Here is a 72,089-nt window from a genome sequence, read left to right on the forward strand (position 1 = left end):
ACTAATGTTAACCTATTTTAAGCTTAAGTGTGACTCCCCCTACACCATCGTCCAAACAAAGAAAGCAGCCTTTTTGAAGCCTTCACATACCACATACACTTTTGGGGAGACGTCATGGCCCTTTCTTCTCAAACAAAAAAATAAAGACATCTGTATATTCAGACATATAATGAACCAGCAAATAACTAATTGAGCAACCCAAGGTAAAAGTGAAGTAAAGCAACTTCTACTTCATTATTCATTATGGATATGTTTTCTTAAATTTTCTAATCCCTTGGAAATGACCACTGATGTTTAGCAAATAAATGCATTAATACTCTTCAATTACAAAAATTTTGCTCTTAACATATCTCAAGATACATTAATAACCTAGAAGTTGCCTTCTATGTTGGTGCAACATGTTTTTCTAGTTTTTAAAACGCTATGTTACAGGATTGGCCAAAGTTCCTACCACCAAAAGAATAGAAAATATTCCTGAAGCTCACTTTCTTTCCCCTGATTATCCATGAAACAAACATAACCATAGTGCTTACACTCTCATCTTCTTCCTTTTATATAACATAACCATAGATCTAATTTTCACCCTAGAGTAGACCTGACTGTGTAACAATCAAAAAATCTTATCCTATACTTTATTTTATCAGTAAAATAAAATTTTTACAGATACATTAAGGGGTGAGGCCCAATGACAATCCTATTCTATGTGCATAGTTCTATTTTAAAATTTTCTCGGAAAAATCCTAATAAGATTCAATTGAAAAGCCAAAATAAAAAATTATTGAATAAGCTGAAGAAGGTCCAATTTATCCTCCCAGCACCATTAATATTAATAATCTTTCCATATTTTTTTGGGCAAACCCAATTATTTATTACATTTTTACAACAAACCCTAGGGTTGTCATTAGGATCACTCTGATGCAACTCCCACACTCAATACAATGTAATACATTTAATCAACCAAAACCCCTAACAAAATTTCATGATTCTACCTATAGTTAAATCGTTACAAAAAACTATTAAATGTTTGGGCCTCATCTTTCTCTCTCTCTCGATAGGTTCTTATACATTGTGAATGTACATTGATACAAAATAACAAGTCATGTACAAAACACAAAATCAGAAGACAATGGCTGATCATATCAGAAAAATCTAAGCAAGTCTTTTTTTTTTTTTTTGATAAGTAAAATCTAAGCAAGTCTACTGAAACAAGAAGCATAAAACACATTTTGAAATTGAATATGGATTACTTGTGACAAGTTTAGCATATAGAAAAAGATAATAACACCAGACTTTCTTTTATATTTAATATTTACTGTTTCCATCTTGCAAATGTTTAATCTCATCATCAACAACCACAAAATTGCATTTAAACTTCTGACCACTCTTTTTTTTTTTTTTTTTTGATAAGTATGAAAGATGTATATTCAACCGGCCACTTTATGCATGAAGAAGCAAACCAAAAATTACAATGGAAAAACAAAAGAGAAAAGAAAACAATGAAGACAACTAATAAAAAGTGGACAGGACAAAGGAAAGAAGGGAGAGAATCACTAGATGCGAGTTCCCAAACCTGAGACCAATCAAAAAGAGATCAACTAAAGAGCACAAGCAACTGATCTATGGAACTTCTCATCACTCTTTATATCAAGCTAATAACAAATTAACATCTGAGAGAAGTATATTGAGGTCTGAAAATATTTACTTATAGCCACGTAGCAGTATCTAGTATATACCAAGAAAAAGATAGAACTGGGAAAAGTAAATGCTGAAATTTTGAGTTGAATCAAGATTTTACCTGCATTTCCTCTTCCTGCACACTCCCCTTTTGGAAATTGCATCATTCAGTTTGTCGAGTAAGACAATGTTCTCCAAGTAATTATCAACATGAAAATAGTGCAGCCTCCCACGAATCCCCAAATTCTTAACATGTTGGCTCTTAGGGTCATATGAAGAGAGCTCCCAATCACTTGGTAGATTTACCTTCACTAATATATTGCCATTCTTCTGGAGACATAATACCCTTATAATTTCTTTGTTGAGATCAACGGTTAACAATTTAGTCCAAGAATCAACAATGCCACACTCTTTCATCACCCAAACGGCACAACATTTGTTGGCTACAAACCTATCATCATAAAATAATAGAGAAAGCGAACCCCCAATTACTGAGGTTTGAACATTACTCCAACTGAATGCACAATTTGGCAATGACATCAAGTGAAAAACCTCATCACCCAAATCAAACGACAAAACTAATGGATTGTCCTTATCATATACCGCAAAATGGACAGCCCCACCTAAAGAAGCTGCGGGTTGATACCAATTAGAAAAATCAATACCCGGCGGAAAAGAGGCAGTAGTTAATTTCCAAGAGTCCTCATTAAGAGAGTAAGCCTCAATTAGAGGTGGTTTGGCCTCTTCATATGGAAATGCAATTCTCACCACCTTATAATCATTAGTCCACGGGTCAAACCCAAATGCTGGACGACACGTAAGGCGGCCGTGCGCCTTGACAGTAATGCAAGGTTTTGGAAGGGTGATAAATTTTCTAATAGAGGGATTCCAAAGAATATAGCGCTCTTGTTCATATAGACTAAACAAGCCATTCGTGGAACCAATTAGCATAAAATGTTGGATACGGTGACTCGTGAGCGATAACTCGATGTTTTGAATTTGATCAAACAAATCATTGTTATCATCAATTAACTTGTAGTGCTCTACGTAGGGTTTATCGAGGCAATGCCTAACAATTAATTTGTTGGAATTGGAGAGAAGTGAATGTGATCGAGTGAGATGGGAATTGATGAAGGTAGGGGTTGTGATTAGAGAGTTCCATGATTTTGAAACGCACCTGAATCGAATTAGGGAGTTCACGGGTAGTCTGTGTAGGAGTTCTAGCACCACTTCCTCTAGTAGATAGTCTAACGTTCCTTACTTGAAAAAGCAATTGTTGCTTTTGCTTTTGGTTCGACTGTCTCTGTTTTTCTACACAGCGGTTCTGTTGTATTTGTAACCGGCAGATCAATTACCATATCTTGTACCTTTACTTTCCCACTCCAAAGAAATGGTTTAGCGCCATCTTTTCGTTTTTAAAATATTTTACAAATTATGGCGGTAAGTTATTATTATTTCTAGTTTAAATCTACAACTTAAATTATTATTTTACCCACTCATCACAACCAATAAATAATAGCATCCTACTATTTAATTTATGAAAATATTATGAATATAGCATTTTTCGTGTCACTTTGACCAATGCAATTCAAATATTCATTTAAGAAATACTGAATAGTTGAACTTGAAATTATAATATCATATTTATTGTTACATAAATTTGTAAATTTAATGAATTAAATCTTGTAATATTTTTAACATTTTCCCAACAAAATTACAGAGAAGATTTCCAATTATTATTTAAATCTCCACTATTTAAACCATCCAAATCTTTTCAAGTTTTAGTCATAAGACATTAATAAAATTTATTTGATTTTTTTTTTTTTTTTTTTTTGTGTGGTTTATATGTATTTTTTAAAGCCATTTTTTAAAAAATTTTTTTTTTTTTTTTTTTTGTGTGGTTTATATGTATTTTTTAAAGCCATTTTTTTAAAATTGAAATAGAAAGATTTGAATGGAAGGGGATTCTTTCTAAGAAAATTAATTTGTGCTCCTCTTTTGCAGTGATTAAGGTGCATTAATACTCTATTAAATAATGTTTTTATATGATTGTTAAAAAACAAGACAAATTCTACACATATATCCAAGAAAGTACACACAAGTACAATAAATTTGTGTGTAAAATGAATTAGGAGAGGGAGAGAGTAAGCTGATAATATTTATTTATTTGAGAGAGAGAGAGACAGAGAGAGAGAGAGAGAGCTAATAATAATATTAACTACTTAAATATGAATTGTGTGGTTTTAAGTATGAATACACAAGACAATTAATTTTAAATTGTAAGTATACAACCATTGGGCATTATCATGGTGGATAGTTATTAGAGTTGTCCACGGGTTGGGTCGGAGCAAGTTTGGGCTCAACCCGCTTCCAACCCAACCTAATCGGGTGGAGTAGCCATCAACCCACCGCTGATAAAGAGACTGATCGAGTTGGGCAAATCAGACCTTCAACAAGTGGTGGGCAGGTCAGTTGGAGTTAAAGATTTGAGAAAACAGCAAAATGTCTGTGAGATTTTGCTAGAACCAATCGAAATCTCATTAGATCTACTTGATATCTCGTCGAAATCTAGAAATTGTTGCGCTAGAATCTGGAAATTTTCACAAGGAAATCTTAGCATGTCGATCAGTTCAGGTTTTCGGGTTTTAGGAGAAGAAAATTGAAACCAACCTACCGGGTTGGTTTCTAGAGGTAAATGTTGGGATTAGTGCCCTAGAATCCTATTGTATGATGTTATGTATGATATTATGTATGACATTATGTATGACTTAATATTGTAATTAATAAAATTGTTTTATTATTATCGAAAATAATGATAACATGAATATTCGGACATTATCACATAGTCCATGAGATGCATAGTATGTGATTTATGTGATTTAGTCACAGAAGATATAAGTCACAAGTTCTTTGTAAACTCAAAATTTTAGTTCTTAGTCGGTGATAAAATTAGGCATTTCATCTGCGAAGACTATAACATATCAACTAAGATGATTTGTCTTGATCATGGAAGTGAAGACTTCTAGTTGATATGTTGATATGTTTTAAGAATTAAGACATATTGAACTGGATCGCTGTGAGATTTATTATTCTCTTAACGACTGTCAATTGAATAATAAATTTCACGACTTATATTTACATGAACTCTTAATCATGAGAGAATAATGGACCTAATCATGAAGTGCAGGTTGCTTTGATATATTAGGAGTGAGATCTAAAGTAACGGTCAAAATCTCAGTATGTTGGGCAACCACATTTAGTGTTGATGAAATATGTATTCTCAAGATAGAATTCATAGTCTCTTAATGGAGATGTAAAATATTCCCTTAAGATAAGTTTAATGAGTTCAGTTATTCAAAGAGTTAGGCCTAACCACTTTGGTAAGAAATTACTAAAGTGTATATATATGAAATTGGATTTCATAAATATATGGTGAATAACTTAAAAGGATTAAACCGGGTACTCAAGGATTAAGATGTAGTAATCTTCTTCAAAGTGACAGTCTATATTTATGACTTTGAATTACTACGAATATTTTATGAAGGAGTTGCATGTATAATAAAGTCTTGGGATATAATTTATAGATAAGGCCTAAAGTGCAACTATATTTATATAATGGTATTAAATATAGTTAATGGTAACTTTGGACTTGTCAAGAGTTGACAAAAAAGCCCAAGGCCCATTGGAGCTAGTGCCTTATTGGTCCCTTTTGGTCCCACTCCAAGCCACCCACTTAAGCCCAATTGGAAAGGCCCAAAAGGCCAGCCCAATTAGATAATTGGTTAGATACAAAGGGAAAAACGTATAGAATTATATATATAAGAAACATCATTGTGAAATGGTGTATAAGTGAGTGTAAGTCACTCTTTAATCCCTAAGTGACTAATTGAGAGTCCACACTTCTTGGGCGTTAGTGGAATTGGAGTAAAGATTAAAAGTATTCCCTAGTGCTTCGATCTTTGTTTTTAAATTCACCGCATCAAGGTACACTCTCTTGTTCTATATTCTGAAACTTACTTAATGCATGTTATCAATTCTAAATGAAGTAAATCCGTTAATTTTTCCACTGCGTTTATGCATATATCCTACAATTGGTATCAGAGCAGTCTTTATTTTCGAATCTGTATAATATGTTTAGTGAGTTTTAGAATTAGAGAAAACTATTTTCATAGTTGTGAAAATTCTGCAGTCATTTTCTTGCATATTATAGTTTTTGAAACTATTGTTTGATTAAAACTGATTTTGATGTTATGATGTTGTTTAAGTTTGATTTTGACCACGTAAAATTGAATTTTAACACTTTAACATCAATGAAATTCAAGTTTTAATCTTAATCTCATCGTTTTTTATCATTAAGAATGTGCTTTGTTCATTAGAAACGTTAAAAACGGTTAAAACAAAAAAACGGCTATTTATGGATTTTTTTTGTGACTGGCGAGTCGCGAGTTAAGTCGCCAGTGAGTCGCTAAAACTCGTGACTGGTTCTGGTGACTTGGGCAAGTCGCCAAACTCGCGACTGGTTCAGCGACTGGGCAAGTCGCGAAAACCAGTCGCCAAAAATTCTAACACTTGTTTATTAAATGTATAAAGTGCAAGGCTATGTGTAATTAGTTTATATATGCATTAAATAATTAAAAACCTTTCTTTTAAAACATCTAATGGGAGAGAGATACAAGGGTTGGATCTCGCCTCCATTATCAGTTTAAAGTAGTGTGGACAAGCACCTCGTCTTGGCGTATATGCCTCACAATCCCAAAGGAGGGTGTTTACTTCATTGTACTACAAGATTGAACTTGCTCGTTTAAAGTAGTGTGAACAAGCACCTCGTCTTGGCGTATATGCCTCGCGATCCCAAAGGAGGGTGTTTTGTTCCATGGTACTACAAGTTTAAACAACATAAAGGGAGATGAAATGTGGCTACATATGATTCTAGATAATGGTGTACACTAGACTAAGTGTAATGTTAACCTCCCAAAGGAGCTATGTCATTATTACTTAGAGGCTAAAGGTAATACGACATATTATTAGTGTTTGATAAGAGTCCTTTACTAGATGAATCTCCCTGCACAAAACTAGCACCAATCAACATGCGTACGTACAATGCTAGCATTGGTCATAGTCAGAAGGGAATCAAAACAGAGCCTTTAGCCTCTCACAGTGGTTCGCGCTCTAGCACCTTCACATCTGATGAGCAACTAGACAGCATTGTGAAATCTGTTAATGAGTTGAGTGCCAAGATGTCCGACCTTCCATCTATCTTGCACTATCTCAACATTCGATGGGATATGAAGTTCACCTCTATCCAAACTCAATTAGATCAAATTCAAAGAAAGCTAGAAGATGATGAGGACTAGCTATTCCATGACAAAAAGGGGGAGATAAAGTTGGCAGGGGGAGTACAATGATAGGGGGAGAAACAACTAGATCAAATGAGGAGATTTCAGCAAGAAGGATTTTGTATACTTTCAGTTTTATATTAACTTTGTTTTGTTTATTCAGTATTTTATTTACTATGATTTGTACCCATGTTGCTTTTGTAAGCTTTTAGGGTTTGTTTCTGTGCATATTTGTAGGCTTTTATGGTTTGTACCATGCTAATGCAGCCTTTATGCTTTGTTGCATTGTACTTCTAGCTAAATGTTATGCATTTTCTTTAAGTACTCTCACTCTTGTGCCCTTATAGGATTTTATTCCCAGATGCATATATTTCTTGTACTGTGCATTGGTTAAGTGTTGGTCATTCAAGTGATTTGCTTTCTGCTTATCAGCTTGAATGTCCGAATGTTCATTCTAAGTGTGAATGAGCATTGTGGTCACTATATTACGGTGATTGCTTGTTTGGTCAAGCCATGGTTTATTACTTTATTCCATTTTGCTTGATCGCATTGTGCTTCCTCCATATGCATTACAAGTTTTCTACATACAATGAACTTATTGTGTTATTGTGTTTCAGGAGATGTTTTGGTCTTATAGTTCAAGAGCTTCACAGATTCTAGAGTTAGGTGTGAGTGAGTTTTCCAACTGTTCCCAACTCACACGTTAAGTCTAGAGTTTGTCGTAGGGTTTTGTCATGGAATAGTCAAAGGGGGAGATTGTAAGGTTGAATTTAATCAACCATCTTGTTGGCTTTATTCCGTGCCAATTTTGCTTATATTTTAGCAATTAGTAATCCTGTATTTAGGTGAAAATCTTGTAAAGGTAGTGAGTGAGAGAGTGTGAAGAAATACTCAAGTTTGTGCAAAAAACAGGGACTCGTGACTGGATCTCGTGGGTGGCTCGCGGCTTGCAAGTTGCCAAAAGCTGCACACGTGCCAAGTATGCCAGAAGTTGAAGAGTCACACTAGTTATTGCACTACAGGACAAAAGTCCCGGCTGGCTAGACCGTTACCTCGCGGCTTGAACTCGCAACTCAACCCAGTCGCGAGGTCAAGTCGCTAGAACACCCTATTTGGGAAAAACCGACTCATCACATTTCATTCTCACCCTAGTATAAATATCCCTCATTCCCACGAAATGTAGAGAGCTTCCAGAGAGAATTTTGAGAAAGAAACCCTAGAGAAAACAAGATTGCCTCATCCACAATCTTCACCCAAGAGACTCTTCAAATTCCTCTACTCTCTTCCTCTCCATTGATACATCCTTGAGAGGTTTTTGACCAAATCCTTTTCTCACCATACCCACGTCTGTGAGAAGGTTCTTTTGGTGTTAAGGGAAGCTGTTTGGAAGGGACCAATGATTATTGGTCGATGATATGGTTTATAGCGGCATCCGGTAAGCTAGAAAAGAAAAAGGTTCGGCGCAATCTCGTTGGAGCAAGAAGCTTGGAGTGCTTAGGTACCTGGGTAGATTATACTTGGAGGGTCTATTGTTGTTCATGTATCCCAACTACATTTTCTAGTGGATTATTGACCGCTTGGAGGGCGGCGAAGAGGTTTTACGCCGAGGGCTTCGGTTTCCTCTTCGATAACACATCGTGTGTTGTCCTTGTGTTTGCATCTCTCTTCCCTTTATCTTTACCATTTAATTACTGTTGTGATTGTGATTATTTATGGTTTAGATTGTTTATCAATTCTGTTATAAGCTTGTTATCATTTTCCGCACATATATTATGTGATACAAAGCTTGAATTGGTAATTTGTTGTTTGAAGGTCTAAACATTCATAGTGTTTTCAACGCTATTTGAACTTTCAAAGAAAGTGAAATATATTGTTGGTCATTAATAACCAAAACATCAGCAATCTAGATAATTATAGTTGGTTGAATAAAATACCTATAATGATACAAGAAAGAGTGGTAGCCACGTCTATGCTATACTCAAAAAGACTAGATTAGTCATAATTGAGACTCTTTATAATTAAAAGTGTCCATATCATCCCAATATATGCTTAAAGTAGGACTCAAAACACCCCCCGCAAGCTGCAACACACACTCAATCAATCTCTAGTCAATCTGAGGTGTCGCAGTTGTTGGGATTAGTGCCCTAGAATCCTATTGTATGATGTTATGTATGATATTATGTATGACATTATGTTTGACATGATGTATGACTTAATATTGTAATTAATAAAGTTGTTTTATTATTATCTAAAATAATGGTAACATGAATATTCAGACATTATCATATAGTCCATGAGATGCATAGTATGTGATTTATGTGAAAAGTCACAGAAGATAAAAATCACAAGTTTTTTGTAAACTCAGAATTTTAGTTTGTAGTCGGTGATGAAATTGGACATTTCATCTATGAAGACTATAACATGTCAACTAAGATAATTTGTCTTGATCATGGAAATTGTGACTTCTAGTTAATATGTTAATATGTTTTAAAAGTTAAGACATATTGAACTGGATCACTGTGAGATTTATTATTCTCCTAATGATTGTCAATTGAATAATAAATCTCACGACTTATATTTACATGAACTCTTAATCCTGAGAGAATAATAGACCTGATCATGAAGTGTAGGGTGCTTTGATATATCAAGAGTGAGATCTAAAGTAACGATCAAAATCTTAGTATGTTAGACAGCCGCATTTAGTGTTGATGGAACATATATTCTCAAGATGGAATTCATAGTCTCTTAATGGAGATACAAAATATTCCCTTAAGATAAGTTTAATGGGTTTGTTATTCAGAATGTTAGGCCTAACTACTTTAGTAAATAGTTACTAAAGTATATATTTATGAAATTAGATTTCATAAATATATGATGAATAACTTAAAGGATTAAACCGGGTACTCAAGGATTAAGATGTAGTAATTTACAAAGTGGTAGTCTACTTTCATAACTTTGTATTGCTACGAATATTTTATGAAGGGGTTGCATGTATAATAAAGTCTTGGTATATAATTTATTAATAAGGCCTAGAGTGCAATTATATTTATATAGTGGTATTAAATATAATTAATGGTAACTTTGGGCTTGTCAAGAGTTGACAAAAAAGCCCAAGGCCCATTGGAGCTAGTGTCTTATTGGTCCCTTTTAGTCCCACACCACGCCACATATTAAAGGCCAATTGGAAAGGCCCAATAGGCCAGCCCAATTAGATAATTAGTTAAATGTAAAAAGAGACACATACAGAGTTATTATTAAAAAAAAGAGAAAAGAGAGACACCATTGTGAAATGGTGTGTATGTGTGAGTGAAGCCACTCAATTATTCTCCTTTGGAAACTGATTGAGAGACCACACATCTTAGGCGTTAGTGGAATTGGAGTGAAGATTGAAAGTGTTTCTGAGAACTTCTGATCTTTGGTTTTGAAATTCCCTACACCAAGGTACACTCTCTTGTTCTATATTCTGAAACTTACATTATGCATGTTATCAATTTTGAATGAAGTAGATCCGTTATTTTTTCACTGTGTACATATAAATTTCCATTAGCAATATCACACCATGAGAACATAATGATTTCTTAAACTACTAGTTCCTTCTTGTAAAGTTGTTATTTACATTTATTTGTTTTTGTTGGCTTTTATTCCGTGAAAAAATTGATTGTAATTATTGTTCAATCTTTTGTACCCTATATTTATTTTGGGATTTGACTGTAAGGGTTGTGTGATAGAGAGAGAGTGTGAAGGCTCAAGCTATTGAAGACTAAAGTGTTCTCGCAGGTATCTCACGACTAAGCATCCCGTGAAGTGACTCATGTGCCTTGCACATACTAGAATGCGAAGAGTCGGGTCAGGATGGAGACAACTGTGTCTTACAGGTAAGGCCTTCCCGCGAGATACCCGCGAGACATTCTATTCTGTCATCCTGTCCATTATGATACACACTTTCTATGCCTACACTATTTATACCCACATTACCCACAAATGTTGAGGAGTGCTTCTGAAAGAAAACCCTAGCCAAACACCTTGAGAGTTAGAGATTGTTATACCCACAATCCTCTACACATTTGCTTGTGGAATTTCCTTAATTCCTACCTCTCCATTTCCATACCATTGAGAGGTTGATAGCCTAAACACTTACCACACCCTTTCAAAGTGTCAAGTAAAATTTTGGTGTTGCTGAAAAGTATTAGAAGAAGCTAAGGATGGCAGATGCAACATGGAGCTTGTTGCGGGATTCAAAGAGTTAGACAAGACACAGTTCCGAGAAGCTTTGTTGGAGTAGGAGCTTGGAGTACATAGGTACATCAGGTAGATTAGGCTTGAAAGGTCTCTTATTAACCCATGTATCCCAACTGATTGTCTAGTGGATCAATTATCGCTTGGAGGGCGGCGAAGAGGTTTTTCGCTGAGTTCTTCGGTTTCCTCTTCGATAACACATCGGCGTGTTATCTTGTGTTTGCATCTTTCTTTTCTACTTTTTTATTTTCCATTTTACTGTTGTGTTGCTTTAATTATGGATTAGAGTAGTTTGTTTGTTTGTTCGCTCGCTTTTACACTATTTCGCACTTAGTATTAAGTTAGTGTAAAATCAGTTGAGCCGTAACTTTTAATTGGGGGTCCAAACAGCTCTTGTGTTTTCAACATATTTTTGAACTTTCAATTGGTATTAGAGCGGGTACACTCGCTGTGGTGTAACTACCTGAGTGTGATCCTTGACCTCATTTGAGATGGACCGGTCTCAATTTTTAAATGTTCCACCATATTTTGATGGTAGTAATTATAATTTTTAGAAAGTCTGAATGAGGGCATTCTTGTATTCTATTGATGATACTGTTTAGGATGCGGTAGAAATAGGTTGGATTAGGCCGGTGGCCGCTAAATCCATTTGGGATAAAGCAGCTCTTACGACAGCTAACGCTAACAGTAAAGTTTTGAATGCAATCTTTTGTGGTGTTTCTCCAAATGAGTTTCACAGGATTTCTCACATGACAGTAGCCAAGGAAGTTTTGGAGATATTGGAGACCACTTATGAAGGAACAAAGAAAGTGAAGGATACAAAGCTTCAGATGCTTACCACCAATTTTGAAGAGCTTAAGATGGGAAATAACGAGTCCTTTGATTCCTTCTATGGGAAGCTTAACGAAATTGTAATTGTTAAGCTCAATCTTGGTGAGAAGATTGAAGATGCTAAGGTAGTAAGGAAAATTTTGAGGTCCTTACTAGAGAGCTTTTGAGCAAAAGTCACAACCATAAGGAAAGCAAAGATTTGGATGAGATTAAGATCCAAGAGCTCATTGGATCTCTCCAAACATATGACCTGGGACTACCTTCTCATAAGTCAAGCAAATCTCTTGCTCTTAAAACCATCACCAAAAGAATGGACGATTCCTCTGAAAAAGATGGAGTGGAGAAGGAGGTAGCATTTCTTGCTAAGAGCTTTCAAAAATTTTCTGAAGATGAAGAACATTGGGAAACCATTCAGTAGAGGGAAGTTTTCATCCTCCAAAGGTGATAGGAAAGAGTTTAAGAAGAAAGAAGAGAAGGATACCAAATCTCTTCAAGGCATTGTGTGTTATGAATGCAATGGCCATGAACATCTCAAAAAAGAGTGTCCTAACTATCTAAGAGGGAAGGGCAAAACATATGCCACAACTCTTAGTGACTCGGATTCATCGAACTCTGACTTAGAAGAGAGCTGTGATGGAGAAGGGAATTACTCCGCCTTTATGACTATTGCTCATGTTGAATCCTCGGAGGACTTGAGTTTGCTAGTGCAAGAACTTGAGGAGCATAGTGATGAGGAATCCATGGGAATTGTAGAAGAATCAGATGCTGAAGAAGATGAAGATTCAATCGGTCTTCAAGAAAATTACAATTCCCTACTTGAGAAGTCAGGATAGTATAAAGGGTGGCCAAGGCAACTGTTAAAAAGATGAAGAAGGCAGAGAAGGACTATAAAAGTCTCCTAGTTTGATATAAGGAGGCCAAATGTGAAATAGAGACGCTGAATAGAGAGATGACGAAAGCCTACTCAAAGATAAAATTCCTTGAGCTTGAGGTGGTTCAAGCTAATGCTAAACTAGAGCGAGTCTTCTCCAAGAAGCCTGATGAAGTCCTCTCTCATCAAAAACCTTTTTCCGACAAAACTGGACTGGGATATACTGGAGAAAGTAGTTCAGTTGTCAAAATCACCAAGGATGTGAAGTTTGTACAAGCCAAAGAACCATTAGTAGCTGCCTCTACACCTAAGAAAGTAGAGGATGAAAAGAAGAAGAATGTAGCTGATCAACGGGTGTTGAATAAGCCTCGTAATCAATCTATGGTCAAGCCTAAGGTTCAAGGGAAATCACCTCCAAAGTTATAAAGAGGTCCGAGAATTCAACATTTTTGTGGACTTCAAGGACACACCAGACCAAATTGCCATAAGCTGAGGGCATTGAAGAATGCAAGTGTTCAGAGGTCAAAAAGCCCTAAAAATGACAAAAGAAATTGGGCTGGTGAGCAATCAAAAGGTTGAAAATGGTGATTTCGGCATGATGGATGTGATGAAAATGATCGATGCCTTCACCACTTGCTTAGAGAGCTTCACTAGATGGTTTGAAAGTCCTAACTCTCGTACTTAATCCTTTTAGGGATATCACCCCAAACGCACATGCTGTGTGGGTAAAAAGGGGTACTCATGCATAAGCATTTTAATATGTCCATGCATTAATTCTTCTGATGTTTAGGGACATTTGCTCTTGCATCTCTACCTGCTTAATTTACTGTGTATCATTTGCTTCTAGTTTTAACTGGTTTGGCGTAGTACCTTCATACTAATGGTGAAGTGCATTTATGAGCTTAACTTGTTTTGTATGCACTTTTATCTGTGTGGAAGAAATCTTGAAAACTATGTGTGATTGTTGTAAATAGATCTTTAAGTGTGTCATGAATGATTGGTCAATAGTCTTGATGGTCTTGATACTTGCGTAGACTTGTGCCTATATCTCTTCCCACTTTAGTTATTTATTTATTTATTATTATTATTATTATTTTTTTTTTTTTACAAAAGAGCTCACCAAATGTAAATCTCCAAATGAAAAGAGATATTGAATTGAAAAAGCCTGTCACACATACTAGTATTTGACTAGGAAAAAGGGAAAGCGACTTTTGTTTTGAAATGTATGGTGCTAAAAAAGCCAAAGGCTAATTCTAAATGTTGGTATATCAAAAATATCAAGCACTGATCCCCAAAAGAGATGTTTGATCCAAAATGGATCATTGTTATGATTTATACAGAAGCCAAATGAAAAGCTTCTAAGATTTGTACTCAATTTGTGGGAAGTCATATATGTTCATTTCTATAATTGAGATAGACCACTTGATTTAGTACCAATTGTGTATGACTTGATTGAATTGATCATTGAAACTTTACTCTGGTCTAAAGACTATTTCACACTTCATACTCACCCATAACACACAAGACTTTGATTCAATTAATGCTTATCTCATTTGTATGATTGTACATGTTCAAATGTGGTGTGTATGCTCAAACACTTGCTGATTAAACCCAAAAGGATTTTTGAGTCTTTTATATGTTTTTGAAAGTGATTTTATACTTTCATGTCTTTAGTTTTTGTTCAAAATGTATTTTTGTGTTTTTCTTCAAAAACTGGTTCAGAGGGTGTTTCGCGAGAAGCTCGCAACTTATAGCTTCCCGCGAAAAGGATTTTAAGGGAAATAAATTTCTGGTTATTTCACTTAGAGACTCTCGCTACTGTCTCACAAGTATTTCATGACTATACACTTCTCGCGAAATGTGTTTTAGGTAAAAACTGGAATTTCTTCAAATCAGACAGAAACTCTCGTGAATGTCTCGCGACTATATCGCGACTGTCTAACCCACGAAAATCGCGTGTTTTTAGTTTTATATTGCATATGTGACAGCTTTTCAAAACACTCTCACTTTCCTCGTTAAGCCTTTCTCGAACCCATTTCAACCCAAAATCACATTTTACTCAAACCCTATCATTCTCAAGCCTAATTTCTGCATTTTCAACTTCAAGGTATGGTTTCTAAAACATTTTCTTCATGTTTTTTCTAAGATTATGCAGTTATTTGAGTTAGGGTTTCAAAATTTTGGAATTTTTCAAAATTGGGTTAGGGGTGTGTCCCATTTGTTCTATTCTGCCAACTTGTCCATTATGATACTGTTAGGCTTTTGTATCTCATACAAAAACACACGCAGTGGAAGCAACAAAAACACGAATCTACTTTAATCATGAAAGATAAACATGTAACCATGAATTCTAGAATCAAAGGATAGAAAGCGTACCTTGGTGCAGTGAATTTCAAAACCAAACTTGAGAATACCTTTAATCTTCATCTCAATTCCACATGGTGCCCAAGATGTGTGGTCTCTCAATCAGTCTTCTGTACGTAGATTCTCAAAGAAAAATCCTTCTTCTTCTCCTTGTGGAGAAAAACTGATTTCTTTTTCTTTTCATCTTCCGTACGTTAAAACCATTCACCTAGTTTCTTTATTTAATAACACTTATTAAATAATGACTGATTTCTAATTGGGTTAGCCTTTTGGGCCTACCCAATTGGGCTTTAGTTTGTGGCTTGAGATGGGACCAAAGGGACCAATAAGACACTAGCTCCAACGGGCCTTGGGCTTTTCCGTCAACTCTTGACAAGTCCAAAGTTACCATTAATTATATTCAATACCACTATAAGAATATAATTGCACTCTAGGTCTTATCTATAAATTATATCCCAAGACTATATTATACATTCAACCCCTTCATTAAAATATTTGTAGTAATACAAAGTCATTAATATTGACTGCCACTTTAAAGATTACTACATTTTAATCCTTGAGTACCCGGTTTAATCCTTTATGTTATTCATAATATATTTGTGAAATCCAATTCCATAAATATATACTTTAGTAACTCTTTACTAAAGTGGTTGGGCCCAACACTCTGAATAACCAAACCCATTAAACTTATCTCAAGGGAATATTTTATATCTCTGTTAAGAAATTATGAATTCCATCTTGAGAATATATGTTCCATCAACACTAAATGCGGCTGCCCAATATACTGAGGTTTTGACCATTACTTATAGATCTCACTCTTGATATATCAAAGCAACCTACATCTCATAATCCGGTCCATTATTCTCTCAGGATTTAGAGTTGATGTAAATAGAAGTCGTGAGCTTTATTATTCATTTGACAGTCATTAAGAGAATAATAAATCTCACAGCGGTCCAGTTCAATATGTCTTAACTCTTAAAACATATCAACATACCAACTAGAAGTCTCCACTTCCACGATCAAGACAAATCATCTTAGTTGATATGTTATAGTCTTCGCAGATGAAACGCCCAATTTCGTCACCGACTACGAACTAAAATTCTGAGTTTACAAAGAACTTGTGATTTATATCTTTCTGTGACTAAATCACATAAATCACATACTATGCATCTCATGGACTAAGATAATGTCCTATTAGTTCATAAATAGTCTCATATAATTAAGCAACTTAATTATTCATGACATGCCAATAAATTGGATTTTAAGGCACAAACCCTAACAGATACACACTTTTTGTACTTACACTATTTATACCCACATTACCCACAAATGTTAAGGAGTGCTTCTGAGAGAAAACCCTAGCCAAACACCTTGAGAGTTAGAGATTGTTATACCCACAATCCTCTACACATTTGCTTGTGGAATTTCCTCAACTCCTACCTCTCCATTTCCATACCATTGAGAGGTTGATAGCCCAAACACTTACCACACCCTTTCGAAGTGTGAAGTGAAGTTTTGGTGCTGCTGGGAAGCATTGGAAGAACCCAAGGATGGTAGATGCAACATGGAGTTTGTTGCGGGATTTGGAGATGTAGACAAGATACGGTTTCGAGAAGCCTTGTTGGAGTAGGAGCTTGGAGGGCTTAGGTACATCGAGTAGATTAGGCTTGGAGTGTCTCTTGCTAACCTATGTATCCCAACTGATTGTCTAGTGGATCAATTACCGCTTGGAGGGCAACAGAGAGGTTTTTTGCCGAGTTCTTCGGTTTCCTCTTCGATAACACATCGGCATGTTATCTTGTGTTTGCATCTTTCTTCTCTACTATTTTATTTTCCATTTTACTGCTGTGTTGCTTTAATTATGGATTAGAGTAGTTTGTTTGTTTGTTCACTTGCTTTTACACTATTCCGCACTTAGTATTAAGTTAGTGTAAAATCAATCGAGCAGTAACTTTTAATTGGGAGTCCAAACAGCTATTGTATTTTCAACACATTTTTGAGCTTTCAATTCCATTTGTTTTTGCAGTGAACCAACATTCTCACCGTCCATTTCCTCTCATCCTAGTTGGTAATGTACCAAGGATTAAGTGAAACTTCTTGACCCCAATGAGGCAATGACCATATGAAATAGTTTTATGTTGATATGGTGCCAAGCCGGAAAGACTTGGATTTAAGTGTGTGGAAAATTTTCTCTAATGTTGGAGCTTTAGAAGAGCATCCTCCAGGATGATCGTTTATATAATTAAAAAATGTGCTTAAGGTTTTGGTTTGCAATATCCTCAGCTGTTTTATCTCTTGCTCAAAGTATTAAAAGTTTTTCGAGATTTTACAAGAATGGATGATGAACGGGTAGTCCTAAGGAAGAGTAAGACTACCCCTAAAGATGCTTGAAAACTCGAAAATGTGTCAAAAGCACACGAGCTGTTTAGACCCCTAAATTAAAGTTACAGCTTAGTTAATTTTACACTAACTTAATACTAAGTGTGGAATAGTGTAAACACAAGCGTATATGAAAGACAACTACTCTAATCCATATTTAAAGCAACATAGCAGTAAAAATGAAATGAACAAGAGTAGGGAAGAGAGATGCAAACACAGATAACACCGAGACGTGCTATCGAAGAGGAAACCGAAGAACTCGACGAAAAACCTCTTCGCCGCCCTCCAAGCAGAAATCAATCCACTAGACAATCAGTTGGGATACAAGGGTGAGCAAGAGACCCTCCAAGCCTAATCTACCCTCTGTACCTAAGCCCTCCAAGCTCTTACTCCAACAAGGCTTCTTAGAACCGTGTTTTGTCTAGTTCTCCAGATGCCGCAACAAGCTCCATGTTGCATCTGCCATTCTAGACTTCTTCCAATGCTTTCCAACAGCACTAAAACTTCACTTGACACTCTCAAAGGGCGTGGTAAGTGTTTGGGCTATCAACCTCTCATTGGTATGAAAATGAAGAGGTAGAAGATGAGGAAATTCCCAAAACAAATGTGTAGAGGATTGTGGGTGATGTGGGTATAAATAGTGTAGGCACAAAAAGTGTGAATCAGACTGGACAGGCTGAAAGAACAGAATGCCTTACGGGTGTCTTGCGGGTAGGCCTTACCCACGAGATACTCGCGAGACACAGCTGTCCCCATCTGGCTTGACTCTTCGCATTCCAGTATGTGCAGGGCACATGATATACTTCGCGAGATGCTAAGTCGCAAGATACCAGCGAAACCTTCTTTAGTCTTCAAATGCTTGAGTCTTCACACCACTCTCTCTATCACACAACCCTTACAATGAAATCCCACAATAAATACAGAGTACAATAGATTGAATATAATTACAATCAAATTTGGCATGGAATATAAGCCAACAAACATATAGTTGTAAATAACAACTTTACAATCTCCCCCTTTGGCTATTCCGTGACAAAACCCCTAAAACAAACTCTAGACTTAAACATGAGTTTGGGAACAGTGGCAAAACTCACTCACACCTAATCTAAAAACTGTGAAGCACTTGCAAGTATATACCTGTTACCTGAAACACTTACACATAAACAAAACCTTCATTAAGCTTATGACAAGTTAAACACAAGGTACATACATGAACAAGTAAAGTGCGATCAAGTTTGTAAGCACATCATAACATGTAAGCATATCTTAATTAAACAAAAATAGTCATTAAAGAATGACTACAATGAACACTTAGCCAAGTAAATGCTCATCCAGACACCTAATGCAATTAAGAACAATCCATAGGATCAATTTGCATGTCCAACACTCAACCAATGCAAAATACACGAAGTATTTGCATCTAGGATAAAAGATCATACTAGGGCACAAGAGTAAGGTACTTAAGACATAATGGCAATATCTTAAAAGTATGTAAAAAAAATGCTACAAAGCATAGAGATAAACACAAACTGATAATAAACTGAACTTAAAACCAGAATGTCAAAGCTTTAAACAAAAGCAGTAAAAACATAACACAGCAGTTATAAAAACAGCAAAAAATGAACCATAAAGAAAAACTTCTTTTTCTAGCTTCTTCTCCCCCTATCACCATACTCCCCTTATCAAAGACACCATCTCCACCTTTTGGTCATGGAATAGCTAGTCATTTTCTTCTAGCTTCCATTGAATTTCGTCCAATTAAGTTTGGAGAGATGTGAACTTTGAATCAAAACAACTATGGAGAGAGTACATGATAGATGCTAGTCCGAATATCTTGTTATTGATCTTTCGAAAAGCAGTGGTAATGTTGTCTAACTGTTCATCATAGACATGGGTGTAGAGCTCAAGCTCTCCGGAGTTGCATGGTTTTCTGCTTGACATTCTTCTTGGTGTGACTCATACTCGCATGTAGAGTACGAATGGTAATTGGACTTGGCCTTGGGTATGGGCGCTCATCTTCTGAGGGATGGACACCTTTGAGCTTCAAAATCCTTGAGATAAGGCGACAGAAAGGAATACAATTCCTAGAAGCAGTCTGGTCAACCGTTTTGGCCAAGATGTGGAAGATATGAGAGCACACATCAATTTCTTCATCCGTGATCAGGTCATGCAAGAATAAAGCTCTACCGAGATTCATATACCCGGTGCTTGACAAAGGATATAGGTTGCTAAATATGATCGTTGAGAGAAGACGTAATTCGGGAGAAAGAGATGCCATACTAATTGATTTCCTATGTGAGGAGAATTCCAAATTAGCTCCTAAGGCTTCTTTAAGAACCTCTTCATCTAGATTCAACTCATCATAAACCAGTGGTTTGGGGAGTATTGGCCAGTTAATGTGTAGGATTTCCGCCAAATAAACAGGAGTTACTAAGAAACTCTTTCCTCTCACCCAACACTTTATCTCTTCTCCGTTAACAATGGCATTGGCATAGAACTGTTTTACCATGTTCTCGTATGCATCCTCAAGAGTCGAGAGCAGGAAATTCCAGTCCTTCGTGGTAAACCATATGGAAATATTTGTGTCACGAAAATATGGTTGATCAATAGCCATTTCAACTAGCAATGGGGCGTCTTGAAAATAGTTCTTATAGGTCTGAAATGCAGCATATGATTTGAATAGGTTATGGTCATAGACTTCTATTGAGAAACGAGTCCTTTTTGACCTTGGTGACGGTTCATCAACATTAATGATTGGCTCTTTCCCTTTGCTGCTGCCTCTTTTTATTGCGGAGCTTTTAAAAGGAGACATCTGCACAAATGAGCATAGAACAGATAGAAAAGCATGTGCAAAAACACAAAAACAGAACACAGAAACTTGATTAGATTCAAGTTAATTCAAAACAGGGTAAAAACTAACTTAAAGCAAAGTACAAATAACTCAAACCAACATGCTAAAACATTCAAACCAAGAACATAAACACAATGTATGAGGTTAAGTAAGTGTGCATGTGTGTGCATGTAGGTGCATGTGCTGATGCATGAAGATGCATGTGTTAATTCATGAGGATGTGCCGAGGGTGCCTAGGGCGTGCATGGCATGGCATTGAGGCACATACTGAACAAAGTGTGTAAAAACACACACAAGATGATAAAAAATGATTCATATGATCAAACAGGACCAACACCAAAGATTGGAACTCAGTTATGTCCAAAACAACACAGAACTGTCACTTAGACAATCTGTCAAGCACATGACATGCAACAATGATCAACAGTTATGAAAAATGCATGAACACATGGAAAAATGCCTCAATACATGCTCAAAATGCCACAAGGGGCCAACACAGATGCAAAACATCAAATGAGACTCAGCCCAAACAAAGAATTTGAAAATTTTTCACTTTAAAAAGAAACCTAACCCAATTTTCAAACCCTAAGCATAAAAGCTGCATAATCTGAAAATAAAAGATGAAAAAAGTGCAAGAAGTACATACCCTGAAAGGATTGTGCAAAAATATCACTTGAAAATGATGGGGTTTGAATGAAATAGTGTTTTGGGTTGAAACTGGTTCGAGAGAGGCTTAGCGAGGGAAATGAGAGATTTTGAAAAACTGTCACATTTGCTACATTAAAAACTGAAAACACGCATTTTTTGCGGGTTAGAGAGTAGCAAAACAATTGTGAGACAGTCGTGAGAATGGCCACTGAAGCACATCAGCTTTCGCGAGAAGTTTTAGGTTGCGAAACAGTTACGAGACAGTCGCAGTAGCTTCTGTCTGATTTTGGAAAAAGTCAGTTTTAGCCAAACAGCATTTCACGAGAAGTTGTTGGTCACGAGGTAGTCGCGATACAGTCGCGAGAGTCTCTGTGTGACATGATGAAAAAGTTTATTTCCCTTAAGGCTTTTTTGCGGGAAGCTCTAAGTCACGAGCTTCTCGCGAGACAACCTCTGAACTAGTTTTTGAAGACAAACACAAAAAAGCATTTTGAACAAAAGCATAAAAGTACGAAAGTATAAAATCACTTTCAAAAACAAATAAAACACTCAAAAATCTTTTTGGGTTTGATCAACAAGTATATGAGCATACACATCACATTTAAACATGTACAATCACTCAAATGAGATAAACATTCATTGAATCAAAGTCTTGTGTGTTGTGGGTGAGTATCAAGTGTGAAAAAGTCATTAGACCAAAGTGAAGCTTCAATAATCAATTCAATAAAGTCATACACAACTAATACTAGGTCAAGTGGTTTATCTGAATTATAAAAATGAACATATATGATCTCCCACAAAATGATTACACAACGTAGAAGCTTTTCATTTGGCTTTTGCATAAATCATGACATTTGATCCTTTTTTTTATAATACATCTCATTTTGAGATTAGTGCTTGAAATTTTTGATATTTCAACATTGAGAATTAGCCTTTGGCCTTTTGAGCACCATACATTTCAAAACAAAAGTCGCTTTCCCTTTTTTTTAGTCAAATACTAGTATGTGTGAAGGTTTTTGCAGCTCGATATCTCTTTTCATTTGGAGATTTACATTTAGTGAGCTCTTTCGCAAAAAATATAAAATTAAAGTGAGAAGATATATAGGCACAAGTCTATGCAAGTATCAAGACCATCAAGACTATTGACCAATCATTCATGACAAGCTTGAAGATCTATTTATAACAATCACACATAATTTTCAAGATATCTTCCACCCAGATAAATGTGCATATAAATACAAGCTAAACTTGTAAATGCACTACACCATTAGTATGAAAGTACTAGGCCAAACTCACATGTGATAAACACAAAAAAAGCGATCAAACTTTTTGAAGATTTTTCAACATTTTATGGGTTTTTGAATTTTTAGAACACACTCAAAAACAAAACAAAAAGAAAAACAAAGCAAAAGCTTGAAAAAGAAACATGCTAAAACCCGAAGCAAATGATACAAATCAAAGCAAGCATGTAAAGATGCATGAGCAAATGTCCCTAAACATCAAAAGAATTAATGCATGGACATGTTAAAATGCTTATGCATGTGTACCCCGTTTCACTCACATGGCACGTGCGTTTGGGGTGATATCCTTAAAGGATTGGTTACGAGAGTTAGGAGTGTCAAACCGTCTAGTAAAGCTCTCCAAGCAAGTGGTGAAAGCACCGATCATTTTCATCACGTCCATCATGCCGAAATCACCATTTCGACTTCTTGATTGCTCACCATCCCAACTCCTTTTGTCCTTTTTAGGGTTGTTTGACCTCTGAACGCTTACATTCTTTAATGCCTTCAACTTATGGCAATTTGGTCTTGTGTGTCTTTGAAGTCCACAGAAATGACAGAAATGTTGAATTCTTGGACCTCTTTCCAAGTTAGAAGGTGATTTCCCTTGAACTTTAGGCTTAACCACAGTTTGAGTACGAGGCTTATTCAACACTCGTTGATCAGCTCCATTCTTTTTCTTTTCATCCTTTATTTTTTCAGGGGTAGGGGCAACTACAACTGGCTCTTTGGCTTTCACAAATCTCACATCTCTGGTGACATTTTCTGATGAGCTACTCCCTCCAGTATATCCCAACCCGGACTTTTCTGAAAAATGTTTCTGAGATGAAATAACATCATCCAGCTTCTTTGTGGATACCCTTTCTATCTTGGCATTTGCTTGCACTACTTCTAGCTCAAGAAATCTAATTTTTGAATAAGCTTCAGTTAGCTCACCATTCATCGTCTCTATTTCACACTTGGCCTTTTTATGATGCACTAGAAGACTTTTATAGTCCTCATCTGCTTTCTTCATCTTCTTCACAGCCGCCTTGGCCACCCTTGTGTACTCTCCAAACTTCTCATGAAGGGAATTGTAGTTTTCTTGAAGACTTGCTATGTTTTCATCTTCCTCAGCATTAGTTTCTTCAACACCTCCTACTGATTCTTCATCACTATGATCCCCAAGTTCTTGTACCAGCAAGTTCAAGTCTTCCGACGACTCATTATAGGTGATAGTCATAAAGGTGAAGTAGTTTCCTTCTTCATCATAGCTCTCTTCAGAATTAGAATTTGAAGAATTCGAATCACTCAGCGTTGCGGCATATGCCTTACCCTTTCCTCTTACATAATTGGGACACTCCTTCTTGAGATGTCCATGGCCATTGTATTCATAACAAACAATGCCTTGAGGAAACTGAGAATCATTTCCATCTTTCTTCTTAAACTCTTTCCTATCACCTTTGGATGATGAGAACTTTCCTTTACTGAACTGTTTCCCACTGTTCTTCATCTTCAGAAATTTCTAGAAGTTCTTTGCAAGGAATGCTACATCCTTTTCCACTCCATCTTCTTCGGAGGAATCATCCATTCTTTCGGTGATGGTTTTAAGAGCAAGGGATTTACTTGTCTTATGAGAAGCAGTCCAAGCTCATACGTTTAAAGAGACCCAATGAGCTCTTGAATCTTAATTTCATCCAAATCTTTGTTTTCCTCTATGGCTGTGACTTTCGCTCGGAAGCTCTCCTGTAGGGACCTCAAAATTTTCTCACCACCTTAGCATTTTCAATCTTTTCACAAATATTGAGCTTAGCAATTACAATTTTGTTGAGCTTTCCGTAAAATGAATCAAAGGACTCATCATCTCCCATCTTAAGCTTTTCAAATTTGGTGGTAAGCATCTGAAGTTTTGTGTCCTTCACTTTCTTTGTTCCTTCATACATAGTCTCCAACATCTCCCAAGCTTCCTTCGCCACTGTCATGTGAGAGATCCTGTGAAACTCGTCTGAAGACACACCACAAAATATAGCATTCAAAGCTTTACTATTAGCGTTAGCTGCCGCAAGAGCTGCTTTATCCCAAGTGGATTTAGTGACCTCCGGTCTAGTCTAACCTATTTCAACCGCATCCCAAACGGTATCATCAATGGAACATAAGAATGCCCTCATTTGGACTTTCCAAAAAGCATAATTATTACTATCAAAATATGGTGGCACATTTAAAGATTGAGACTGGTCCATCTCAAAAGGGGTCAAGGAACATACTCAGGTATTTAAACCATAGTGAGTATACCCGCTCTGATACCAATTGAAAGCTCAAAAATGTGTCAAAAACACACAAGCTGTTTAGACCCCCAAATTAAAGTTACGGCTTTGTTGATTTTACACTAACTTAATACTAAGTGCGGAATAGTGTAAACATAAGCGTATAAGCAAGACAACTACTCTAATCCATATTTAAAGCAACATAACTGTAAAAATGAAATGAACAAGAGTAGGAAAGAGAGATGCAAATACAGATAACACCGAGATATATTATCGAAGAGGAAATCGAAGAACTCGGTGAAAAACTTCTCCGCTGCCCTCCAAGCGAAAATCGATCCACTAGACGATCAGTTAGGATACAAGAGTGAGTAAGAGACCCTTTAAGCCTAATCTACCCTCTATACCTAAGCCTTCCAAGCTCATACTCCAATAAGGCTTCTCGGAACCATGTCTTGTCTAGTTTTTTGGATCCAACAACAAGCTCCATGTTGCATCTGCCATTCTAGACTTCTTCCAATGCTTCCCAGCAGCACCAAAACTTCACTTGACACTCTCAAAGGGTGTGGTAAGTGTTTGGGCTATCAACCTCTCAATGGTATGAAAATGGAGAGGTAGGAGATGAGGAAATTCCCAAAACAAATGTGTAGAGAATTGTGGGTATAAAAATCTCTAACTCTCAAGGTGTTTGACTAGGGTTTTCTCTCAGAAGCTCTCATTTACATTTGTAGTTAATGAGGGTATAAATAGTGTAGGCACAAAAAGTGTGAATCAGACTGGACAGGCTGGCAGAATAGAATGCCTTGTGGGTGTCTCGCTGGAAGTCCTTACCCTTGAGATACTCACGAGACACAGTTGTCTCCATCTGGCCTGACTCTTCGCATTCCAGCATGTGCAGGGCACATGATATACTTTGCGGGATGCTAAGCCGCAAGATACCCGCAAAACCTTCTTCAGTCTTCAAATGCTTGAGCCTTCACACTACTCTCTCTATCACACGACCCTTACAATGAACTCCCACAATAAATACAGGGTACAACAGATTGAATATTACAATCAAATTTGGCACAGAATATAAGCCAACAAAATATATAGTTGTAAATAACAACTTTATAATGCTAGATAACAAATATTCCTTCAAGTTTTTATTATCTCAAGTGTGATTTTCTTGTTATTTTTCTGTATTTATTGTGATATAAAGTCCTCTCAAGTCAGGCAATTCCTAACCCACTCAAATAAAATTCATAAAAATTGTTAAACAATGCGATTAGAACCTTGTTATTTTTCATTCTAAATTACATTCTAGTTACCAGCATATTTTATTTGAATTCTACAGAATGAGCCAACAATTTGTAGCAAAACTAGTGCATAAAGGGGAGAAAAAGGAAAAGGTAAACATCTAAAATGCCTTCACATTAGAACCAGTAAAAGTGATTCATTATTTTCTTTTATAGATTAAATAACAAATAAATGAATAAACTTGTATCATATTTACAGCCTTTTTGGACACTTTCTGGCAAAGATCCCAGGTCCAATAGTGTAAACCCAAACCCTCCAAAAAAAATAAATAAATAAACTAAAAAGAAAGATTTTAACTGATAGTCCACAAATTAACCATCAACATTGATGCAAACATCAGACCCCACCATCTTCCAATCAATGATTTTAAACCCTTTGATCCATTGGTGTTGCAGACGAGCTTCTTGTTATGATAGGTGCACACTGGTTGCTTCCTGAAGTACACAACAAGAGAGACTTGTTCAGTACCTGATAGCAAAGTATCAAAGTTGGGCATATATAGATTGCAACAACATTGATTAAATGTGATTTTTGTATGTTGCCAAAGTACATACTGCATTTTTTTTCTTGATATTCATGGACGTTGTAATAGTTGATTAGTAATTTCTAACCTCGTAAAACTAGCTCCCATGTTTCACCAATGATTAAATACATTTTCCTCGGTAAAGATGCTTATACTCTAATACTATCAGCAATGTGGAACATGTAATGTGTGACTTCAATTCAAATTTAACAAAAATTTTGAAAATTTTGAACTATTAGTATGAGAAATTGCTTTTCTAGATAATGATGTATAGGAGAAGCAAGCATGTTAGTTAATAAAGGCTTCAAACTGATTTCCTTCTTATAGAAGCAGTGCATTACTTAAAACTGTGATTCCCCTTGTAACCATTAGGGGCTTATTCCTTGATATTTTAGCATGAAACATAACAAATATTCATCAAAATATATACAATGTAGGTTCAGAAAACAGCATAATTGTTGGTCCAATACATTACCTGGATGAGCAGAAAGCGACCACATAATCAGTCCCTGTGCACGTAAATACACTGGTGGGATCATCATATGCATAACTATATGCCGCAGGGCAAGCCTCCTTGAACTTCTTGGAATAATAGGTTGGTTGACATACCCTAGGGTTCCCATACAGCCCTCTACAACAATACTCATCCGTGTTAAACACATCACATGCACTTCGACACCCTACAACTTTCCCATTGGACTTGACGGATAGCTCGGACGGGCAACTAGGATTCAAATCTGAATCACAACCAGCAATGCTACAATTTCCCTTCCCATTTATGGGTGTAACAACTACTGGCAAGTTAAAACCATCCACAAGGCTAACATCATAAAAATCAGGTGATGCAAGGGTAAATTCAGCAAGTGAAGCTGGTGTCTTTCCTGAGGCTGCACACTTGAAAGAATTGCCACAGTCCCCAGTCTGGCATGACCCATTGCCATTCTTGTCAAAGTTACAACCTGTTCGACCCCAAATCCGGCCGGACCAGCTAACTGGGGCAGTGAAGACAACAGATTGCTTGGGTTTTAGTGTAAATCCACCACCATTAAAGTTCTCCCCAGGGGTAACTGCTGGCCATATTGTCTCTTTGCAATCATTTATTATGGTGAAAACTCGTGCAGGCTCACACATTTTGGCTCCTGCCCATCCAAATAAAATTAAAAATTGCAGGCCAATTTGAAGATGAAAGAAACAAATTAAATCTATGTTGCAAAAAGTTCCCTAAAGAAATTTTTTTTCCTTGTTATCTTTAGAGTGAGTCAGAGAAAAAAATATGTTTACTAAACATTTATGAATAGCTGACTAGTGTTCAAGAAAGAGATTATAATCTCTGTCCAATCAATAGCTATTATACATAAGACAAGGCTAATCATGATTATATTTATACATTGATAAAAGAGAAAAACAAAGGCAATGAAGAGATTAAGTACCTGATGAAATTAGAATTAGAACCAAAAGAATTGGTGAAAGTACATTATTGTGAAATGCCATGTCTTCCTCTCCTTTGCTTTCAATTGGTAGAGAATTAAGGTGTAGGAAGAGAGGTGTAAACGGTGGGGGTAGATTTAAAGCAAAAGGCGGTGAAGAATACGTGTGGAAGGAGCTAGGGATAGTAATTCAAAGAACTAATCTATTCTGGGAAAGCTTTTTGGCAAAAGAGTGGATGATTCTTTTCCTAAGCCTTTAATCCACGTTTATTCAGGTTCCATTCTTTTCTCGATAGAATTTTTGGCTTTCAAATCACCTTCAACCGCCCCATGAAAAAAAAAATAAATATATATATATATATATATAAAGTATGCCATCCACGTTTATTCAGGTTCCATTCTTTTCTCGATAGAATTTTTGGCTTTCAAATCACCTTCAACCGCCCCATGAAAAAAAAAAAAATATATATATATATATATATAAAGTATGCCTTTCGAAGTTTTACACTTTGTTCGTTGTTGCTAGCAACAAGTAATTTCCTATTAATTTATATACAATTAGCTTCCCTACGTACTAGAGAGATACACATCTCAAGTAACATACACGCAGTCACGCTCGAAAAGATCATCAAACTCGATTAAACAAAGATCAAAGTTATAAAGCCACATCGTCACTTAATGATCTCATCTGAAGGCAATGAAAGTAGAGGAAACTTCATGTATGCCACATATCTCCGCCCATATTTCTTGAGCTATATTTGTGTAGACACCTCATTTTACAATTTCCAGCGGTCTCTCACAATTTGGAAAATTCATTAGAAATCAGTGGCTAATATTACAATTGTTTGCAATACCTTACTGTCCAATAATTTCAACTACTAACTACTTAAGCAGGTTTTTTACACTAATTTTCTGTCACTCCCACTTTGAATTCTGTTATGGTCTGTTTAATGTAATTGGTACCACTAGATTCAAATTAAAAGACAAAAAGAGGGCAACGAACATGGTCCATCTATTTTGTGTTTGACATAAATGGACTTTTGCTGTATGCCAAAAATCATTCCTTGAAGCAACAAAACTTTCAATTTTAGGCAATTTCAACAATAAAAAAAATAGTAAATGTTCACGCAAATCAAAAGGGTATAAACAAACAAACATCTTTACATCTAGATTAATGAAGATGAAAAGATCATGGACTGTTCTTTTTCACAATCCAACTGAATTATGAATTCAAGGTTCCCACATAAAATTAAATTTATCTTGATTATATATAATGTTCCTGGAACTCCAAATGCAATCATACTCGACAAAACGAGTAAGAATAAGTCTTTTTATACTTAATTAAACTTCGGCTGTATGCCAAAATTTATTCCTTGAAGTAACACAACTTCCAATTTTGGCCCGTGAAATTCAATCAGAAGTTCACTTAATTTAAAAAAGAAGAAAAAAAAAAAAAAACATCTATCAGTAGCTAATTTTTGAAAATTGAAGATAAATAAGTTTAGGGACAAATTTTTTTTACAATTATTGATATGTCCGGTTGTGGTTTAAGCATAAAAAATTATATTAACGGTCAAAATAGATCATGAAGTGTCAAGCCATTGGGCCAAAATATTGTGTAGACTTCATACAGGCCAAGTTTCACACTAGGTCCAACTGTAGAGTAAATGGCATGTGGCTCGTAATCTTGAGTGTTTAGTTCCAAACCGTGTACTGAAAAGAGCCTACGAAGGAAATTCGGCAAGCCCATCTATTGCCAAGACAATTGCAAATGGAAACTGTGAAGTCGAGAATAGCTTTGCTCCCCCATCCAAACAAGCCGAAATCATGATTTTTTTTTTGATAAGAAAAATCATGAACTGATCATTAAGAAGTTGAGAAAATGATGGATGATCGAGCAAGTATACCAGGATTAGCCTTTGACCCTTTTAGTGGCTATCTTGGTCCCATTGCTAGTATCCAGTTTACTCTTCTTCTTCTTCTTCTTCCACAATTGCACATGCAAGATAGGGGTTAGTATTCGAAAAAGACTATTCGATTTATGGATCATTTGCAATACTATTCGAAAATGACTATTCGATATATGGATCATTTGGAATACTGTTCCCTAGATTTGGCCTTCTTTATGTAAAGCAATATTTTAGATATAACAACCTTGCTACGGCACTAAATTTTTCGTTGAAAAAATCACACCCTTATAGTCTTATACCCACCACATGGTCCACAACACAAAAAAAGAAAGAAAAGGGACGTGTGAACTTTTTAGTGAAATATCCTGTCCTGTGACTCTGGCATATTGTTTTGAAAATGGGATTTTCATTTATCGAAAATTAATTAGAAATGATAAGTATTTATGTATTTATCCAAAAATGAATAGTTAAATCCAAGAATTTGTGGAAAATATGCAACATAATAAAAAATTAGACCTTGTTTAGAAAAGAGCAAACATAATTCAATTAAAATTGTTTACTATTAAACTACTTTCTTCTAATAAAACGGTGATTTCTAATTGTTTTTAACTAATATGCAGAAAGAAAGAAAAAAATGGCACTTGTTATAATGATTATGTAGAAAAACGTAGGCCTTCAAAAGTTTATGCTTTTGGAATACAACTTTTGGGAGTAGTTTCATTTTGGCCCTTAGGAAATTTTATATTTCACTTAAGTCCTTAATGTTCTCAAGCATGTTTCATTTTCATCCTAATCGTTAGGGATGGCAAGCATGTTTTGTTTGTGCCTAGGGGTGGCAATTCCTGTTTGTGTGTCGAGTTCGTGTCGTGTCAACTCATGAATATCCGACTATATGGGTCAACACTAACCCGACATGTTTATTAAACAGGTCAAGATTCCTCAACCCTAACACGACTCATTTATTAAGCAGGTCAGTCGTGTCAACCTGTGTATCAGATTTTATCAAAATGAAGAAAAAAATTTATGAAAGAACAAGCAAATAAATATTTTAAATATAAAATTCTAAACTAATGAGTAACTAAATCATAAATAATCATTCAAAACTAAAACATATCTCAATATCATAAATAATCAATCACAATATGTCAAAGAAAATAAACCACAACGACTAATAAGTTTATATACCTAGGGTTTGAAGGGTATATTGGTAAATTTTCATTTAATTAAATGGATTAGACGGGTCTAACAGGTTCTATAGGTTGAACCCTAAACCAACCCGTTTATCAAATGGGTCCGTCGTGTTAACCCAAATATGACACCAACCCATAACCTGCTAATTTCGTGTCAAGTCGTATTAGGTTCGTGGGTCGTGTCTAATTTTGCCACTCCTATTTGTGCCCAACCTAGAACCGACCTAATAACTTTGGTTCTCTCATTTCTAGACCCGCCACCGACCAGTGAATGGAATCAGTTCGGATGGTCGGACTTCATCAAATACCGGTCGGTCCTCAATCGGAGTTGAAAATTTTGAAACTGTGCCATATTTTTCCAAAAACCACCAAATTTGGTTGAGATTCGGCCGATCTGCCAAGATCTAGCCGAATCTCAAAGAGATCTCGACAAATCTTGAAGAGATCAGGCCAAATCTCGATGAGTTCTCACCGAATCTTAGCAAGATCTCGGTGGGTCTCAAAGAGAATAGGTCGAATCTCGACAAGATCTCGTTGGATCTCGGCTAATTGGAGAAAATGACCAGCGAAACACATCCATCAGTGAAGAAAAACTAATTTTCCAGTGTACATCCAGTCGGATCGGTTGAGATCTCGATTTTTATGCTCAACCCCGTCATCCAACCCTCCAAAATCAGGTTTTGGGGACGAAGACCCGCCACCGACCATCAACGGTGTCTAGTCGGCCAGGTTGGGCGGTTTGGTCGGGTACCGGGTCTGGTTAGACACTCCTACTTATCGTCGCATTAGTCTGGAAACCTAACATGGGTGATAGAATGCCAGACTGCCGCAATTTTAAATAAGTAAATGACATTGCACAATGGGTTTATAAGAGGGGATGACGTATAGTAAATGAGAGAGAGAGAGAGAGAGAGAGAGAGAGAGAGAGAGAGAGAGAGAGAGAGAGAGAGAGAGAGAGAGAGAGAGAAAAGGGGATGACATAGAAATGTTTATGTGATTCATTTTCCCCATAAGCTAATCTAAATTTTTTTTTCCACTTATCTCTAAGGATCCAAGTTTGTTTATTCCCTTATTCCATAGGCATTGAAGTAAACAAGGTTAAATAATTAAAGTAATAAATGAAAGTATAATGAATAAACATGAAACTTTAATGGCATGAGGGATAATGAAATTGTTGCCCTTAAACAATATTTGCCCCAACATAAGAGTTGCTAAAGGGTTATTATAAATTTGGCTACAAGATAGAACCAAAGTTATTGGGTTCTACAACTAGAACTTTTGTAATATTATATATATAAAGCTGAAGTCTTTGACTCTTGGTTGACCTCTCTACAATTTTACATATTAGCATTACTTAAATAAATATTATAATTAATATTATCTAACCAATATTTTTAAAAAGTAAAATAAAATCTAGTAAAATAAAATAAAAAAGAAAACCTGATTCTCTTTCTCCCCAAAAACAAATTCGACTTTCATTTAAAAAAAAAAAAAATCGACTCTTCCAAATGTAGACACTGCCATCTCCTTCTTCTTCTATCACTCCCTTTCTGCCATATTCGTCTTCTTCAATTATCTCTTTCAAGTTTCAAACTATGTTGCACGGACACGGACACGGACACAAACACGGGGATATGGCAATTTTTGAAAAATAAGGACATGACATGGCGGGGACATGGCGGTTAAATAATTAATTATATTTTATATTTAGGCATATTTTTAAATATTTTTAGACATAAAATACGTTTATGTCTAGAATTTAAATTATGTAAGAACTACAAATAAGTAAACTAACACCCAAAGTAGTACAATAATACACAATATTTGACTTTAATAAATAAAACTATAGCAAGACACACAAAAAAAAAATTATAACTTATAAGTTATAACTTATATAAATAAAAATAAAAATAGGACAGAGGACAAAGGACACCCACAACAGCAGTGAAAAAAAAAAAAACAAAACGCGTTATAACTTATATAAATGAGTAACAGTACACCCACCCGTTCACCAAAATTAACATCTTAAAAAAAAAAAAAAAAAAAAAAAAAACGTAGAGAGGAGAATCAAGAGATCGGACCTGTTGTCCACCCCAAGAGATTGGAAGGGACAGAGGATAGAGGGCACGGCGTCGACGTCGGTGCTCGCCGATCGGCCTGATCTAACTCCGGCAAGGGACAAAGGGTAGTAGTAGCGACAAAGGGAGGGTGGGTTGAGAAGAACTTGAGATGTGGGTGTACTGTTGGCGATCTAACTCTGTGATTTTTTTTTTTCACTGCTAGCGTGTCGGACGCGTCGAAGCCTCGACTACCCATTCTCTCTAAATCTCTATTATGCCCAAATCTCTCTCCACACAAGAACTCTAAACCTAACACATTCTCTAATCATCTATAGGCCTCCTACACTTTTTATTTTTTTTTTGCTGGAAGAAAAATTCTACAAAAGAATTACAAAAATGGGAAGGAAGGATCCATGGAATAAAGGAACAACCAAAAAGGGAATTACAAAATTAGCGTGAGGTACTGTTTTTATATTCAGCTTTTATTTTATAATTATTCCTGAATTTTAGTCAATTAAACAAAGGAACAATCGTTATTCCTGAAATTTAGAAAAACACTGTTGCGCAAAATTTAGTCAATTGTTTATGCAATTGTTAAACAAAAACTTATATTCATTCCTTTATCAATTGTTAGGTTTCTATTTTTTAGGTTTTTTCTTTGGTTTTGTCTTATAAAGAACAAACATTATTTTTGTTTTGTGAATTTTGACCTTTTTTTTTTGTTAACTAAAACTGTGGTTTAAAAGCTTTTTTTTTTTTTTTAATATATATTAGCATTCATACTATTTGAATAAAGTGTTTAACCAACTTCAAAATTGTTCCATATTTATTGGTGAGATTTTGTATTGCTCTCTTTATATAAATAGTAAATACAACAGTGTTGCTGCTGTTTAGGATCCAATTCACATACTTTGATTCTTTGATTAGTGATTTTGCAATTGACGTATACTGTTTACAAATCTTTTGTATTGGTTTTTATTGTTTTGGTTGTTGAATAGACTTACTATATTGTTATTATAATGTATACTAACAGTTATGCTACTGCTACATCTGGCCCTAGGGAAAATGCTTTTGACATTGGATCTTAGGGCATGGGATGTGATTGCTCATGTTGTTGAAGGTTATGATGAAGCTGTTGCTACTTGGAAAATTACATGTTTGTGAGAATTATGCTAAAAACGTTAAGTTAATCATTATGTTTAAAACATTGCATCAATTCAAACATTATTTTAATGTTTCATATTGAGGATAAGAATCTTTTATATTAGAATCCTAACGTAAAATTAGAGAGGAAGAAACAACAAATTGTTTAAATCTTCTTACAATATTACGTTTACAAAACATTCATATCTAATAAACAAATATTAAATAAATAGTTTTCATGTGCATCGCATGAGTTAGCAATTAGTTTTAGATAAACCCATAGAATTTCTTATGCTTTTAAGAGAAATTAATGTTGCGTCAATAATGAGAGTTTAAACAAAAAATATATACACACACACACACCCCCCAAGAAAAGTTACAAAGAAAGTGTTATAATTATTAGAAAACAATTAGAAACAATTTTTCAACATTTACAAATGTTTAAATATACTCTTCATAATAAATTTTAGAGAAAACACTGATGATGCCGAAAATTGTCGGTAAGTCACACAGTCCTCACATGTTCAAGATAACATTTGCACAATACGAAAAAAGAAGACCTTAGGAGAGTACCGATGTGGTACCGGCCAAAAACCCTTTGAAGGTTAAGTTAGAGAACTTTTTACAACTTTAGAGTGCCAGAGCTGGGGAAAATTATGCATACCTTGGTTTAGGAGTGCTTTGGGGTTTTTTTAGTAGTGTAGAACCGACTTTTTCCTTTCTTGGGGAAGAGGATCTTTTCCTTATAAGGAAGATCCTCATAAAAGTACTTATTTTACGGGATCCTTTCCATATAGTGATTTTGTTGATTAGGTTTAATCGTGAGGCATAAGATATTTCCTTTTGAAGTTTCTTGAGGACTACTTAAACCATGTGGATGCCACATGACCTTATCACCGTCCACTTTGTATCTGTCCGCTTTCTCATCCGTTCGCCATGGAGGGTTCGTCCTCTTGGGTACACACCCCCCGTCTTCTTCCATCATCTTGATCACGAGCTAAAAGTACCATCGCTCATGGCTAGTATAGTAGAATGAGATCATCTACATCCATTTTACTCTCTTCAATTGCCCCCTCACTCTATGGGTCAGTCGCATAATGTTAGGACGGATCCGTGGAGTGACAATCTAACTGTAATTGTGGGAGATGCATTCTGATTGACAAGCTAGCAAAAGGTCATTAATGCAATAGGGGCACGTGTCATATTTTTAGCAGTTAATCGCTCGGACCGAAGCGTCCCTTCATCTTCCGTGCTGTTCCCCCTATATATATATATATATATCTTAATAATGGACGAGAGCTGCTTGAGGACATAGCTTAAGTCTTCACGAAGAAGGACGGGGCACTCCTCAGTGGCAGGAACTTGGCCCTTCATTAGTCCTTTCCCTTTACCTGGACTAGGCTTAGGGGCAGCTTATTGATGGAAGGGCTCTCACCAACAGTTGAGCCCGACCCAACCTTTGGTTTTTGGGTGGATGATCCACCATTTTTGATGATTTTCTCTTGGTGGATGGGTTAGGGGGTTGGCTACCCTTCAGCTTCTTCCTAGCAATGACCTGTTTCTTGATGAAGGCTCACCTCTTGCTATCTTCCATTTCTGCATAAAAATGGACAGGTTAAAAGATAACTACTAAAATGCGAAAAGGCAAGTATTAGGCAACGGACTTACGTTGACAGACTCGTGTATTGTAACGACGGGCAGCCTTAGTTGGTTCAGGATCATCACAGTACTAGTGGAGGGTATCCAAGGTAACCAACTTCGACCACGATCTCTCCGAAAAATTAATGGTCATAAAGATCCTTTCCAAAAAGCTCCACTCTTCAAGGGTGACTTCTGGACGATCCTGAGCTGGAAACAGAGACGGTTAGAATATTAGATGAAATAAATAGTAGTAAATGAAGACTTGAGATGGACGGGATATATACTGAACGGGAGCATTATACCCCAAGTTTTGTCCACAGGCATATATTCCTGATCACCGGGATGACATATCCAGTCATCCCCTTGAATGAAAAAATAACGACTCTTCTAGTTTCTATTTGAAATTAGGAGTGTCGCATGCTAACCTAAGCAACGGACTCCTAGGCACAAAACTGTACATGCCCCTTGATTGGGTGATCTCAGATGGACGATATCAATGAAAAAACTCTTCCACTTTCATCATTCATGCCCCGTCAGACATAACCCTATACAAAACTTCTGCACCCAAGAAGACTCTTCAGGCGTTCGGAGAGATTTGGATGACGGATAGTCCAATGTACTGAAGAAGATGACAGTTAAGGGCACTAAGAAGGAATCTTAGGCCCGCTTTCAACATCTGCTTATACACATCGACATCTTCCAGACCTTTATAATAACACTTTTCACGTTTGGAGGGTAAACGGATTGGTATGTTGATAGGTATCTGATATTTCTCCGTAAGTGTATTAAAGTGTGTTTGCTTGATGGAAGAGTTGAAGTCATTAATTGTCCACAATGAAATCATAATAAACTCCCTAAACCCTTCAGTGCCTATGACGGATTGAATGAGGGGGTTCAGCACCAGCTAAGTCATCATTGGAATCACTCTTCAACCCGTCCACATCCAAGTCCTCAACCTCCCCCACGGAAGGAGAGTTGGCTGACGGAACCCTTTCACTGTCAGAGGTGCAGGGATCACCTTAACTTGACGGAAACACCTCATCCTAGCCCGCTCCTTCGTGGACCCACGATTGATCACTCGACACCTCACTAGACATTGGTCACCTACACATGACGAATAAAAACCCTAAGGCTCTACAGGTCTATACAGGCAATGGGTTGCAATATTTAAGTAAAACATTGAAAAGGGTGGAAGTTAAGTATGAGAAGAAGGGTACTTACAGTTGAACAGTGCGAAGCGAGGGGACGGATGAATTATAGTAGACGATCACACCAGTTGGATGGCATAAAGGTTTGCTGAAGAAGACAATAGCTCTCTGATCAGGAAATTGGTTGCGAAAAGTTAAAAAAAAAAAAAATGAGAGGAACGAGCAACATATATATATATATATATAGGGGGAACAGCACGGAAGATGAAGGGACGCTTCGGTCCGAGCGATTAACTGCTAAAAATATGACACGTGCCCCTATTGCATTAATGACCTTTTGCTAGCTTGTCAATCAGAATGCATCTCCCACAATTACAGTTAGATTGTCACTCCACGGATCCGTCCTAACATTATGCGACTGACCCATAGAGTGAGGGGGCAATTGAAGAGAGTAAAATGGATGTAGATGATCTCATTCTACTATACTAGCCATGAGCGATGGTACTTTTAGCTCGTGATCAAGATGATGGAAGAAGACGGGGGGTGTGTACCCAAGAGGACGAACCCTCCATGGCGAACGGATGAGAAAGCGGACAGATACAAAGTGGACGGTGATAAGGTCATGTGGCATCCACATGGTTTAAGTAGTCCTCAAGAAACTTCAAAAGGAAATATCTTATGCCTCACGATTAAACCTAATCAACAAAATCACTATATGGAAAGGATCCCGTAAAATAAGTACTTTTATGAGGATCTTCCTTATAAGGAAAAGATCCTCTTCCCCAAGAAAGGAAAAAGTCGGTTCTACACTACTAAAAAAACCCCAAAGCACTCCTAAACCAAGGTATGCATAATTTTCCCCAGCTCTGGCACTCTAAAGTTGTAAAAAGTTCTCTAACTTAACCTTCAAAGGGTTTTTGGCCGGTACCACATCGGTACTCTCCTAAGGTCTTCTTTTTTCGTATTGTGCAAATGTTATCTTGAACATGTGAGGACTGTGTGACTTACCGACAATTTTCGGCATCATCAGTGTTTTCTCTAAAATTTATTATGAAGAGTATATTTAAACATTTGTAAATGTTGAAAAATTGTTTCTAATTGTTTTCTAATAATTATAACACTTTCTTTGTAACTTTTCTTGGGGGGTGTGTGTGTGTGTATATATTTTTTGTTTAAACTCTCATTATTGACGCAACATTAATTTCTCTTAAAAGCATAAGAAATTCTATGGGTTTATCTAAAACTAATTGCTAACTCATGCGATGCACATGAAAACTATTTATTTAATATTTGTTTATTAGATATGAATGTTTTGTAAACGTAATATTGTAAGAAGATTTAAACAATTTGTTGTTTCTTCCTCTCTAATTTTACGTTAGGATTCTAATATAAAAGATTCTTATCCTCAATATGAAACATTAAAATAATGTTTGAATTGATGCAATGTTTTAAACATAATGATTAACTTAACGTTTTTAGCATAATTCTCACAAACATGTAATTTTCCAAGTAGCAACAGCTTCATCATAACCTTCAACAACATGAGCAATCACATCCCATGCCCTAAGATCCAATGTCAAAAGCATTTTCCCTAGGGCCAGATGTAGCAGTAGCATAACTGTTAGTATACATTATAATAACAATATAGTAAGTCTATTCAACAACCAAAACAATAAAAACCAATACAAAAGATTTGTAAACAGTATACGTCAATTGCAAAATCACTAATCAAAGAATCAAAGTATGTGAATTGGATCCTAAACAGCAGCAACACTGTTGTATTTACTATTTATATAAAGAGAGCAATACAAAATCTCACCAATAAATATGGAACAATTTTGAAGTTGGTTAAACACTTTATTCAAATAGTATGAATGCTAATATATATTAAAAAAAAAAAAAAAGCNGCCACGATCGACCGTACTTTTAGCTCGTGATCAAAATGATGGAAGAAGACGCAGGGGGGGGGGGGAGGGGGCGTGTACCCAAGAGGACAGATGAGAAAGCAGACGGTGATAAGGTCACGTGGCATCCACATGGTTTAAGTAGTTCTCAAGAAACTTCAAAAGAAATATCTTGCACCTCACGATTAAACCTAATCAACAAAATCGCTATATGGAAAGGATCCCGTAAAATACGTACTTTTATGAGGATCTTCCTAATAAGGAAAAGTTCCTCTTCCCCAAGAAAGGAAAAAGTTATTTCTACACTACTATAAAAACCCAAAGTACTCCCAAACCAAGGTATGCATAATTTTCCCCAGTTTTGACACTCTAGAGTTGTAAAAGATTCTCTAACTTAACCTTCGGAGAGTCTTTTGCCGGTACCACACTGGTACTCTCCTAAGGTCTTCTTGTTTCGTGTTGTACAGGTGTTGTCTTGAGCACGTGAGGACTGTGTGACTTACTGACAATTTTTGGCATCATCAGTTGGCGTCGTCTGTGAGGAAGGATAGGAAGTAAGTCATACTTAACGCTTCTTGGACAAAGAGTTGCATGGTACTTACTTGTTTGATGGCAACCACCACAAACCATCAGGGTGACGAAACATGCACCACGGCCCTCGAGAGATAGGTTCAAACTCTCGTGGCAGTGGTGGAACGCCTCACCAAGTAAAACCATGATTTAGAAGAGCAGTTGCGCCAAAAGAACGCAGGGCTTAACACGCAGGAGAAGGGCCAAGAAGGCACTAGCATTAAGCAAAGGGATCATGAGGGGCCGGAGGGTAGCAACGCCCCAAGCAGACCTGAGCGACAGGACACAAGCCGTCTATCCACTGCAGATGTGGCTCCACCTCGCATAGTCACAGAGATGTAGATGATAAAGGAACAGATGGATTTCATGATGAACGCCCTCAGAGGACAGGTGTCTAGCGACCTCGATGACTTGGTCCATCAAACTGACTCACCATTCACCACACCTGTCACTTCATTCCCCCTTCCACCAAAGTTCCGTATGTCGCAAGTGGAGAGTTACAACGGATCTAAGGATCCCCTAGATCACCTGAAGTCTTTTAAGACCCTAATGCACTTGTAAGGAGTGGCAGACGAGATCATATGCAGGGCCTTCCCCACTATACTGAAGGGCCCATAAGAGTTTCGTTTAGCAGGTTGACACCCAACTCCATTAGTACCTTTAAGGAGTTGAGTGCATAGTTTACCTCTCACTTTATCCAGGGACATAGGTATAAGAAGTCCATTGCATGCCCCTGATAAGCATCAAGTAACGAGAAGATGAGACATTGAGGTCTTACATAGCCCACTTTAACAAAAAAGACCCTTTCAATCGATGAAGTTGGCGATAAGATACTTGTGGCTGCATTTATGAATGGGCTACGAAAGGGTAAGTCTTTATTCTCTTTATACAAAAATGACCTAAGGACTATGTAGGATGTACTCTACAGGGCTACTAAGTACATGAACGCGGAGGATGCCCTACTGGCTCTCGAAGAGAAACCTAAGAAGAGAGAAAGACAGGAGGAAGCACGGTACGAAAGAAGGCAAAAGACAAGGGATAGAAGGGAAGATAGACACTCCAAGCCTCCCATTGGAAGATTCACAAGCTTCACCCCTCTGAACAACCCAATTGATCAAGTCCTAATGTAGATCAAGGACGAAGGAGCCCTAACATTCCCTGGTAAGTTGAAAAAAGACCCTAGCAAGAGGTCTAGAGACAAGTATTGCTGTTTCTACCGCGATCACGGTCATGATACATCTGACTGCTATGACTTAAAGTGACAGATAAAAGCTCTTATCAAGCAAAGGAAGTTGCAGAAGTTCATTGGTAAGGAAGGGACAGACCAACCTCAAGAGTAGCCTACTCGGAGAGAAAATGAGCATCCCAAACCCCCACTGGGAGACATATGGATGATTGTAGGGGAAATTGCAACATCTGGTTCATCCAAGTAAGCCCGCAAAAACCTACCTACGGATGGTTTAGAATGCCCAGTGATGATGGGCTTCGTCTCGAAGATGGCATGGATCGACAACCCTGTAATTGGATTCACAGAGGAAGATGCCAGGCATCTCCACCATCCACATGATGATGCGTTTGTGGTTAGCATACGAGTGGGGACTACAACACCCACAGAGTCCTTGTGGATAATGGGAGCTCTACTGACATCCTATACTACCCAGTGTTCCAGCAGATAAGGATTGATAGAGAACGACTGATTCCAGTTATCGCGCCACTCGTCGGATTCAGAGGGACAAGGGTACACCCCCTAGGAGCAATCACTCTGCTAGTAACAGTTAGAGATTACCCACAGCAGATCACCAAGGATATCACATTCCTAGTTGTTGATTGCTCATCCACTTACAATGCCATATCGGGTCACCCCACTTTGAATTCATAGAAGGCCGTAACTTCAACTTACCATTTGATGATTAAGTTTCCCACTGAGTACGGAGTGGGAGAAGTAAGAGAAGATCAAGTGGCGATGCACGAATGCTACATTGCCATGTTGGAAATGGACGATCTTTTGTAGACTAAATGTATAAAGGAATAGTGGATGGTGGCAGAACCGGTGGAAGGATTGGAAGAAGTACTCTTTGGCGATTCTAGGCCTGAATGAACAGCAAGGATCAACATTCTGGCTAGCCCACCAGTTTGTCAGGTGCTCACAACATTCCTAAGGGAAAACCAAGACGTGTTCACCTGAAGCCATAAGTACATGCTCGGAATAGATCCGTCGATCACAGTCCATAAGCTGAACATATCATCCTCTTTCCCTCCCATCCAGCAGAAAAAATAGGTGTTCGCGCAGGAACGAGACAAAGCCATAGCAGATGAGGTGTGCAAGTTACAAGAAGTAGATTTCATGCAAGAAGTGTACTACCTTGATTGGTGAGCCAACGTGGTGATGGTCAAAAAAGCCAATAGAAAGTGGAGGCCCCCCCCCCCCCCCCCCCCTGCGTCTTCTTCCATCATTTTGATCACGAGCTAAAAGTACGGTCGATCGTGGCTGGTTTAGTAGAATAAGACCGTCTACATCCATTTTACCCTCTTCAAACACAATTCTTCATATTCTTGAATGAAATTTATTTGACGATTTTTTTTTTTTTATGAGAACACTAAAATTTAGTTAGAAATTTGGTCAACCTAATTTATGTAAAAAAATCCAATGAAGTCACAAAAAAAAGGCATTTTGACTTGCTTTCCTATTGTTTTTTGCACTATTTAAAAAAAAGAAAAAAAAAAGATAATAGCACTATTTCACTTCCAAAGTGAGATCAAACAACGTTCTTCCACGGGTTACAACCTACTTGGATATACAAAATATCATATTTTGGTCATTTTGGACACTTTAAAGTTATTTTGGTTATTTTAGAAAGTTTTAGGTGTATCTTAGACATTTTATAATATTAGGGTATCATATATTATACACAATGATATTTTTTTAAATTACTGTAAAAATTGTAATTAATTCTAGGAATGTTATCACCTTGGAATTGGAACTAATATCAACTAAATATAGATATTTACTTTCTTGAAAGATGAACATCATTGATGAACCAAAAGTTGTAATCTAATAAATCTAATATTTATGGATTTTATTAATGTACGCCCTTTGGGCATACATTAATAAATTATTTTAAGAAATTTTTATGAAAAAAAGAAAAAGTGATTTACTGTTTTAATAGTTTTTTTAATTCTCTATAAAAACTTTCTCAAAATAAATGATTAATGTATGTTTTAAGAGTATACATTAACCGAACCCATAAATTATTTAATGAATTAAAGAGTTTAAGAATCTAACATTTGGCAAAACCAAACACCTAACACCACCCAAAAAAGAGTTTGAAAGCTAAATTGATGTTTTATGGTATTTCCAAATATTTAGAATTCAACTCATCTCTCTTCTGTTGTAAGTTGTGATTATCAAAGTTATTTCTATGTATAAAAAGAGTGAATGCGTGTCATCTACAGGAATTTAGTTTGTTCAAGTATTGTCTTATTTGGTAGCCAAAACAGCGCGTTTTGGTGAGGAAAAGCAAAACTTGAAAAGAGAGAGAGGACAGACTACAGAGAGTGGTTGGTAGAAATGGGCTTCTTGTGCGGTTAAGTCAAGAGAAAAAAAGGCGGTGAAAGAAACCTTTCAGAAGGGGGATTTGTTTCATTTTGTTTATTTAGCCATTAAAGGAGATCGAGAGGAGAGAGGGGGGTTTTGCTTCTTTAAAATTTTCATATTATGAAAATTTTTTATCTTTAAAATAGAAACCTTTAATTGTATATCGGTGTGCTCTGTAATCAACTTCGAAATGGCCAACAATAATATAAAGGGTTTGTTTCTTTGTTTGTTCTTTGTATATTTGTAATTTCCTTTTCTCTCTTTTTAGTCATTTTATGTTCCTTGATCCAACAGGAAACTCACTGTTTTCTAAGTGAACCAGGTTAGTTTTTTTTTTTTTTTTTTAAATAATTTTTTTATTATCTGCAGACTGCAGTGCAGCTTTGAAGTTTTTTTTCCTAATATATATATTATCATTAAAAATTAAATTTTGGCTCTAAAATTAATATACTTGCCCTCCTCTCTCAAAAAATTTGCAAGCTGACCCCTGAAACTAAAAATGAAAAAAATTATCAAATCATTTCTTGTCTGGTTGTCCCAAGAATATCAAGAAAAATATTTAGCTAAACATTTGGGCAATTTACAAATCTAGACAACAAGGAAAATCTACAAAAATATTCCGATAAAAAAAAAAAAAAAAACCTTTGGACACGGTCTAAGTCAAAAAAATAAAAATAAATAAAACAAACCAATTATATATCTTAGCAAAACAAATCACAAAAATCCAATAATATTTACCCAATTTTTACCTATAATTTGAGAGCTCTTTGTACCTATAATTTAATACAACCTGTGGAAAGTTTTTTATTTTTTTGAATGATAGAATTTTATTAATTTTTTAATGTTTTATTAGCTTTTGGGACACACTTGACATGCATGCATAAATGTAATACACGTGTGAAACAACAATCTATTGTTTTGTGCCTTACCTAAACTGCCATCAGAGCATGTGTGTGATTAGTTTATTGGTCATAAACTTTGTGCCTTAGCTAAATTAATGTAGTGATGGGAAAAGTTTTATTATTTACATAGTTGAAGACTCAAAGTTACCATTCATTATCATGTGATTGTTTAACAAATCTCTTTTTTTATTTTTTTTTTATTGCTTTTTCAAAATTGATTTTTTTTAAAGGAAAAGATCTCACATCTTTATGCTACCTCAACCTTAACCAAGTAATTATAATAAAAAATTCCTTAACCAAGACATCGATAATTGTCTCACCCTTTTTTTTGCTGAATATTAGGGCATGATGTTGATTAATCATTATTTTAGTTATTTTATTAATGTAATACTAGACATGAATTTGAAATTTTAACTATAGTTTTTGCATTTTTTTTTTTTAGAATCTTTTATATATAGCATTATGAAGCTATTAGGTATAGAAGAATAAATAGATTTAAAAAAAAATATATAGTGTGGATAGAATAAAGAATTAGTTTAACCTCAGTCAGACCTTGAAAATATCAAGACGTGCTAATTGACTTACAGAACTCTTGATTATAAATATCTATTATTGATTTTTAAAAAAAGAAAAAAATTAAAAAAATTGAAAAATTAATGCTAGTAATGAATCGTTGTCAACCTCGAGTATTAATATTCAAACTTTCTAAAATTCTTGAACAAAGAACTTTGGCCCTACTTAAGTTTGAATCCTAGTTTTGTCCTTGTAAATTGTGAATTAAGAATTCTATATGGAGGGTTGGAATTAAAGCCTTAAAATGGGATTTCTGCAGAAAATGAAGGGAACAAGGTGGACTTTGAAAATACTAGACGTAATTATATTAAAAAGCGTGAAGAACAAGGTGACCCTCTTCATCTCTTTTTGCGTTGAGATTGAAAGAGAGAGAAGTGGGGAGGCAATCTAATTAGTAATTACCATGAATTCTAGGGTGAAAATCTGGGAAAATGAGCTACCAACAAAGCAAATATATAGTCACGACTCTTATTATAGGACTGATTAAGGCTTTTTTTTTTTTTTTTTGAGCATTTTATGTTCTGTTATTGTTGCTTGATAGTCAGTTCACAATCTTGAGGTTGATGGGTTATTGCTAATCTTACATTTCATGGCATGTGTATTTGGGGAAAAGCTACATTTTTTTTTTTCATGAATAAGACTGCATTAAAATTGAAGGATCATGTTAGAGGATACCTCAATTGCGTTTCTTTCTAATGGTTGATTTGGTGTTGTTTGTTACTGAACATGGTTCTAAGTTATATAAGTGAATTTTGATAATGTGGCAATGTGTTCATACGGAGAAGGAAATACTACAGAGGGCTCATGCTTTTTCTATACATGGTTTTATGGGATCAACTCCATCATTCATACTCATAGTAATGTTGCATTTAATCAAAGGGGAATATATTCACATGGGTTATGTTAAAATTAGACTTTGAATGATCTCAAATTTGCTGTATTAATCTTTTGTTTTTTTTCCCTTTCAATCCAACCCTCTATAAGGCCATATCTTTCTAAACACCATGCAATTTATTTTAATCCAACCTTGTTCTTATTGCAGAACTTATTGTTATTGAAACTCTCTTCAACTTGAGATACATAACATCCCAGTTTTAGTTAGGCATTGGGATCTATCATGCTAAGTGTCTCAATCTTTGATGACTCTCGCTCATTTTGTTCATAGTAATTCTTGTCATAACTTTAAACCTTTTTGTCATTGTTTCTTTATATAGGAAAGATGAACTATACCCTGAATTATATATGCCTATTTGAAATAAATTGAAAACAACATCGATTATTCTCTAATATAAATGTGGAGGTTCTCCCTTAATGCTAGTGGGGTCTAAAGTTTTCTTTTGTGTTATCTAAATAATTAATTATTGATGGCCTTTTAGGAGGCAGTTCATCTTTGGGTCTTACATTTGGTTCAAATTTAAGGAAACATCCCATCCTTCTCTACCCCTCCTCCTCCCCTCATAAAGAAAACGATATTAGAACATAGAAAGTTTAGTGTTGTTCATTGTGTAAATTGCAGCTCAAACTTTTCTTTTTTATATGTGAGTTGCAACTGTTACTTGGTAGTTTTGATTTTGAAGTTTTAAAGGTATAAAAGGGTATTTGGGGCGTTCACTAGCAATTCCTGGTAACATGGGAAAGAATTTCAGTTTGTGCTTTGTGGAATAGGATTTATTTTCAAGATGCCCTGGTGGTGAAATGGTTGACACTTAAGATTCAAAATCTCGAGCTTCAAAACTATGGAGCTTATTGAGATAGAAATTTAGTTACAGACAAGGTACAAGGAGTTATCTCTCTTGCTCTCTTTCTTAATTCTCTAAGGTTATTACCCTAAGAGTTTAGAATGCTCTCATTGACCCTATTGAGTTTAATATGTGATTATACTATTTATTTTGACTTTGTATGAGTTTTTTTCTTTTAATATGAACGGGGTACAATTGCAAGGGAGGAACTTCTGCAATTGGTGTAGAAGAGACAGAACTTCTACTATCCTCATGTGGGATATAAGTCACTCCATGAATAAAGAGAAATTTATTTTCTCTTATCTAATGTTCAAAGACGTACATGTGAAGAAAGGCCTTGATTTATTTAAATTTCCACTATATGGTGTACATTATTGAATTTGGACATCAATTCTACTCAACATTGTGATGTAATGCCTTTGAAGGCACATGTATATATTTGTAACACATTATAATGTTGGCTTGTAATACAATATGTCTCTTGTTATAATGCACGTGTTTCTTCTTTCATATATAGTAAAATTAATTTCTCAATCCATTAGTGGTAAAATTTCTAAGCACTTCAAAATTCAAATAGTTTATATATTTTGTTTGTGTTATAAGTAAATTCTAAATTTAGTGTTATCTACCATTTTATATATATGGCAAGTACGTGCCCTGCATGTGTTGCCAACACTAAAAATAAATAAATAAATAAGGAAGGAAAAGAAAAAGTTTACCAAATGATTTAGAAAATCTTTCTAATCCTATCGGAATCTCTAGTGATAAATGAATTCAAGTATCTAGAACCTAGACTATAGAGTGAAAAGTGAAAAGTTGAGGGTGATAAAAAATTATTCGAAGTCAGCTGCTCAAATTAAACCCATGCAACATACATCCGGCCTATTGGGCAGGTATTGGGCCACTCTGACCCAATTAATTCTCTTACCAATCGTTGATCCAAGGCCCTTTTTTATTTTTCTTTACCAAGTGCCCAAACTTTGGGGATCAATTTCGCCTATATTTTAAGTTTTAACCTTAGCAATTGAAATTTGAAGTTTGAAGGTATGTTAATGCTACATGTTTAAATGTCTAAATTATTATTTTTTCTTCTAAAAAAAAATGCCAAATTATTCTCCTCCTTCTCTAAGAAAGAATTATTGAGTTATCAAAAGGAATACACACCAATGTTTCAACTTCACTATATTATCCCCTTTTGTTTTTTTAATATTAAGACATGGCCAAATCTCAAATTTTGCCACCGAACTGTGACTTTAGGAGGCACTTAGGATCATGATGAGAGGTCCCAAATCCATGGCCCAAAGACCTCACTTTGAAAAGAGGAAGGTTTTACTATATATATATATATATTTTGTAAAGCCAGTTGGCACACGTGTTGCTAATCATGCTTAGCACCAAAGCCCAACTCAAAGTAATCATTCAATCCATCTTCACCTCCATATTAACACTCCCCCACACACAATCACACTCACACCAATGAATCCTTTTTTTTTTTTTTTTTCTAATTTCAAAAGTTTCTCTTTTTTTCTCACTTTTTCCTATATCCATTCATGATGAATTAGTATTAAAAAGGTTCTTTCACATTATGAAATGAAAACTTAAGGCACATTGCGGGCCATCCCGCTCGTGCAGTGCATGCTAGTCTGGCCCATTGAGGCCCACTAATGAAAAATCCTAACATGTTTTCAATAGTACAAAAGAAAATTGAAAATGAAAACTGAAAAGAGAAAGTGAACTGTTTATGTCACCTGTAGGGGACATAGCCCTATCACCTTCCAATGAAGCTAGAGGTACAGCCACATGATACATGAACTAAAATTTTGCAATCACATTCCAAAGGGGTGACTCAGATAGGTCCCCGGCCAATAGGTGGTTCAATTATTGCTCAAAAAAGTTTTTATTAGGAAAATAGAAGCAGCATATGAAATATCAAGGAGTGAGAGAAGAAGCACTTTCTTTTATCTATTTATAGGATACTAAATTAGTCCATTGCTTCCACCACATCACTAGCTAAGTCTATAACAATGGCTTCTGAGAAGGTTGAGACTGTTATAGCTGGAAACTACTTAGAAATGGAGAGGGAAGAAGGCGATTCCAAGTCAGCTAAAGGCAAATTATCAAAGCTGTTTTGGCATGGAGGTTCAGTCTATGATGCCTGGTTTAGCTGTGCTTCTAACCAGGCATGCACTTGTTCAAGATTATTATTTTCATTGTTTTTTGGACTCAAATTGTTGTGGAACACTTTATTATTAAGATACTTAAGCAGTTGTCTTTATGAAATGTAGGTTGCACAAGTGCTTCTCACACTGCCTTACTCATTTTCACAACTGGGGATGCTATCTGGAATCCTTTTTCAGCTTTTTTATGGGTTGATGGGAAGCTGGACTGCATATCTTATTAGTGTTCTTTATGTTGAGTACAGAACTAGAAAGGAGAGAGAAAAGGTTGATTTCAGGAATCATGTTATTCAGGTAAAATCTCTCTCTCTCTTTGAAGGAGTTAAGACCACCTACTTTGATATTACGATATATGATCATTTATGTAAAAGTTTAAGCGGTTAGAAATATGAATTTAATAATTTAACCATTATTCTAATATATCGGTCTAAAACTTGATTTAAAAAAAAAAAAATCAATATTGCACCATTTATTTGGAAAAAAAAAAAAAAAACGCTAAGCACTTCTTTTTCGTTGTCAATTTTCACTTTCAATGGTTGCAGTGGTTTGAAGTTCTTGATGGGCTGTTGGGGAAACACTGGAGGAATGTAGGCCTCTTTTTCAACTGCACCTTTCTTCTATTTGGATCTGTAATTCAACTAATTGCATGTGCAAGGTAAATTAAAGAATTAATCATTAGCCAAAATAACTAAACACCTATTTTAAAATGGAAAATAGTAGATATTGTAACTGATATTTTCATATACATTATTGCTGCAGCAACATATACTACATAAACGACAATCTTGACAAGAGAACTTGGACTTATATCTTTGGAGCATGTTGTGCAACAACTGTCTTCATCCCATCATTCCATAATTACAGAATTTGGTCATTCTTGGGACTTATGATGACTACTTACACTGCATGGTATCTCACCATTGCATCCCTACTCCATGGGCAGGTAAATTAATACTGTAATTTAAGATTTTAGATTATTAGAACTGCAAACAACCAAAGCAAATTTTTGCATGATTTCATTCTTAAAATTTTTGTAGATTTATTTATTTCTCTTTCTCTGTGTTTGAAGGTTGAGGGAGTGAAGCACTCAGGACCAGCTAAAATAGTTCTCTACTTCACTGGGGCCACCAACATTCTCTACACCTTTGGCGGACATGCTGTCACAGTGTAAGGGATTCGCATATATTATTATGATTACATTAAAAAAACACACACACACATACATATAGTGTTTATATATATATATATTTATGTATACTTTTGATTAAAGGGAATTTAATTTCTATTGCAGCGAGATTATGCATGCAATGTGGAAGCCACAGAAGTTCAAGCTAATATATTTGATAGCAACACTCTATGTGCTAACCCTAACTTTGCCATCAGCTTCAGCTGTATATTGGGCTTTTGGGGATATGCTCCTTACCCATTCCAATGCTCTCTCTTTGCTTCCTAAGACTGGATTCAGGGACGCTGCTGTCGTCCTTATGCTTATTCACCAGGTTGCTATTCCTTTCTTTCTTTATATATATATAATTATATATATATCCCATTGAATTGATAAATTACAAATGCAATTCTCGTAGCTTGTGGATCCAAACTTCCTTGATAATAGTTAAAAAGAAACGATACATTTAATTATATAATCAATATTCTAACATGAGTTTCAATCCATTAATTATTAAATAAATGTAATTGATGATTTATGGTACTCTTTTGCAGTTCATAACATTTGGATTTGCTTGCACTCCTCTCTACTTTGTGTGGGAGAAATTCATTAGGGTGCATGACACCAAGAGCTTGTTCAAGAGAGCTATAGCTAGACTCCCAGTCGTAATCCCAATATGGTTCCTTGCCATCATATTCCCCTTCTTTGGCCCCATCAACTCAACTGTTGGGTCTCTTCTGGTCAGCTTCACCGTTTACATAATTCCTGCCCTAGCACACATGGTGACCTTTGCGTCTGCATCGGCTCGAGAGGTTAGGCCTTGGTTTAATAATAAGTTTCTTTTTTTTTTCCTTTAGATAAATTGCATGAAATAATGGACAAAGCTAACGTATTTTCTCCTTTGCTTCACAGAACGCAGTAGAGAGACCACCATCATTCTTAGGAGGTTGGGCAGGATCATATACTATGAACATTTTTGTAGTGGTATGGGTATTTGTGGTTGGATTTGGATTTGGAGGATGGGCAAGCATGCTCAATTTCATAAGACAAGTTGATACATTTGGTTTATTCACTAAGTGCTATCAGTGCCCCCCACACAAGGCTTGAGTAGATTCCCTACTTTTAAAAAGGATTTACAAATTAAATCACATATGTGTGTAAAGAGATTGGCATTGAAAACTTTTTCTTCTTTTTCATCTTCCTTTTTCCCCATCTTTTCTCCCATTGTAAAAGTTGTTGTTGATGGTTTTCAGAAAAGGTGTGATGGCCATCATGGCCACCCCTATACGGACCTACAATTGTAACGTGTGATGATTAAGCTTTCTTATTTTATTTTTTTTCCTTCAGAAATGCAACTCCCTAGGTTTTTTTTTTGTGGGATTGACTTTATTTTTATAATTATGGTAGTATTTGCTTAAGTTGTTCTATCATCTTGGATTCTTGTTGATGAAGGAAGGTAAGCACAGGAGATTATTAGTACTATCTTTCTTGACCATATCAGCTGGTTAATCAATGCTAACAAATGACCTCATAGACATGTATGAATGAGAGACAAGCACATTAAAGCCACCTTTCTTGTCCAAATCATCTGGTAAATACTATGTTACTTTCAGGCCTCGCTAATGTCTGAATAATAATTGAGAGCTAGGTGAGAGAAGCTGTTTTTATGTTTTTTTTTTCCCATTTGTTTCTTGGTTGGAATATACGGAAAATCATGTTGGTCGTGGGTGACTGGTGAGATATGATATGTACTCATTTTCATGATTGGAATAAATTAGGCCTTTAATTATAGAATTAAACTAGTTGCTCACAAACTATTTTATACAATTTTACACACCCCAAAAGCAACTGAAATCATGACTCAATTTCATGTGTTGACATTAACTAATCAGCTTGTATGTAAACCTATGTAAAACAGATCTTGCGGCTATTACACTATCTAAAAAAACCTACCATCTTCATGGTCTCTTTCAAACCATAGCTGCCAACTTGATTTGGACAGTTACATGAAATGGTTTGCAAGAGCCTAACTGATAGTGCTGTGGGGATTCAGAAGTAAGGCTGTAAACGAGCCGAACTTTGTCGAGTAGTGAATGTTCAAGCTCGGCTCGACAGCAAAAGTAGAATGTTCAAACTTGGCTTGAGTTTGATACAAGCCTACAAATAATGTTCAAGCTTGAGCTCATTATAAAGTATAAAAGCTTGAGCTCGGCTTGGCTTGATTCATTAGTCAAGCCAAGCTCGAGCTCAATATCAAGCCCAAACTCAAGCTCAATATCATACTTTTGAGCTTGAGATCTAATACAAGCATATTATTAAGCTCATATCAAGTTTATTATCTAGCCTATTTTGGTTTGGATGAGTGGTTTCAACTTATAATTAATTAAAGTCTTAGAAGGATATAAGCTAACTTGTCAACTTTATATCAATTTTATTACCAAACTCATAAATAAGCCTAGGTTCAACTTGTTTTGTTAATTTTGTATTGAGCCTTGGTGTTCATGAGCTTATTTATGAACAATATTTTTTACTCGGGCTCGGCTTGTTTATTAAACAAGTCTGAAACTAAAGCTTAAACTTGACTTGTTTATAAACAAACAAATGTAAACAAGCTTTTTATTGAATTAAGCCTAAGTTGTTTATGAACGATTTGATTCATTTACAACCCTATTCAAAATGACTTACTTTAGTCTTAGTTTCTACATCTTGGGTAGGTTGTTATCATATTAGCACCACCAAACACCTCATAACTAGCCTCATAGCCTTTGCTTGAGTAGATAAAAAGTACTATCTGGTAGGGAGTTGATAACGAGACTAGTGCCAGAACAATTGAATGATGGGAACCTGTAATAGATTATGTTTTGAACCCAATGATTTAAGGGACTACATTGGCACGCTAATCTATCATTGGCTTCTTTTTTTCTTTTTTTCTTGATTCCTTTATCATTGGCATTTTGAAGTACCTTTCTTTGCTTCTTACCACGTAACTAAAATTCGACCATTTGCCTAATTTGATGTGCTCTCTTTGGACATGTCCTAAACGACAAACAAAATGAGCAAATTAGTTTGTCTATTCAGCCACTTAGCGAATGGCTGAAGTATCTGGATGGAACATAAATTATTGGTGTACCCTCTGTGTGTGTGAGAGTACTAAAGCAATTTCTAGGCCCCAAGTATCACAAATTTTCTTTCTCAAAAAAAATGTATCACAAATTTTGCATATAAGCACATCCTGTACGTTTTATCATTGGCCCTCCAATTGGTGAAGATCCTGATTTGCAGGCCCAGGGAAAAAGGGGAAAAACAAAATCATTGCCTCATATATTAAGCTTATAAATTGTAATACCGAGTGGATGTTTGTTTTTTGTTTGGTTAAATTACAAAGGAGATTCTCTAAGTTTGGTTTGTTTTTATTTTAGTTCTTATATATATATTTTTTTCAATTTAATCCCTTAACTTTCATTTGCTTTTAATTTGCTCTTTCGTTTAGTCCACCAAAACAACGACGTCTCTTGATATTTCTCCGATTTCTAATACAAGAAAAGGCATTTAAAATTTTTTTTTCCCTAAATTCTCTTAAATAAGAGATTAAATATAAGAATTTATAAAGAGGAAGAAAAAGAAGAAGAAGAAGAAGAAGTTGCTCTGTAGCAATGACTCTCATCAACTGAGCCCACCTATTATTACTGGTTGAAAGTAATCACAACAAAAAACATAGCTTATGAATGACAACAACCCAAATCCAAGATTAAACTTAAACAAGCAATTAATAAGCATTCTAAAACCCAACAATCAATATCAAGAATTAAAGTTTAACTTGATTTTTTGTACCCCTTGTTACTCTCCCATCAACTAACAAAGCCTCCATTTACAGTTTTAAACCACAAAAACAAGATCCAAAAACTCACACATCAACCTCAAAATACACCCAAAAGTTCATAAACGCAAATCAAAAGTAAGGAAATCACAAAAATGTGGGTATAATTTAATTGAGTTGTCATTTCCTTAGATCTCTCCAAGTTCACTCAATTGATTTCTACCAAGTCTGATCACTAAACCGCCATCTTTGCCTTTGTGATCCTTCAAAATTAGTCATCACCCAATTAATTTTTGGTAATCAATTTTATTTATTTATTTATTTTGGGTGGTTTTTGGCTATAGTGGCGTTTTGAAACATTGCTATAGCTAATTTTTATAAAAAAAATATAAGGGTCTATAGCAGCGTTTTAAAATGCTGCTATAGCCTAATTAAAAAAAAAAATTTGGCCTATAGCAGCGTTTTACAAACGCCACTATAAGATATGGACCTAGAGTGGCTTTTATAGAAAGGCTGCTATAGCCTTTTCTTAAAAAAAAAAAAAAAAAAAAAGGGCCTATAGCAATGTTTTATAAACGCCACTATAGGATACAGAGCTATAGTGACATTTTTGTAAAACGGCACTATAGGTTTATAGTCACAATAAAATAGTGGCATTTGTAAATGCCATTATAACCCAAATGGGCCTATAGTGGCATTTGTGAATGCCACTATATGTCCACTTTTTTGTAGTGCTATTACGACTCAAGGAAAAATACTAGCCAAATTTGCACTATAACCTAAAAGAACTAGTTTAGTCACAATTGAAATTCTTTGTAGTTAATAATAAAGCCTAGATCACTATAGTCTATACCTAATGTGGGACTCAATCACACATACAACAATACACACTCAATTAATATCCAAGAAATCTCGAGCATCACAATCTCTTCCACTTATCCCTAACGTCATCATTGGGGAGAGTCCATTTTGTGGGGTAATATCTTCGAGTCGACTTAGGATTACTGGGTTGGCTCTGATACCATTTTATTTTCATACCCCAACCCAAAGAGTAGGCTAGTCAAGTGACAACAACCTTGCATGCTCGTTAAGTGAAAACTTTACATGTGCGTGACCGTTTTCACGTGCCTAGCATACTCTTTGAGTTAGGGGCATGACACCACCAAACCCCTTAAAGAAGTTGCACCACTAACCTCTATGCTCACATCCAAACAGCTAAACTAACACGCCAAATTCCCTTCAAAACACGAAACCCTAGTCATGAGACATGTGAGTCACCCAAAATCCTTCACCAAGTCACTGTTACTTCACAACCAAAATCATCTACCAGTTTGCCACGCACTAAGTAATAGCCAGTAACTTTCCAACACCCATTTCCAAAGCACAAAGCACTCAAAATCCTCCCATCAAACTAGATATATACTGTCGACGTAGGATCTGTCACCATGGCAATGTCCAGCAATCAAAGAAAAAAGATTAAAATGGGAGATAAAAGACAAATGTGTAATAAAGAAATAGAATGAATGTCAAGGAACCAATTTGGGGGAAGAAATGTTCTGAGGAAAAATAGACGGAATTTAGAAGATGTAATTTGTAATTTATTTTTTTTCTTTTATTTGTTCCTTTTACTGAAAAATATTTCCTCCAACTTTGAAGATTAGTATTAAAGAATATATAAAAAAAAAATGGCTAAAATTCAATTTAGTTCTTAAGGTTTAATTCAGTCCCTCACTTTGTCAAAATGGGTCAATTTGGTTTTTTTGTCCAAATTTGTTAGTGAATAATGTTATTTAAACATTTTTTTAATAAAAATAAAAGACAAAAATACAAATAACACCCCTTTAAGTTTGGTCAATTATCATTTTTGTCATTTTGGTCCTGTAAATTTGCATTTGCTCTCACTATAACTCCCATTAACTATTAAGAAATAAAATTTTAATATTGAAAACTATTAAAATATCTTTTGTAAAACATAATAAAATACAATTACACTCTTCAAGTTTGGTCCATTGTCATTTTGATCCAATAATTTTCAGTTTTGTCATTTTGATCTTGTAAGTTTACATATTCTGTCATCATTTACGACAACTTTTTTAATGGAATGGAGGAAGGACTAACGGTGACAACAAATGTAAAATTACAAGACCAAAACAACAAAAATAGAATTTATAGGACCAAAATTACAATTGGCCAAACTTGAAAGGTATAATTTGCAATTTTTCCAAAATTTAACTCAAAACATTCATAAGATGCACCATTTAATAGATTTTGTTGTTGTATTTGTTTTGGTAAATAAAATATGGTTAGAGGGAAGATTTTGTTGTTTTATGACCATGAGTATTATTTTTTTAAAAGTTAAATACCTTCATATGCTAACAAATTTAGATTGCATGACCAGATTAAATTAAATTGACAAAAATAAAAATTTAAGATTTTTTTTTGAAGAAATAAAACCTTGGAGAAGCTCAAATTTAAGCATTAATACACCTTAAATTGTAGCATTTATTTTGTGATAATAATATTTGGAGAGTGAATGGGTTCTTCATTTGCATGGAGATAAAAAAGGAAATTTAATGAAATATTTCATGAAATAAAATAGTCGTTTATTGTGGATTCGTGATAATTTATAATTTATAATTATAATTTGGATTCTGAATAGAGATAGGAATACTAGATACTTCCAAACTGTAGTTAGACAAAGAAGAGCTAGGAACATAATTTTACATATTAAGGATGAAGAAGGTTTACTACTGGAGGATCCATTGGAAATTGAAAATAGATTGGTTAACCATTTTAAGTCTTCCTATGAGGATACAACTTTGCTTAGTGTTGATAGTATTTTGAGTGAACTACAATCTTTGTAAATTCCTAAACTATCACACCAGCAATGCTTGGATATGAGTAGACCAGTCACCTCATGGGAGATTGAGGACACTATTTTCCAATTAGGTCCTCACAAAGCTCCTGGCCCTGGCGGAATACCTACTTTCTTTTATCAATAGTATTGGGAGGTTGTCAAAATTGATGTTGTCAACACCATTCAAGCCTTTTTTCATTCAGGGTCCATCTTTAAGCCCCTTAATCACACTTTCCTCACCCTTATTCCCAAAACCCCCTTTCCTAATGAAGTAACACACTTTAGACCCATTAGTCTTTGCAATGTGATATACAAGACCATTTCCAAAATCACCTCATGGGAGATTGACGACACTATTTTCCAATTAGGTCCTCACAAAGCTCCTGGCCCTCGCGGAATACCTGCTCTCTTTTATCAACAGTATTGGGAGGTTGTCAAAATTGATATTGTCAACACCATTCAAGCCTTTTTTTCATTCAGGGTCCATTTTTAAGCCCCTTAATCACACTTTCCTCACCCTTATTCCCAAACCCCCTTTCCTGATGAAGTAACACACTTTAGACCCATTAGTCTTTGCAATGTGGTATACAAGACCATCTCCAAAATCACCTCATGAGAGATTGAGGACACTATTTTCCAATTAGGTCCTCACAAAGCTCCTGGCCCTCGCGGAATACCTGCTCTCTTTTATCAACAGTATTGGGAGGTTGTCAAAATTGATGTTGTCAACACCATTCAAGCCTTTTTTCATTCAGGGTCCATCTTTAAGCCCCTTAATCACACTTTCCTCACCCTTATTCCCAAAACCCCTTTCCTAATGAAGTAACACACTTTAGACCCATTAGTCTTTGCAATGTGATATACAAGACCATCTCCAAAATCACCTCATGGGAGATTGACGACACTATTTTCCAATTAGGTCCTCACAAAGCTCTTGGCCCTCGCGGAATACCTGCTCTCTTTTATCAACAGTATTGGGAGGTTGTCAAAATTGATGTTGTCAACACCATTCAAGCCCTTTTTCATTCAGGGTCCATTTTTAAGCCCCTTAATCACATTTTCCTCACCCTTATTCCCAAAACCCCTTTCCTGATGAAGTAACACACTTTAGACCCATTAGTCTTTGCAATGTGATATACAAGACCATCTCCAAAATCCTTGTTAACAGATTAAAGCCTTTCATGGACAATCTCATTTCTCCCTTTCATAATGCATTTATAAAAGGTAGGAGTATTTCTGACGACATTCTTATTGCTCATGAAATCATGAACATTCTCAGGAAGAAAAAGGGTAGAAAAGGTAGCTTTGGAGCCTTAAAAATTGATATGAAAAGGGCTTATAATAGGGTAAGTTGGAATTTCCTTAGGGTTGTTCTGACTGCCATGAATTTTAGTCAACAATGGATTAATTGGTTGATGGAATGTGTGACTTTAGTACAATACGCTCTCCTTGTTAATGGCAGCAGATCTAAATCCTTTAAGCCTTGTAAGGGGTCGAGACAGGGTGATCCTCTTTCTCCTTACCTCTTTCTCATGTGGGCTAATGTTTGTCATTGTCTTTACAAAAAGCTGAACATGACAAGTAATTAATGGAGTTAAAGTTGGTAGGAGTGGCTGTATTTTTACACATTTGTTGTTTACTGATGATTTATTGTTTTTCTTCAAAAAAACAATAAATCAGTAGAAAACTTAAAGAAAATTTTGGATTGGTATTGTAAGATCTCTGGGCAGGAAATTAATTTTGGAAATCTGACCTTTATTGCTCTCCAAACATGCCTCTGTCTGAAGAAGAAGATTTGGCCAAACAACTTCATGTTAATTTGGTTCAACGTCCAGCAAGTATCTTGGTATTAATTTTAAGCTTAAGGGAAATAGAGTGGTTGACTTCCAATTCCTGGTGGACAAGCTTCAATCCAAGCTTGAAGGATGGAAAGTAAATCTGTTATCTCAAGCTGGGAGAACCACTTTAATAAATTTTGTACTTCAAACACTCCCCTCTATACCTTCTCTTGTTTTAAGGTTCCAGAAACAATATGTAGGAGGATGGATTCTCTAGTTAGGGCATTCTGGTGGGTCATGCACCTGGGTTAAGAAATTACATTCTCTTAAATGGAGTAAGCTGTCCTAAGTCTTGGGGGGTTTAGGTATCAAAAGATTTAGTCTTTTGAATCAGGCTATGCTACCCAAACAATATTGGAGATTATGCCATAATCCTAATTCCTTAATTGCAAGAACTTTCAAGGCTAAGTACTATCCTAGGGGTTCCATCCATACTTGCTCTCCTAAACCACATCAATCTTGGTTTGGAGGAACATCATTAAATCTGATAATCCTAAGCTTAAGGAAGGAAGATGGTGGGTGAATAAGGGTTTAGACATTCCTTTAAGGGATAATGAGTGGTTTAGGTGTAAACTTAATATGTTGAACATTCTCTTCATAATTGATGGTTCTATAGTTGACCTTATTAATCAAGAGAATCACTCATGGAATGCAGATTTAGTGCGAACCTATTACCCTTTACCTATCTGTGAGGAGATTATGAAAATTCCCCTACCAAAAACTAATGCTGGAGGTGACAAACTATTGTGGAAGCACTCAAAGATTGGGGACTTTGAGGTCAAAACAGCATATAGGCTTCTCCTTAAGGATTGCTTGGCTTCTTCTACTGATAGTCATAGGGTGAATCTGGTTGAAAGTAAAATTTGGGCTTTGATTTGGAAGATAAAGCTTCCATAGAAAATTTGTACCTTTATTTGGAAATTATTGCATGATTGTTTGCCAACTTTGCAACTTTTAAAAATTAGGGCTATATCTGATGATGGGCTATGTCCAATGTGCAATTATGAGGAGGAATCAGCTTCTCATTTATTTTTATTGTGCCCTTTTGCTAGAGCTTGTTGGCATGATTCATCTTTGGCTATTCATACCTCTGATTTTAGTGACATATCTATACAGCAATGGTTAATTAATTTGATTAATGCTCTTAACTAGAATGAAGAAGGATCTTTTGAATATATGCAGTCCATCTTTACCACATTATGGACCATTTGGCTCTATAGGAACACTGTGGTACATGAAGGTAAACAACCCAACCCCATGGAAGTAATCCTAATCCTAACAGCCTAAACCTTGTCTTGCAGGTACAAGGAGGTCTTCTCCAGTCAACCTAGTCCCCTTATTAGAAGAAGCAGGCTAAGCAATGAACCTAACAATGTCATTGGACAGTGGCAGCTCCTGATTAAAATTGCAGGGACTAGAAACCCGAGGCTCAATAGGAGTGCTTGGGCTTTTGAAGCTAAAGATCAGCAAGGAGTTATCAGATTCTATGGTGTTCATAACAGCAACGCTAGTACAACTAAAGGAGCTGTGCAAGAGGCTCTTATGGAAGCTATCTTCATAGTCAAGAATCATGGTTTTCAACAAATCCTTATTTTGACCAACAATAAGGACCTAATTCAACTTGTTAGTAAGTCCAAGAAACCAGCTTGGCATGAGAGAGGTCTCTCATTGCTAACTTGGATGTTTTGTACCTAGATGGACTGGTTTGTAAGTTGTTAGAGGTTCCTAGGATTGTACTATATTTTGTTTATAATGTTGCAGCTATGGTAGTTAGAATGCCAATACATAACAGTTGGGTTGATCCAACTTCTTTTGTAAATTGATAACTTTGTATCTTCCTTTTGTGGTATAAAAAAAAAAAAAGTGTATGCGTCTAGGTTAAATCTTTCTAAAAAAAAGACTGATAGGGATTAAGGAATCCCTATATTTCCAAATATAATATATATTTTTCATATACAATAATGTATGTAGAGTAAATCACTATAGGTACCACTTTATCAAGATTGATAGGGAAAGAGATTTCAAGTCCTCGTCCAAAAAAAAAAAAAGGTTCAAGTCCTCGTTTGCAAATATCATTATACTTTTTTTAGACAATTTAAGTGTTAAATGAAATCAGAAAAAAAAAAAAAAAATCTACCTAAGTTAAAAACTAGTAGGTGAAAAACTGGAAATTGATATTTGAGACTGTCTTATGTAAAAGATAATAATATAAAAAAAGAACTTAAAGATTTTTTACCATAAAAGAAAGAAACCCTATATATGCAATTTTACTTACGAGTATCTTAGAAATTCTCAGAAAATAGTACACACACAAAAAAAGAAAAAAAGAAAAAAAGAAGAAGATAATTTAGTAGACTAAAGGAGTGCAAAGAATAATTGCTCATTTGAGATGCACTAATAAGCCAACTTATTACTTATTTTATATTCTACTTGTAAGTCTCATGTGAGTCACATTTTTATTTTATTTAACTTTTACATTTTAACTGTAGTATTTTCAACAAAAAAAAAAAAAATTCAACACAAAAATAAACTGTTCCCTCGTTCATAATTCATAGGCTTGGTGGGGGCTTTATGCTATAGCTTCCTTGTTCATGGATTAAAGTGGTTTTCATTCCAAGATCCCAAATGAATAAATAAATAAAAAGTGATTTTCATTGGAAAGAAAAAGAATAGGACTTTTTTAAATATATACTTTTTGATTATTTCCATGTATATCATTGGGTGCCAAAAAAACATCACATGAGAAAAGCAAGCAACTTTGATGCCCACAGCCCACAGGGCACAGTACCTAAAGTCCCCATTAAACTCAGAAAAGCAGCGTTGGCATATTGCCCTTCGAGACCTAACTAAAAAAAAAGAGAGTGTGAGAAAGGAAAAGTGTGTCAGTAAGGATATAATTGGGTGTGAGAAGTGACAGAAAGACAGTTGTGTGCTCTAGTGCAAGTGCAATTAATACTGGTTTTTTTAATGTAGGGGCTTAGTTTGACCAAGGTCTTAAGTGGTGGGTCATATATCACACATGATAAGTCTTCACTCGTAATCGAGAGGGGACCAATACTTTCTTTAAGAACTTTCCTTGATTAGGACTGTCTGGTCATTGTGAATGGAATGTTTCAATTATTTTCTGCTGCTCTCCAAGATCATTGAATCTGTTCATCTTAAATGGGTACTGCTTTTGACCAGAGTTTCCAAAATCTATGGGACCCTTATAATCTTTTTTTAAGTGTAAAATTTGGAAAGACTTAGGATTTAAAGAAAAAAATATTATTATTTTATTTATAATAATAATAAATAGTGTAGTGGAAAGATTATTTAGGAGAATTAAGTTCTTCTTTTCTTTTAACTTGTGTTTTGAAAACACCATTCAAAACTTAAATTTTGTTTTGAAAATATAATTTTACAAAGTTAACAAGGCATAACATATACTTTAAAACACGATTTCAACCATATCACTTTTTACACTGAAATTTTGGTTTTCAAAACATAATTTCAATGTAAACATATTTGAAATTGTCATGTGTGAAAATAGACGGCTTGTAATAAGAATGGATTTCCAAGTGTTAGGCAATGGAATGTAGCCCTTAGAGAACTAGATTTTTTTTTGGGGGGGGGGGGGTTTGGGTGTCTGTGGGCATTTGGGACGGATTTGGGTGGTTTGGATCAGATTTGGTAGTGTTTGGGTGGTTGAGTTTTGGTGGAGGTGTTGTGTGGATTTGCTGGAGAGAGAGACTGAAAGATAGAGAGGAAAGAGAGATGGAAGAGTAGAGAGAGAAACTGATTTTTTATATTATTTGTTGGTATAGTTTATATTATTTTAATAAGTTGTATGAAAATATAGAAATTGGGATATTTGGTGAGTTGTAAAATGAAATGGTAAAATAGATAAAATAGGTTTTGAGAATGTAAAATAGTGCTAATGCTCTTAGGTAGTAAATTTTAGCCTTGAGTAATGAATTCCATAGGTGGCAATGGGTTTTTGAGAAATTCAACTGATTTGATTTTGCATCAACTCTGGATCTGCTAAATTTGAGAGATCAAGAAAATAAGCAACAATTGATATTAGATTGTCATTTTTTTTTTTTTTTTTGTGGTGAAGTGAGTAATGGCAAAAAAAGAAAAAAAGAAAAAAAAAAGGTTTGTTTAGCATATATNTGTGTTAAAAACCCCCCAATTGCTATTTTTGCCACCAAACACATAAAAAGATGCTACAATTGGGTTGCCATATGTAAAAAATTTGCAACCCAGCTACTATGGGTTGGTACATTCCCAACCCCACTATAGTTGGTTGCAAAATTATTTTATTATATTTTATTCTTCTCCGGGCCCACTCTTTCTTTCCTATATTCTTTTCTCTATCTCAGCCACCCTTTCTCTCTCTTCTCTCATCTCATCCTCTCTCTTCACTCTGTTTTGTTCTCTCCTTTTCTGTCTCGGCCCAATGGTGGAGGGATCGGCGTGGAGTAGTGGACATAGGCATTTATGGTGGAGCCATGGAGGTAGTGGGCCACGGTGGTTGCTGGATTTGTGGTTGGTTTTGTTGGGTAGGATTGTGGTGGTGGTGGTGGTGGTGTTGATTGTGGTGTTGTTGTAATGGTGGGTCTATTGTGAAGTAGTCTTTCAGTGATGGCGTTTTTAATGGGTTTGATGGGTGTGGGTTGTGGGATGTGTGGGTTTGATGGGTTTACTTTGATTTTTTGTTGTGGGTATTGTGGCCGATGTGGTTGCTTTTGATTTGTGGCTGATTTTTTGTTGTGGGATGTGTGGGTTTGATGGTGGTGGTGCGGATGGGTTCGCTGTGGTAGAGGTGGCTATTGTTTGGGTCGAATTTGGGGTCTGTGGGCATTTGGGACGGATTTGGGTGGTTTGGATCAGATTTGGTAGTGTTTGGGTGGTTGAGTTTTGGTGGAGGTGTTGTGTGGATTTGCTGGAGAGAGAGACTGAAAGATAGAGAGGAAAGAGAGATGGAAGAGTAGAGAGAGAAACTGATTTTTTATATTATTTGTTGGTATAGTTTATATTATTTTAAAAAAAAAAAAGGTTTGTTTAGCATATATAAAGGAGTTTCTTGTGTGCTGTTATGCCACTGTACAATGTGTTATTCATTCATTTAATCTTGGGTTCTATAGGTTCCCTAACCCATTTGCAAGATTTTCAAATAAATTGATAGGTGAGAAAAATACTTTTATTTAGCAAGTCAATAAGCTTGCATGCATTTCATGGCTATTTGCAAGACTACTCATGGAGCTTAAGGAAGGATGCTGAAATGTCATTTTATGCTCTCCAAACTAAAACTCCCCTATCTTTTCCAAGAAAACTGAGAAAGTACACAATAGCTAATCTGTCAATGTGTTTGGGCTTCGTTTATTTATTTTTATGGAATAAACACTTTGACATGCCATCAGCATAATATAAGAATTAAAGGGGTAAACAAAATGTAACTCATAGTACCCTATCTAACCACAACAAAGATGCAAAATATGTGGAACTAAAATTTAACATGTAGATTCTATAACATAGATTTGTATGTAACTGTATATGTATGAGGTGAAAACAGCTTTCAGGCTCTCGAAATTATGGTGCTGTTTGAACTAATAATAGACCTTTGCATGTGACAAATCTGTTGATGGGAGCTTAAGAGTTAAGACGAGAGCGACAATAGACAATACCCACGACACCAAACATATGGACGTTCGGAATTTGGAAGGCTGTATAGTCCTTTCCTTGCAGTTTGCACTCATTCATTATTATTTTAGTTTAAAGTTTGCATTCATTGATGATGTAAAAGCTTGTGAACAGGAATCAAGGTCGAGCTAGTCAACACTCCTCTGGATAAGCCACACGTGTGTGGGTCCTATTCTCACTTTTTACAGTCTGACATAAGTTGTGTGATGTGATGTGAGCCTATTATGTGTCATTAGGAGTGTTTTGACCCCACCTTCATCTCAAACTTTTTTTATTATTATTTAATTTGGATAGTTCTATACTTATTAAGATTGGACTTGATGATGTTAAAAATATTACCAGTGAGCCACACAATGCTCATACACTCGAAATGTCACTTGCACGACAAAAAGAGAAGACCTAACAGAAGGCATCGGTGTAGTGCCGGCCAAATACCCTTCGAAAGTCAAGTTAGAACTTCTTATAACTCTAGAGTGCTAGAGAGAGTTTAATTATGCGTACCTTAATTTGTGAGGGTATTGAAGCTTTTATAGTTGTAGAGAGTTGACCACCTCTTCCTTGGGCTAGAAGTCCTTTCCTTATAGGGAACTTAATAAGCGTATATTACGGAATCCTTTTCTTGTAGGATATTAACATTAAGCGTAGGATACAAGTCATTTTCTTATATACTCATACGTGGCGACCAAGCCAAAGTTTAACTAAGACCATCAGCTTTAGGATCGTCAGCTTGTCTTATTCCCTTCAGCCATAACGGCATCAACTTTTTGATGGTGTTACCCCCTTGGTGAGCTTCGCGGACTTCCTTCCTATCAAGTCACTGTCCGTTAGTTTTTGGGTCTTCAATTTCTCTCATAACTTACCCCGCCAGCTTAAGCTATAGGACTTATTCCTCGAGCAAAACCTAACGGGTTAAATCTTGGAGCGCCTTGCATGTTATAATTTCACTTATCAGGACTAATGTGAATTCTATTTAATAAAAAAAAATTGAATAAATAAAAGAAAAAGATATAAAACTGACATCACAATATATTTTAATATTTTTTCTCTCTATAAAGCTAGTCTCACAACCTAAAAGCTAAAAAAAAGAAAAAAAAAAGTCATAAAATTGTAAAAAAAAGGACAAAAGGTACCTTTATTTGTTTATACTTTCACGCGTTAGAAATGCTATCTGGCTAACGAGTAATGCTAGTGTTACATAAATTGACACAACTTATTTCACAACTCACTCACATGGCAAGTGAGTTATATTACAAATTGTGTCAATTTATGTGGCATCAATATTACTCAGCCCAGTTGACTCCTCTTCCCTTTATTCTCTAAATACTAATACTTGGAAGGGTACTTCCTAAACTAAAGCAAAGCGTGAGCATATGCAAATTTGGTGATAAAAATAACAAAATTTTCTCTTCAATTCCACAATATATTAAACTACTACTAATAATAAAAATTTAAAAATTCACAATGTGTATTCCTTTTTGTAGGGAGAATTTGAAATTAGATCATGCGGGCAAGAATTTTTTACATAACCAAAATTTTCGTTGCAAATTCTAGGAACAAAACAATTTTTGATATGTATAATGCAAGTTTAAAATAATGATATGAGTGTGAACATAAGATGTTTTCACTGCTAAAAAAAAAAAAAAGATCTTCCCTTTTAAGATTTTTAAAATTGACAACACAATAAGTAATTATTGAAACTCACTCTTTTTCTCTCTGTACGAAGAATTTACCAAATCAACAAGTTTATGCCGAGTCACTGACTTGACGATTGACACCTTACGAAGCAAACCCCATGAAGTGACATTTGTACGCGATAATCCAAAAGCGACATATGCAAAATATTGGTTTTACTAATACTAATAAGAGTCGGTACACATTTGAGAAAACTTTTATTAAAAATTGAAAAAATTGTAAAAACAGTTAATTATTATTTTTTTTTTTATAAAATTTTTTTCTAAATTGGTTTACTAATGTATACTCTAAGGCACACATTAGTAAATCTTTATTAATAAATCCTAATAATAATATTAATTTTTTGACTGAAAAAATCAAAAGGGAATCAACAACACTCTTCTTTTACTTTCTCAGATGCTCAGTGGATTCAATCAAGTGATGGAGAGAGAGTGATTGAGTTAGAAGAGAGAGAAAAGGAAGCCTTAAGGAGTGGGCTTTGTCAGTCAAGACTCATATGGTCCACAGAAGTTTCTTCTAAAACATAAAAGGCTGTTCTATCTAGATATGAATTCGATGTTTATCACAAAAAAAAAAAAAGAAAAAAGAAAAAAGAAAAAAGAAAAAAGAGGAGTCAGAACCTGTTTTTTTCAAAATGTTCACAACATTTTGAGAGTCTAAGCGGTAAACTATTAATCTGATAGACTGTGAGTACACTAAGTAATTTTTAGATATTCTTAGAGTACAAAGAATGCTACTTCATTTTCTTGTATTTATGGTAAAGTTTACTCATTAAATTAATGGTGAGATCTACCATAAATGTGAAAGGAATGAACACAATTTTTCCATGCTCCAAGAATACTTAAGAAATTTTTGAGTATACTAGATGAGTATGATAAACTAAAATGTAGGCTAGTAGCACAACTGACATGCTAGAGTTACTCAGATTCGAATCATGTGTAGTTGTGAGAGAAAAGAATTGAGAAGGTAAAGTAGTGAAAAGGTAAAAAGTTAAAAATTTAGATCAGTTGATATTAAAAAGTAATTTTTTGAAATTTTAATCTTGACTATCGAAAGTGGTATTGCATATAGTGTGGTGTTATGTTCAAGCCACCCTAACTTTTCAAATTTTTTATATATAAGTTTTTTTAAACTTTTGCTTTGACTCTCTTAAAATACAAATTTGAACACCCTAATCCTAAATTTTAGTTAAATCCAACTAAAATAAATCTAAATATGATTATCTTAATACTACTTTCACAATATTTTCACAATAAATGTTATATGGCAAGTTGTAATTGGTTTTTATTTGGACTCACAATTAACATCACATTTTATCTACCATTAACAACTTGAGAGTGACCATGTGTATGATAAAAAAGCCATACATTTCAAAAGTAAAAACTTATATTAGTTACTATTTTTTTTCCTAAGTGTCACATTTACTCCTGGTTCTACTCCTAGGTGTGTTACTTAGGCCTGTTCATGGATATACCGGCACTGATAGAATCGGTCTGACCGCACCGCCCCACCCCACTCAGGGCTCTGCCGAAGGTTTTTGGCATGGTGGTTGGTGGTAGATCTTCAGTACTAACGTCGGACCAGTGCGACCATCGGTGCCGAGATGTGCACACCGACGAAGACCAAACCGACTCAACCATGTTATATATATATATATATCATACCGTTCTAAGAAGAGAAGTCTGAAGAGGTTGCCTAAGCCTAACGTTCTCATCTATGAACAAGTCAAAAAAGCTTTTTGAATTCTTGTCCATGAACAGGCCTAACGTTCTTATATATATATATATATCAAATTGAATTAAAAAAGAAGTTAACATGTGTAAGTGAGGCTACCTTTCTCAGTCAAAAAACGTGTGTCAGGAGGAATAGCTGAATAGTCTCATCACTGAGTGTGAGTGGTCTTGTCTAGTAACTCTAGTGTCTTCCCACTTGCATTTTTTGAAAAAAAAAAATTAAAAAAAAAAATGCCATATGGCCCTATAGGTTACAGTCTTGCCACTTGCATTTTTTTAAAAAAAAATATTAAAAAAAAAATGCCGCATGTATTAGTCACTGACTCACTATCTTGCCACTTGCGTTTTTTGAAAAAAAAAAAAAATTAAAAAAAAAATAAAAATGATGCCGTATTGTCAATGTTTGAGTCACTTGCATTTTTTGAAAAAAAATATTAAAAAAAAAAATTCCGTATGGCCTTATGGGTTACAGTCTTGCCACTTGCCTTTTTTTTTTTTTTTTTAAATATATATATATATATATTTAAAAAAAAAATGCCACATGTATTAGTCACTGACTCACTATCTTGCCACTTGCGTTTTTTGGAAAAAAAAAATATATAAAAAATAAAAATAAAAAATAAAAAATGATGTCGTATTGTCACTATTTGAGTCACTGATGGAGTCATTTACTGTGCAAGAGATATATATATATATATATATATTTTTTTTTTCTCTTTTGATCTCAGTCACACACGTCTTTTCTCTTAAGTTGTCTCCTACTCAGACTTAGCTACTCTTATAATTTCATTTCTCCTCTTTAGTCTTTAGACTTTTGCTCCTCTCATAGTCTCACCTCTCAGATTCAGAACTCAGTCACTCATCAGTCATTAACCACCTTCATTTTTCTTCATTTTTCCTCCCTCTCAATCTCAGAATCTCGGGCTCTTACCTAACCATTTTTCTCTTATTTTTTGCCCTCAGCCACATAATGTTTCTTCCAAACCCTAATCCCACCAAACAATTAGTAGTGTTTCCCTCTGAATCTTAGATTTTCAGGCTTCTACCAACCATTTTTCTCTTCTCTTTTGCACTCAGCCACATAATTTTTTTTTCCATACCCATATAACTGAACGAACCGCATCGAGCCGCTAAGATTAACTGTACCTTGTGTAGACCGGTTTTTACCTTCCAAAAGTAAGGTGCAGCCAAGCATTGGGTGAAACCACACCCTATAAGTGTGGTGCAAAAAACCTCTTCAAAATCGACCGAACTAAACCGTGTACACCCCTAGTGTTACTATTCTTTTTTATTATATATTTTTATTTAATTGATAATACATATAAGTATAATAAGCTATTATTAATTTGACAAAAATGTATGATTAATTATGTAATTATATTTTTTGTCTTACTAATCTTTAAACTATTAATAACTTTTTTAGGCTATTGTACAATATAGTTATATTTTGTTTTTTTGATAAACTGCAATATATATTAAAAAAAACTAAAACACAGGAACAGATAGGCAATCATCCTTACAGGCAAAAAGTCTAAAACTCTTTATTAAAGCAGAAAGACTCTTTAAAGAATAGGGATAGTTTAGCAGCCGCGTGAGCAACTGTATTACATTCCCTTTTGACCCAACGGAAAGAACAACTAGAAAAAGAAGACTTAAGGAACAATATTGTAGATGGACCAGTCAGGATTGCTTTCATTGGAGGATAAGTGATCAAAGTATTCTTTAGCGTCTCCTTCTATCAGAATATGGCTCCAAGAGTTATGCTTAGCAATTTGAGCAGCCCAAAGAATAGCAGTGGCTTCGGCTATGAGAGGAGAGCAAGGCTGATGGACTTCGGACCATATGTTAACAATCACATCTTTGTCATCTCTGGCAATCACGACGAGAGTGGACCAATTCTCAAAAATAGCGGCGTCCATGTTGAGCTTGATCCAGAATTGAGGTGGGGGCTCCCATTTGTGTTGGATTGGGAGTGGTGGAGTGGGATTCTCAGTTGAGAAAAATCTGGACAACTCATTGAAGCGATAGTTTACTTGCCTAATAGTTTGAGAATTTCGACTTGCTCATCCTGATATGAGATGCGATTCCTAAGCTGCCAGATTTCATCAAGCACTACGACCATGTTGAGGGAGATCATCCAACTGTACTCTGTTAGGCATGAAGCTTGTGAGGGGTTGAGCACAAGATTTATAATGTCCTCACAGGAATCTGGATTTTGTCAATGTGCAGACCCCAACAGGTGGAATGCCAGATGGCTTTGGCTACAGGGCATTTAAAAAATAGATGGCAGCATGTGTCAACCTCTTGATTGCACATCTTGCAGTTGGGGTTGTCCACATTGATTTTTTGAAGAAAATTTTCTTTGGTAGGGATGGCGTTTGCTCCTATTCTCCAAATCAACATTTTAAGCCTTTCAGGAACTTTAAGCTTCCAAATCTTTTTCCAAGGAACATCAGATTAGGGTTAAGCTGGGTTAAGTTGGATGCAATTTGGAAAGCTGACTTGACAGATAATCGTCCCTTGGAATTCAGCAGCCACATGAGCTTGTGAGGTCTAGGGGTAGGAGGCAGATGAATGGAAAGGATTGCCACGACGGAGTCATGCTCAAAATTCTCATTTATGAGACCGGTTTTCTAGCTGTGAGTAGTCTTATCAACAAGTTGGGAGACCATCAGAGGTGTATGAGAGACTACTTTCGACTTGGGTTTTGGCAAAAATCCTTGAATCCAAGGTATCCATGGGTCTTGCCAAACGTTGATGGAGGCCCTGTCTCCTATGAGATAGCAAGCACCCTTAACGATTGTAAAGTTGTTGTTCACAACTATGTATTTTGTTGGCTTTTATTCCGTGCCAAATTTGAATGTAATTACTATCAATTGTTTATACCCTGTATTTGTTGTGGGAATTGATGTAAGGGGTGTGTGATAGAAAGTGTGTGAAGACTCAAGCAAATTGGAGGCTGAAGGAATCTCGTGGGTATGTCGCGACTTAGCTTCCTGCGAAGTGAAGCATGTGCCTTGCACATACTGGAATGCGAAGAGTCAGGCCAGGTGGAGACAGCTGTCTCTCGCGAGTATCTCGCGGGTAAGGCCTTCCCGCGAGACATGCTGTTCTGCCAGCCTATACTGACTGACTCACACATTTTGCATCTATCCTATATAAACCCTCATTACCCACAAATGTTGAGGAATGCTTCAGAGAGAAAACCCTAGCCAAAGACATTTGGAATTAGAGATTGTCATCCCCACCTTTCTCTATACAATTGCTTATGGTATCTCCTCAACCCTTCCCTCTCCATTTCCACACCATTGAGAGGTTGATAGCCCAAACACTTACCACACCCTTTGAGAGTGTTGAGTGATATTTTGGTGCTGCTGGGAAGTATTGGAAGAAGCCTGGAATGGCAGATGCAACATGGAGCTTGTTGCGGGATCTGGGGTGCTAGACAAGACACGGTTCCGAGAAGCCTTGTTGGAGTAGGAGCTTGGAGGGCTTAGGTACATCGGGTAGATTAGGCTGGGAGGGTCTCTTGCTTACTCATGTATCCCAATTGATTGTCTAGTGGATCGATTTCCGCTTGGAGGGCGGCGGAGAGGTTTTTCGCCGAGTTCTTTGGTTTCCTTTTCGAAAACACGTCTCAGTGTTTTCTGTGTTTGCATCCTTCTTCCCTATTCTTGTTCATTTCATTATTACTGCTGTGTTGCTTTAATTATGGATTAGAGTAGTTGTCTTGCTTATACGCTTGTGTTTACACTATTCCGCACTTAGTATTAAGTTAGTGTAAAATCAACCAAGCCGTAATTTTAATTGGGGGGTCTAAACAGCTCTTGTGTTTTCAACACGTTTTCGAGCTTTCAACGATGATGTCTTTGACGCTCTCGATAGCCTTCCAAATTGGGGAGCAAATTTGGGCAGGTCTTTGCGGAGTCAATCTTGTCTAACTTTGTACTTTGCCCTTAGAATAGCCATGCATAAATTGTCATGCTTGGAAGCAACCATCCAAGCTAGCTTTGCAAGCAATATTCTATTAGTGTCTTTGGCTTTTTTGAAACCAAGACCGCCTTTCCCTTTTGGAAGGCAGAACTTATCCCAAGCTTTCCACGTGAGATATTTGTCATTTTGCTTCTGTTAAGACATATGTGATTCACTTGTTAGGAACATATGTCACTATTTTATGTGATTAGCTAATCTTTTGACAAAATGCACTTTATTTGTAATTAGGTAGATCTAGGATGTGTTTAATACTTCAAGAAACCTTGTTTCAATTTCAAGTGTTAAAGCCATACAAGTCTGTCCAAGATTCAAATGTGAAAAATGCTGATCATTAAAGCTTGATAGCTAGCTATCTATCAAGACTTGTAGAGCTGTTGAATCCCGTGGCTCGACAGCAGCTCGACAGATAGGGTATTTGCTGAGGTTTATGAAATTCAGTTTTTTAGGACTGTTTTTCATTCAATTGTATGTTTGGACTTTGTTTTTTCACAACCCTAGACATATATAAAATGATTATTTTAAGGGCCGTCAAAGGTGGGACAAGTTGCACAAGGGTTGAGCAAAGTTTGTTCAAGCAAATTGTAACCAGAGATAGAATTTGCCCTAGTTCATCTTTCTTGTAAAGAAGTTGCTGTGTTTTTACACCGTAGGGTTTTGTGACCAAGCATCTTCTTGATCTTCATCATGTGATGAACTGAAAAACTTTGCAGTCAATAACATTCTCTAGTTGGTGATTGAAGTCGTGTACTGAGATTTGCGCAATTGGTTAGTCACGTACTGGGAGCCGTGCATTGAAAGGAG

At 35.7% G+C, this 72,089-nt stretch overlaps 3 protein-coding genes across 3 annotated transcripts; 1 reads left to right on the forward strand and 2 right to left on the reverse strand.

The window, feature by feature from the left end:
* Positions 1 to 1,791: 1,791 nt before the first annotated feature.
* On the reverse strand, positions 1,792 to 2,625 carry LOC112038213 (F-box protein CPR1). Its single transcript, XM_024071017.1, has one exon. It carries the CDS (start codon positions 2,623 to 2,625, stop codon positions 1,792 to 1,794), a length of 834 nt encoding a protein of 277 aa, XP_023926785.1.
* A 23,472-nt stretch (positions 2,626 to 26,097) lies between these two features.
* LOC112038214 (pathogenesis-related thaumatin-like protein 3.5) lies at positions 26,098 to 28,123 on the reverse strand. The gene is made up of 3 exons (XM_024071019.2): positions 27,963 to 28,123; positions 27,008 to 27,671; positions 26,098 to 26,443 (listed from the first exon to the last, which is right to left on the reverse strand). Exons 1-3 carry the CDS (start codon positions 28,021 to 28,023, stop codon positions 26,302 to 26,304), a joined length of 867 nt encoding a protein of 288 aa, XP_023926787.1. The 5' UTR covers positions 28,024 to 28,123; the 3' UTR covers positions 26,098 to 26,301.
* Positions 28,124 to 48,102: 19,979 nt separating this feature from the next.
* LOC136067744 (auxin transporter-like protein 3) lies at positions 48,103 to 51,026 on the forward strand. The gene is made up of 8 exons (XM_065773971.1): positions 48,103 to 48,514; positions 48,620 to 48,805; positions 49,054 to 49,166; positions 49,271 to 49,454; positions 49,581 to 49,678; positions 49,803 to 50,010; positions 50,231 to 50,488; positions 50,589 to 51,026. The coding sequence occupies exons 1-8, from the start codon at positions 48,359 to 48,361 to the stop codon at positions 50,781 to 50,783; spliced, it is 1,398 nt and encodes a 465-aa protein (XP_065630043.1). The 5' UTR covers positions 48,103 to 48,358; the 3' UTR covers positions 50,784 to 51,026.
* Positions 51,027 to 72,089: the final 21,063 nt, after the last annotated feature.

The sequence above is a fragment of the Quercus suber genome, unplaced genomic scaffold (genome assembly GCF_002906115.3).
Source record: "Quercus suber isolate HL8 unplaced genomic scaffold, Cork oak 2.0 scaffold_84, whole genome shotgun sequence".
Classification (NCBI taxonomy): domain Eukaryota; kingdom Viridiplantae; phylum Streptophyta; class Magnoliopsida; order Fagales; family Fagaceae; genus Quercus; species Quercus suber.

Excerpts from the sequence above, each read along its gene's own strand:
- LOC136067744 (XM_065773971.1), top strand. The coding sequence starts at position 48,359 with ATGGCTTCTGAGAAGGTTGAGACTGTTATAGCTGGAAACTACTTAGAA. Across the intron at positions 49,167-49,270 it reads CAACTAATTGCATGTGCAAG|CAACATATACTACATAAACG; the intron begins GTAAATTAAAGA and ends TTATTGCTGCAG. Across the intron at positions 50,011-50,230 it reads TCCTTATGCTTATTCACCAG|TTCATAACATTTGGATTTGC; the intron begins GTTGCTATTCCT and ends ACTCTTTTGCAG.
- LOC112038214 (XM_024071019.2), bottom strand. The coding sequence starts at position 28,023 with ATGGCATTTCACAATAATGTACTTTCACCAATTCTTTTGGTTCTAATT. Across the intron at positions 27,672-27,962 it reads TCTAATTCTAATTTCATCAG|GAGCCAAAATGTGTGAGCCT; the intron begins GTACTTAATCTC and ends TTGGATGGGCAG. Across the intron at positions 26,444-27,007 it reads GTCGCTTTCTGCTCATCCAG|GAAGCAACCAGTGTGCACCT; the intron begins GTAATGTATTGG and ends TGTGTACTTCAG.
- LOC112038213 (XM_024071017.1), bottom strand. The coding sequence starts at position 2,625 with ATGCTAATTGGTTCCACGAATGGCTTGTTTAGTCTATATGAACAAGAG.